General features: G+C 38.9%; 3 protein-coding genes and 1 pseudogene across 4 annotated transcripts; 3 read left to right on the forward strand and 1 right to left on the reverse strand.

Annotated features, from left to right (window-relative positions):
• The first annotated feature begins 2104 nt into the window (after nt 1-2104).
• Nucleotides 2105-2990, forward strand: LOC121439136 (annotated as a pseudogene).
• Nucleotides 2991-12228: 9238 nt separating this feature from the next.
• Nucleotides 12229-20559, reverse strand: Clec12b (C-type lectin domain family 12 member B). 2 transcript variants are annotated; one of them, XM_041644735.1, is made up of 6 exons: nt 20469-20559; nt 19161-19259; nt 16909-17124; nt 16127-16281; nt 15749-15864; nt 12229-12292 (listed from the first exon to the last, which is right to left on the reverse strand). In XM_041644735.1, exons 1-6 carry the CDS (start codon nt 20557-20559, stop codon nt 12229-12231), a joined length of 741 nt encoding a protein of 246 aa, XP_041500669.1. The 2 variants fall into 2 exon arrangements, with proteins under 2 accessions (XP_041500669.1, XP_041500661.1); XM_041644727.1 differs by having other exon boundaries at nt 12229-12379.
• Nucleotides 20560-30475: 9916 nt separating this feature from the next.
• Clec1b (C-type lectin domain family 1 member B) lies at nt 30476-40278 on the forward strand. Its single transcript, XM_041643837.1, has 6 exons — nt 30476-30661; nt 31941-32036; nt 33066-33191; nt 33336-33487; nt 38141-38247; nt 40045-40278. The coding sequence occupies exons 1-6, from the start codon at nt 30598-30600 to the stop codon at nt 40202-40204; spliced, it is 705 nt and encodes a 234-aa protein (XP_041499771.1). The 5' UTR covers nt 30476-30597; the 3' UTR covers nt 40205-40278.
• A 3913-nt stretch (nt 40279-44191) lies between these two features.
• On the forward strand, nt 44192-57394 carry Clec9a (C-type lectin domain containing 9A). The gene is made up of 7 exons (XM_041636280.1): nt 44192-44282; nt 45054-45092; nt 46371-46451; nt 51752-51898; nt 54599-54750; nt 55966-56087; nt 57164-57394. The coding sequence occupies exons 1-7, from the start codon at nt 44192-44194 to the stop codon at nt 57294-57296; spliced, it is 765 nt and encodes a 254-aa protein (XP_041492214.1). The 3' UTR covers nt 57297-57394.
• The last annotated feature ends 3292 nt before the right edge of the window (nt 57395-60686 follow it).

The raw sequence follows: 60686 nt of genomic DNA on the forward strand, positions 1-60686 counted from the left end.
GTTTCTGTGAATTGAAGAAGATGCCAAAGGTCTGGACTCCAAGCTTTTGAGTTCATGAGTAGGCAAACAAACAAAGCACTTCCAATTTTTATTATCAAGGCAATCAAAATGTAAAGTGATGTTTGCATCTAGTTTAAGTCAACATGCATGTCCCATCTCCAAATCTTCACCAATCCAACTTCATGACCTCAAGTTACATAACCAAATCATTTGGCTATGGAATTCTCAGTCTCTTAACAGAAGGAAAAGATTATAGGCATGCCTAATGTGCCACAAAGAATAGAGAAAATTTACATGGAAGATCAAAGTGGAGAAACACAGATGGTTAAGGAAGAGTTTGTTAGTTTAGGTGCACTCTCTTAGATTTTCATACCTTAGTAAGACACCTGAGAAATGGTGCAAGCACACCACTAGAATTCTGTGTGCCTCGGGGCAACAAAATGTCTGACAAAACCAATTTTAGAAAAAAAAAGATTTATTTTGGTTTACATTCTGAGAATACAGTGATGGGGAAGTTGGGGGTAACAGAAACTTGAAGTAGCTGGTTACACTTCATCCACTGATCAGAGATAGAGAACAGTAGATGTTCATGCTCAGATTGCTTCTTCCAGTTTATCCCATCAGAGACCCCAGCCCATAGAGCGAAACCGCCACAGTATCTCAATTAACCTCCTCTAGAATATCCTGTGCAGGTATGGCTGGAGGCTGATCTAATCTAAATAAGCCCTCACAGGTGTGCCCAGTGCCTTGTCTCTCTGGTGATTATAGATTCCGTTTAGCAAGAAACATTAACCGTCACAATTCTATATCTCACCAATTTGACATCAAAACATTTCAATCTTAAACCATAGACTGACTCCTTTTGTCCCTGGAGGTTCATGGTCATCTCAGAATGCAAAACACGCTCAGTTCAGTTTCAAACTCCCCACAGTCTTGAACAGTTCCCACACTATTGAATAATCCAAAGTACAAATCTTCTCTTCAACTCAAGGCAATCTCTTAACTCTATGTAAATTAACATAAAATAAAAAGTTACATACTTTCAATATACAAATGGCTTAGGACAAACATTTCCCTTCCTAAAGGAAAGAATAGTACTTGAGCAGTGAATTATCAAACCAAAGCAAGACCTAAACCCAGCAAGAAAATACCAAATCCTGCATTTCCTTGCCCAACATCTGGAGAGCATGGTGAGTTGCTGGTAGCAATGTCAGAGGAGCAGTAGATGGCAACTGACTTCAGGAGACTGGCCCACCAGGAAACAAAACCCTGATGGTTGAATCCTGGGTAAGCAAGATCCCCAAGATCCTTGGCCCTAGCATGTTTCTTACCACTGCTGTGACTTTGCATGTTTGCTGCTGCCATTTTTCTCTGGTAACTGACATGGTGTGAATGGGCATTGGTAGATCCCTACTGTCCTTAATGCAGTATGGTCATCTCCTATCTTGTAAATATCTCATTCTACTGGGCAATTTTACCTGTGGATTATTATGAAGATGATTTCCTTCTAACATGTACTGTTCAACTGAAGCAATGATTTTATACAATAATAGTGTTAGTTTAAATAGAATTTTGATGATTGTGGTTTTTTTTTTAAAATAAATACAGTAAGGAGTTAAGAAAGAAGTTAGTTTAGTGGAAAAATTATCGTAAGTAAAGGTAGGACAAATGTTACCCCTGCCCCTGATAAAGCAGAGCCTGCAGAGGATAAAAAATAAAATAAGAAAGTGTCACACAGCTAGAACACATGAATTTCTATTAAGGAATCATATAGATTGTACCTTAGGTTAATAATTAAGAAAAACAACTCAGTCTCAGTTGCTCGGGTAATTTAAATTCTTTTAATCTAATGTTGGGAGATGTCATAGCTGAAACAAGCCTTAAAATGATTTTATATTAGATTAAGATGTTTTGGCCATAGCTTCAAGGTGAAACCTTCGAGGTGAAAGCAATCTAAAGCTCACTAGGATACATAACTGAGTGATGGATTCATTAGGTTAGGGATCAAACACAAAACTTCCTCATTATTAATGTACTTCTTTGCTAGCATTGCTTGGTGATTAAAAATCATGATTAGGCTTCTTCTTCTTCTGAAAAACACCAAATGGCGGATGACTCTGGTGCAGCGGGAGGGCCCAGAGGACCCAGGGGCCCAGGATTAGGAGGCCTTGCTAGCTGTCTGAGAGGCCTTGGCTGGGGTTGAGGCCTCTGGGCTCGCGGAGGTAAAGCTGAAGACAAGGAGTGGATTCCCGTCACCAAGCTGGGTCGCCTGGTTAAGGACGTGAAAATCAAGTCCCTAGAGGAGATCTACCTGTTCTCCTTGCCCATTAAGGAGTCTGAGATTATTGACTTTTTCCTGGGAGCTTCCCTAAAGGATGAGGTTCTGAAGATCATGCCCTTGCAGAAGCAGACTAGGGCAGGGCAGCGGACCAAATTCAAGGCTTTCATTACTATCGGGGACTACAATGGTCACATAGGTCTCGGGTGTTAAGTGCTCCAAAGAGGTAGCCACTGCCATCCAAGGGGCCATCATCTTGGCCAAGCTTTCCATTGTCCCTGTGAGGAGAGGCTACTAGGGGAACAAGATTGGCAAGCCCCACACTGTTCCTTGCAAAACGACAGGCTGCTGTGGTTCTATGCTGGTGTGTCTCATCCCTGCCCCCAGAGGCACTGGCATAGTCTCCGCTCCTGTGCCCAAGAAGCTGCTGCTGCTGGCTGGCACTGACGACTGCTACACATCAGCCAGAGACTGCACTGCTACCCTGGGCAACTTTGCCAAGGCCACCTTTGATGCCATCTCTAAGACCTACAGCTACCTAACCCCCGACCTCTGGAAAGAGACTATGTTCACCAAGTCAGGAATTCTCTGACCATCTTGTGAAAACCCACACCAGAGTCTCTGTTCAGAGGACCCAGGCTCCAGCTGTGGCCACCACATAAGGGTTTTTATACAAGAAAAATAAAAGTGAATTAAGTCTGTTAAAAAAAAATGATGATTAGTTTCTTTTTTCTTTTTTCTGTTTTTATTATTTATTTATTTTTTTTTTAAATTTTCGAGACAGGGTTTCTCTGTAGCTTTTTTTTGGTTCCTGTCCTGGCGCTAGCTCTTCTAGAACAGGCTGGCCTCGAACTCACAGAGATCTGCCTGCCTCTGCCTCCCGAGTGCTGGGATTAAAGGCGTGCACCACCACCACCGGGCGATGATTAGTTTCTTGAACCCATTTCTGCCCCCAACTTCCAGATATACCTGCCAATGAGTGGATGTGCACCCTAAAGGTTTAAAATATAGAAGAGTGGTAAAGGCGTAAGTCACAAAACAATCCCACACCAGTTTGAAATTATGATTAATAAAAGGGTTATTTATTTAAAGGGAAAAACTTACAGATCGCCGTCCTACACAACAGCCCTCTGTACGACCAGGAAAGGAATCTAGTAGCTGGAAGCTGAGCTGGAAACAAGAGAGCAAGCACACAGCTACAGCTGCTTCTTAAAGCAAAAGAGACCACGCCCAAGTGGGCTGGTATCCTAAAGGTTATTGGCTGAAGGAGCAGAAGGAGCTCCCACAGCACCAGTTCATTTTCATATATAAAAGTTTAGATTTGTGATTCTTTTAAGATTTCTTGTAAGATCACATTTTGGGATAAATAATAAAATGCTTGGTCCTTTCTTTGTAACTGCAATATGCAGCCGGACAGTAAAAGAACTGCTTGCTCATACTCTGCTAATCTATAATAAAAGTATAAAAAGTATAATAAAAGTATAAAAAAGTATATATAAAAGTATGTGGTAATTTGGGATGACTTTGCTTAATAAAGTAATGGAAAAGGAAAACACTATTTTTTAACCTGCATTCATTATAATCTTTCACTTGAAAAATAGAATATAACCACATTGTAATTTTTATATTGCTTAAAAGATTCAACTGGGGTATATAAGCATTAAGGGAAAAAAATAAAATGAATTAGATGAAAAACACCAAGAATGAGAGAAGGAAAGATACAGAAAAAAATTAAGAAAAAAAGAAAAATTTAAAAGTTAGAAAAAACCCCCCTCAAGAGAGTGTGTGTGTCTATTCTTATATTCCCTCAGTTAAATAAAAAAGTCTTAGTACACTGACTTTGTGAATCCTCTTTGAGCCCTGGTCTGCTGGAGATTGCTCCTTTTGGCAGCAGGAGTGAATGATTTGGGATCTACACACTTTGGGTAGCCACACTGTTCTAGCTCCTTTGCCTGTAGTTTAACATAGTCTCTCTATTGGGATGCCTCTACTCTAGGCCTATAGCTTTCCTCAATAGATGGTCCCATGATTCCAGCATCTCTGACATCCTAGGGTTTCCAGTGAAACTACATGCTTCTTCACGGACTGATGCAACAACTTCTCAGGGTCTTCTTGCAGGAACATACCCTTGCTTCACATTGCCTGGTCTCTGGTCTTCAGAACAGTGGAGCAAGAATCCATGAACTCTCTCAGTCTTGGAAACTTTCATACCTGAAAGGCCATTACTACATGGTGGACAATGCTGCCAAATTCTGCTGATACCTTGAGATGCATCCCAGTACCCTTAGTCCACAGTTGCATTGGCCTCTGTGTGCCTCCACCCTGAGGAAACACCTCTCTATATGGTTGTCTTCAAGTGGGAAGCACTTCTGGTTGCATTCTTATTCAGGTCCTCTGTTTTACAATAAACTTTCATTTTCATATTTGATGGATGAGGTCTTGTCCCCAGGGCAACTTTCCTATTGTCCACGTTCACAGCTGATCTTTCTTAATATACCAGTAGAAGGTAAATAAGAGATTGTTTCTACAAGTTCACATAGAGGGCACACCTTCCCCTAACAGTGCATGCAATCAAAACCAATTCACACTGGATTGACACATATTTTTTGTTTTCTGGATGTGTTCTGGAACATATTTGAGTAGGAACTGGGTATTATTAATAGGTCACAAAGGGAAGTAACTTACTTTTATTGTTCTGGTTTCAGAAGTCTAGATTTAAAAGTGCTAGGATTCAGTTTCACTGTTTCCAGGTGCACTGAAAGACACATTATGGAAAATGTTTATAATTTTTTGTGGCCTGGAACCAAGTGTCAATAGTCTCGTGGGTTTCAGAAGACAAAAATATATTAGTATAATAGAGCATTATGGTACATATAGAGAAATTAAATAATTTGATGTTTTCTAGTTTCTTCTAAAGTTTGCAGAATTTGCAGAAATGAATGACTAAGATAGAGCTTTGATTTTTCTTCCAGTGCTAATGTAAGAAATGTAAAAGTCTATGTGTGCTGTTAAAGTCTCTCCTATGTTGTCACCAAAGAGCTGGACTCCAGAAAATAAACTCTAACTTTGGAAGCCCCAGGCTTTGATTTACAATTGAAGACAGTCTTATAACCTTCAGATACTTATCCAAAGGACCACTAGCCTAGAGTAAGACTTGATGGAATTTCTGTAAGATCTGGACAAAGCTGAAGACCCAGAACCTCTAGTACATACAAAGAAACGAATATACCAATCGAAGTTTGTGGGCTACATTTATAGTTAAACATTCTGCTACTAGAACAAAAAAAAAGTCATACTTACACCCTAGACCAAAACATTCTGTAGGCAAGCCACTCCCTGAGTGGAATCCCTTGTTATCTCCTTAAGGCAACTGGCACCTTAGTTGGATCCTTAGACTTTTCTCTATTCCTGAAATAAACAGTCTGGATATTAGCCACACCTGTCGACAATAACCTTGGGAGAGCAGAACCCTCTGATCTGAATCTACACGCGACTTTTACTTGAGTAGAAACACTATAACTTTGAAGAAATAGAGAGAGCTAAGTTCCAACTCTCTGACCTTTGGTCAAGGTGGAAATAGGCTCACATATTTTGGGCCTCTACAGAATTCTATTCTAAAATTTGCCTCATAAAACAATTTCTAGTGTTAGCAGCTGAATAACTGCCGCAAGAATGAATAACTTGTTAGAAGATTTTATCATAGAATCTGGACACCCAGAATGTCAACAAAGAAAACCTTCCTGAGGCTAGCAGGGAGGGACCAGTTTTATCCCTGAAGGCATACTGCCACCTTGTGGTGACATGGAAGAATTGTACCCTATGTATTCCTATTTATGATAGGAAGCTGAGGGATTAGGGACCCTGAAGAAATACCACACAAGTCTGACTCTGCTGGAAATAGAAGACCTGGTGTCCGTGTACAGTAGTCTCTGAGCCACTCCCATCCAATCCTACCCACTTCAGATGACATTGAACAATACTCAACAAGGCAGGATGGTACATATCTACAGTCTTAGCACTCAAGAGACTGATGCAGGAGGACAGCTGAATTCTGGGCCAGCCTCAGCTACACAGAGAGGCCCCTGCCCCTCAAATGAAGCAAGGAGGAACCTTTACTGGTCCTCTCAGCATGTGTTCCTTCACTTTATAGGTGGCTCTTTTTCTTCGGAAAATTTGGATTTGCTTTAGATCCCAGTTGGTTTCATAGACATCTACAGTCTCTCCATTTCCATTTAGGAACTCTGAAGATTTTTCCAAAAAGCCACACACTTTTGGGAAGCCATATTTAATTAGCTATATGGATTTGACTTGCATTTTTAAATGAAACTACCTTTGGGTGTGCAAGGAGAAAATCTGTTTTATGCACAACAGCATCACTATGACCAGGGCATAAAGTTTGGTCGCCATGTTTATCACAGCAACAAAAGGCAAACTAAAAAAGTCTGTGAGGCTCCAGAATTCTGAAAGTGAAGGAAGGACGATCAGAAGTTCAAGCTGATCCTCAGCTATATAGCGACTGCAAGAACAGTCTGCTATACATGAGATCAGGTCTGCCCCACCCCCCCCAAAGAGCAAACAAAAAACAAAAATGTAGAACTCCCACTATTCAAATGATGTTCCATTAAAGCCAAAGTCTTAATACACTTTGTGTCTTTTGAACATCATAAATTGTAAAACTAAAAGTTTCAAATGAATGTAATCCAATGAAAGCCTGTCTGTAAAGGCTAAGGGCATTTCTGAGGCATATTCAGGTTAAATAACAGGAAACTCCAAGGGCTCTCAGAACATTCAATACGAAAAATATTAAAAATGAATTACAAAGTAAATATCAAGACTATCATTTCTTTTCTCTAAATTTATTTGTGTGTGTGTGTGTGTGTGTGTGTGTGTGTGTGTGTGTGTGTGTGTATGCATGCACGTAAGCGCAGAAGGAGGCCAGAAGAAGACATCAGAGTTGCATGTTCTTCCTCCCACCTGTGTGGTCGGCCTGGCTTGATAACTGGGTGACCGAGGGACACATGTGGTTCTCATGATTCTACAGCAAGCTTTCTTAATCTTTAGTGATTTTTACAACCCTGTTTTTGATCTTGTCAATGAGGCTTTGAAGACAGATCTTCAGTACAAAGATTTAATAAGCTGGTAGGAATTTTTACTTTACTAAATTAAAAAAAAAACTCTTCTAGCTTATGTTCAACAATCACTTGATCTTAGAGCAAAATCCAAAGTATAATAAAAATCGAATCCCAAACTTGTTTAAGAACATATATGATCATGAAAAACTACATTCATAATGCCCTTTAACTGGATTGTTACGACTGTAAAAGCAGTTGGAAATATGTTAGCGTGTCTGTCATCCTAGAATCTTCTGAAATGAAAATTATATACTGTAGCAGGCAGGGGCCCCTTGTTCATCCCGGCCACCTGGCTAGATTAGCCCCTAAATAACCACACAGAAACCATATTAATTAAAACACTGCTTGGCCCATTAGCTCTAACTTCTTATTGGTTAACTCCTACACCTTAATTTAACCTATTTCTATTAATCATTTCTATTTCTATTAATCATTACAAGGTCATGGCCTACTAGCAAAGTTCTGGCATGTCTGACTCTGGTGGCAGTTCCATAAGCATCTCTCTGACTCTGCCATTCTTCCTCCCAGCATACAGCCTAGCTTTCCCTGGCTAGTTCTGTTCTTCCCTGCCATAGGCTCAAAGCAGTTCTTTATTAATTAACCAATAGAAGCAACACAGAGGCAGAAGGACCTCCCACACCAATATACTTTTTTCATGGAGAGAACAATGGAACTTCACACACTCAAGTAACGATTAAAAATATACTTGAATGCATCAAAGAAAGAAAAGGTTGGATGGAATGGAAAAAAAGAAATCGAGTGATGCTAGAGGAGCTAAAAGACTCACTGCTTTGGGGGACAATGAAGGGAATTCTACATTTATAAAAAGAAAGCAGCTGCTACTTATTATGGAGACTTGTTTCTAATGACTGCCTTCTACTCATTGTAGATGATATATATCCCACAGTGGACCTTCTATACAAGCACTAGAAAGGTGGTACTCCATCTCTAGAGAGCACCATATGCAATGAGACTAGGACTATTTGCTGTCTACCAAAACTCCTTTTGGCAGAAATGAGATGCCAGCCATTCCTTTCCACGGTGATCTAATTTTATTTCTGCTGTACACTGATGCTTTTGTCATAAGAACCCTTTTCACACCACAGTGGGGTCAGCTGTGTTCTTAAAAACCTTCACTCTGTTTCTGACTTTTTCCTTTTATTATGCTATGATACATACTGGTAAAACCATCTGTTTGTTTGTTTGTTGAGACAGGATTTTGCTATATAGTCCAGGATACCCTCAAACTTGTGTGTTCCTACCTGGTTTGAACTCATGGTCCTTTTGTTTATTTGAAACAAAAAATAAAAATCTTGAAGACTAATTACCATTGAAGAATTAAATTCTGTCTAAGAGCTGATGGCAAAGACAAGACATAAGAATGCAGAAGTAATTTTTCTAAAAAAATTCCTCTCTCTCTTTCTCTCTCTCTCTCTCTCGTGCGTGTATACAGTTAATATACAACAAACTAGTATATACACTGTGAATTAAAGCATGCTCACCCATTTTTAGAAGAAAAAAAAAACTAAGCCAATATTGAATCAAACCTAAGAGGTGTAGGATTTCCCACATAAGTTTACTCATTGTGGTAATTTTTTCAGAAACACAGTTACTTAACTGGAAATAATGACCTTTTAATCAGTTCCTCTAGGGTTTGTTTATGTTTCTGCATAGTTTTCAATTTCAACTAATAAAGATTACAGAACATGAATTGGCAAGGACTCTGTCTTTGTCTACCTCATTTCTGGCCACCATCTTACACTGGACACAGGAAACAAAGACAACTTATGTGCAGAAGTCCCAGATCTAGAAATTGCCTGGGCTGATCTCCTGGTGTGACCACCACCTACTGCTGGCCCTCAGCCCCTGCTCTTTTATCCCCATGAGCTGATTCTTGGCTGCATGAAAAAAATGTCTCTCTCCACACAGATAAATATCCTGGAACAAACATTAGAGAATTAAAGATTGTTTTTTATTTCTAGAGTAAACTCACCATGACCTAAAGGTCATGGTTTATTGTCCTTACAGATTACAAAACCAAAAGCAGGAATTTGGAAATATTAACCGAAACAGAGTCATGGAGACTGCAGAATACTGGATTGTTCTCTATGGCTTGCTTAGCTTGCCTTTTAATAGAACCCAGGACCTCTGCCCAGGAGTGGCACTTCCCAGTGAGATGGGTCCTTCCACATCAAACATTACACAAGAAAATGTCTCATAGACTTCTTTACTGGCCAATCTTATGAAGGCATTTTCTCAACCGATGTTCCCTTACCAGGTGACCCATGGTAGTGTCAAACTGACAAAGCAAGCAAGCAAACCTAACAAGCACAATGTTGAGCATCTCCATGGAAAAAGAACATCAGTATTGAGAACTATGCAGAGCACTTTGGGGGATGGAATATAGGTTAGAAGGACTGGAACAATCTGTCACTCAAGGGCACACAGGGAGTGGTGCCAGAAATAACAGCTAGACTAATTAGTAGTCACTACACTTCTCCTTTTTATAACCTTATTGCTGCAAAGGATACTGGGGATTTCATGGTGACAGCAAGATGCAGTACAGATAGGCTGAGTGGTCTGACCTTACCAAAATCCAGAGCCTCAGTGAAGTTAGACAAAGTTTCTTTTCTTTTTTTTTTTAAATATTTTTATTTTTATTTTTTTAATTAATTTATTTATTTATTAAAGATTTCTGCCTCCTCCCCGCCACTGCCTCCCATTTTCCTCCCCCTCCCCCAATCAAGTCCCCCTCCCTCATCAGCTCGAAGAGCAATCAGGGTTCCCTGATGGCTGAGCTGTTAAAGGCTAGGCTCACAACCATAAATACAAAGTTTCTTTTCAAATGAATATAAGAGTACAAGTGACTGTGAGATAAGCATGAAGAGATGGAGATGCCAGGAGAAAATTATAACCTCTATGGGAACAAAATAACAAGTTAGGATGATTAGCTTATAAATAGCAGATTCTTTGGGTCGAGATGGAGGGAAAGAAGGAGAAATCAACTTTCCCATGGGAATAAAGAGAAACCCAAATGTGTGGGAGTCAGGGCAGAGTTTTGATGTTTCATGAGTAATTTTACTTTGGGTGAGTGACAGAAACCTGCTTATGAGAAATGGAAGAATAAAGCATATATATATATTTCACTTGTGATTCAGCTCTGAGTGAGAATTGGGATTTGCTCTGCACTTACTTGATGATGAAAGTAATAACCTGTGTTTTAAAATGTGTGCTTACATTCAGTTTGTGGGCTTATTAGATAGTTACAATATTTACACTGAACCTATTCCATTGTTCTAGAGTTTCCTTGGAAACAAATAATATGATAATGAGGTCATGATTTTAACATTTTAAAGATAATAAGATACTGCATAGTATTGTGAAGTTGTTGTTTCATTGAGCTATTACAATATTCAGAATACAACTATTTCCAGTAAATTTTAGACCAGTGCTCAAAATTGGTAGCACAAGTTAATTATTATTCTTTTTCAATGATAAATATGTATAATTAGTAAATAATTAATTGAAGAGAAAATTCAAAACCATATCCTTTGTGATATCCTGAAATCAGTAATTTTGCTCCATAAAGATTTCTGATGCCTAGATTTACAGTATTCATTTGTCTCCTACAGGAACACAAGCAAACTGTTTCAGAAAAGTTTTAAAGAATAATTTTTCTGGCAGCATGTCTTTGAATAATATTTCAGTATTTTTCTGCAGAACATAAAACAGTAACAGAGAGGTGTCCTAATGGTGATGAACACTTGCTTAGCAAATATGAGGATGGGAGTTCAGATCCCAGCACCACAGTAACAAACCAGGTGTGGTCACGCACACACCTGTAAGCCCAGCATCTAGTGAGCAGAAGTGGAAAGAAAACTGGAGATTGCTGGCTTCCAGCCTAGCTGAAAAGAAAATTCACAAACAAACTCCAGGTTCAGGGTGAGAACTTACATTAAAGATAATGTAGAAAGAGAATAGAGGAAAACACCTAATGCTCTCCGACGGTCTCCACACACATGCACAGGTACAGTTATCTACACATGTGCACACATCCACACATACATGCATGATATACATACATATACACAGAAAATAAAATGAAATATCATACTAATAATAAGAGAATAAACATCTTTATTATTCGGATAGAACCAAGATTACAAAATTGATAGTCTGAATATTATTAATTTAGATAAATGCTGAAAATATTAAGACACAATGTTCATCCTATTTCATCTAGTCTATACGTTATAAGAATTGGTAGTGTAGTTTTATAGGAAGACAAAACAGAGTTAATCTCTAAATGGAGACTGATTAGCTGTTTAGACAATCTCTAAAAGAGTAAAGTATTTCTAAGTCAACAATACAGCCCTGCTGTCCCAGGTTCTTTACTTTGGGCTTCCTCAAAACTCTACAGAATTGGGAAGTCTTTATAACAGGGGGGTCTTCTAGAAGCTGCTCCATTACAGGGGCCCATGTTGGTCTGGTAGTTAATATTTAAATAATACCAATAATACCAAGTCTGTGTGTGAACACATGTAAGAGTAAAGCAAGGAAGGGTGTTTATGGAGGGGCAGCCTGACGTGACATGTTACTGCCTGGGTACTTAGGATCACTGTAAGGCAGAAATAATGAAAACACCAGGTCAGACGGTCAGACAGTAAAGTGGAGAATGTTCTGTGAAGTAAGTTTGCCTGTGTGCTAGCTGAAGTAAATCACTTTTTACTCAGTTTTTGTCTCAAACACCAAAGCTTCCTCCTTTCTTGCTTGAGTTTGCAACAGGCCCTCACTTCTTGATACTCTTAGAAAAGTCAATCAATCCAAATCCTCAGTCTTCACCAGGGAAGCTGTCTTCTCACAAATCCAGTAAATTTCAGCACTACAGCGAGAAATGTAAACATTCCCTCTTTCAAAGTAAGCACAACCTCTGGATCCATTGAACCTGGAGTGCTCCTGATCACTAAATCTGGAAAGTAATTGATTCAAAATTAGTTTAAAAAATTATATATGAAATTTAATTAGAATTAAGTGTCATCCTTAGAGGAAAAATCCATACTAGTGTGAGACCCCAAAGCCCACAAAAAATCAGGTTCTGCAATGCCAGCATGTCTGAGTTCTTTATTGCCAGTTAATTGTGATCCCAGGAAAAATATTTCTTTAATAAGAATATATTTAATTCTGCAGGAAATGCTAGTGCAGTAGTGGCACAAAGTTGTGGGAGTAACCAACCACTATCTGATTGAACTTGAGGCCTGCTTTATGAGAGGGATCCCATTCCTGACACTGCTCACATTTTTTATTGCCCTGTTTGCTTTCTAAAGAGAGAGAGAAAGAAGGTGTGGAGTTGGATGAGTGGGGGGAGATAAGGAGGATCTGGGAGGAGATAAGGCTGAAGAGACCATGATCAGAATAGATTATATTAAAATTCAATAAAATAGAAAAATATTTAAGATATGGCTCAAATTATTATTCCTGCCAGTAATATGAATTCCACTAATGGAATTCACCCTGTGCAGATTACATTAGAAACAATAGTTTATTTTGACGTTTTAAAATTTAGTATGAAAACTAAAAAGATAAAGTAATACCATGTAAAAAATTTGTTATGTTTTCTATACAAAAATAACTATGCATGCTTTCTACACACTTGAGAAAACAAGACAGAATTTGAGAGAAAAAAAATTAATGACTTACTAATGGGATTTGGTGATTAGGAAATTGAGTCCAGCTTCTTGGCTCAAACCTAAATGTGTGTTACAATCACTGCTTTTTCCAAGTGATGCACCCTGGGATATCATGTTATTTTATTTCTCAGGGTTAAGCCTATTAAATATTACTATTTGAATATATCTAAGTCAGAGAGTCCTTATTCAGGATCCAAGGAAGAGGCTGCACAAGCCTGAAGTCTTCCTAGGCTGAGTATAGAGAGCTGGGTTATTTGACAGCTAACTGACTTATGATGGTCATCATCTGTGGTCTCTGTGTGCCAGACATAGATCATTTCCTCTATATGTTCACAGGAGTCCATAGATGAATGACTGCCTTCACATAGGAGAGGAGAAATGTATATTTTAACCTGGGAACTGCATTGCATTTACACGGTGCTGGGTCACAGTCCTGGATGATCTCTGTCTAACAGTCCTCCTCTCCTCTGTCAGCTATGAGCACTGCCCACCCCATTGCTCCATTTTGTAAAAGAGTAACTGTCCTTTTCGTCTGTGTTGTTTTGAGTGAGCCTTTGTCATTGTTACTAGTGTGACAATGAACTAACCAAACATGGCAAGCAATGGTGATAAGAGCCTGAGAGATAAATATTTGAACAGGAAAAGTCCTAGAAAAATCTTTGTGGAGTAGATCTTTAGGGAGAAAATAATAGACATATAACTATTTGTTATTCAAGGCATTTGGTGAGCCACAGCTGAAACCAAGCAGTTTTGAGCAAAACTGAAATGATTATAATTCAATTTACAAAATATACATGGAAGAGAAAAACAGAGCAAGTTGGGTGGCTTGAGTACTTGGAGGTGGGAGAGATACAAGTGATATCAGATCTCATTTAATGTAAAAATTACAGATTGTGAAAATATAAACACAGTTATTTTATTTAACTAAAGTTTTAATATAGGATGTTTGCCATTTTTGTCTTTGTTTTAAAGTCTTTCAAAAATTTTGAAGCCATGACATCCTTTAAACTTTTATTCTTTTATTTATTTATTTGAAAGATTAATTTGTTTTATTTATGTGTACATCTGTGTATCAATGCATGCATGAGTGTAGGTGCCCTCAGAGGATGTAAGAGCAGGCTAAATCTACAGAAGCTGGAGTTAGAGGTGGTTGTAAGTCACTTTGTGGGTGATGGGATCTGAACTCAGGTACTCTGTAAAAGTAGTACATGCTCCTAATCAGTGAGTGGTCTTCCCAGTCCTTGCTTTAAAAAACAAAAACAAAAAATGGTTTGTGAGATGGCTCAGTGGGAAAGACCACTTGCTACCAAGCCTAGTGATTTGAGTTCAATTCCCTGAACCCACAGACAGGAAGTAGAGAACTTAACCCTGCAGGTTGTCCTCTGACCTCCACATGTCTACTCTGGAACCACACAATGCTGACCGCTCAAAATAAATTAATATAAAATATTTTTAAATATTAAAGTAAAAACAAAGCAAAATTGTTCTTAAGAAAATAAGGCTTTACCCCATAGGACGATTTTGTAGAGGAAACAAACACTAGTTTTCTTCTCCCAACCCACAGCAATACCCACTCCTCCCATACACACGGGCTTCCTCTGTAAGCCCAGTATGACCTCAAGCAGCACCTGAGTTTCTAGCTCCCAGTGAATTTGAACCTCTTCCTTAGGAGTCTTTTGAAAAGTACAGAAGATCAGATGGGGCATGACTTTGAAATTTTTTTTCTGACTTCTATTTTGTTATAATTTTGAATAATTACAAAGCTTCAATTTCCCAAACTGTAGGGATTTGATGCGTACTTTTAACATTGTCACTGAGACTATGCAGCAGTAGATTTTGCCTAGAATGCTTGCATGTAACCTAATTGGTGGTCTGCACCCTAAAGCTAATCTGGAAACTAATCATGTAGTTTAGACTTACTTTCTGTGAGAAAACAATTACTTAATATGAGTACATTGTCAGTGTCTAAATATGTGTCCTCATGGCAAACACCACCCTTGAAGGTTGTAAAGGCTGAGTGAATATAAAATAGCTGAGTGAATGAGTATCTAAAATGTTCAGTCTTGATTTGATCACCTTTGAACTCGGCAATCTTGAGCATGTCACAGAATCTCATTATGATAATATTTTTATTATATAATGGGGATGTGAAAGTGCATCCTTCAAAGGTTTATATTTGCAAAGCACTTAGAACATATTATTATATGTACATGCTTAATAAGCAAAGCAACTAGACAGCACATTAAGTTTAGTGCATTGGTCTGAGTTTGACAAATAGATGGAATTGCTTACCACCCCTCAGTGTGTTCCCTATTGCAACTCTCTCTCTTTTAAACAGTGGGTTCAGTTCCCTGAACCCACAGACTGGAAGTAGAGAACTTATCCCTGCAGGTTGTCCTCTGACCTCCACATGTCTACCCTGGAACCATACAACCCTGACCTCTCCAAATAGATGAATACAAAAATAATTTTAAATATTAAAGTTAAAACCGAACAAAATTTGTTCTTAAGAAAATAAGACTTTATCCCATAGAACCATCTTGTAGATGAAACGAACACCAGTTCTTTTCTCCAAACAACAGCACAAACACACTGGCTTCCACCACCTGGCTGGAAGTACTATCTTCCCGCCCCAACAGTTAGAGACTTACAGGGTTGGAGAGGGAGATGAACCATCTTCCCATAGCCAGTGCCTGCCAGTTGAGTTCCAGGACAATCCCAGCCAGAAGAACGAGAGCGTGAGTGATGGCTGTGTCTGAAGAAAATCCTGGGGGAGGGAGAAAGCAGAACAACTAAGAGGCCATCTGCTAGCTTGAGGAGGTATGAAAAAAATTTGTTAAATTCCTTAATTGTCTGGGGAATAGTTCAGTGGTTAGATCACTTTCTTAGCATGTGCTGTGTCCTGGGATTCATGCCCAGTTCTTCTATTCATTTGTTAGCTCTTATTTAAAATCCATTAGTCTCTTATCATGAAACAGATTTCATTGTGTGGGTCATTTCTATACCCTGGGGAGGAGAGTCAGTCATACCCTTTCTTCGATGCTGTCAATCTTCACCAGAGTGGCATTCTTGTCTGAACAGTCCTTTCTGCTGTCACTCCAGGATTTCTCCTCATGATTTGTGAAATAGTAGCAACTGTTTCCATTCCATTGCCATGTCTTAGGACAAGGATTGCACTTATGGTCTGAAAAGGAAATTATATTCAAAAGTACACACTCTGTGGGCTGACTGCAGAAGCCTTCAGAAACTAAGTCATGCACACAGACAACAGATCTGAGTGGCAGCAGAGTAACCTTGGCTGGGAGTTGGACAATAAAGATTCTCTTTGCAGGTCCAGGCTTTTAATATTCTTATGACAACCAAAGCATCTAAAAGTGATCGATAAAGTGAGGGAGAGAGGTTTAAGTATCCAAGCTGATAACGTTTGGGAATGACTATAAAATTCTTTTTCCTTTTTCTTTTCTTTTTTTTTGGGGGGGGGTGAGACAGGGTTTCTCCGTAGCTTTTGGTTCCTGTCCTGGAAATAGTTCTTGTAGACCAGGCTGGCCTCGAACTCACAGAGATCCACCTGCCTCTGCCTCCCAAGTGCTGGGACTAAAGGTGTGTGCCACCACTGCCCAGCAGGGAATGACTATAAAATTCTCCTGTGTTTTCCAAAATATTAAAGAAATCTGTATTTCCTTGTCTTTTATAAATTTAGAATGGCATGGTCAAGGGATTGTTAAAGGACTCAAATTCTATGAGGCACATGGGTACTTTGATCAAAGTGACAGACTTGATCTGGTCATTTTACAGATGTAAGTCAAATTACCAGAAGTGTGGATGAGGAATTCCTTGCAGAGCTTGGTAGCCATCTGTCCCTGCCTCTCTAGGAGGGCAGAGATCTGGGACTGGAGAGATTCCTCTGTGGGATCCTTCGTAGAGATGTTCAGTGGCTCAGACAGATTGTTCTGCTGTGGGTGGATGATTTTCTGAAGTTGACTTAACTTCTCTGAACCTGAGTTAATATCATTAGACATCTGCAAAACTGCAGGACATAATGAGACAAGTGCATGTTTCCTGACAGGCTCACAAGGCCACCAGGCTAATGTAAGAGAGTGATCCCCAGGCCACTGGGGATTCTTTCTCTCCTTCTTCCCCCTTCCTCTTCTCTCCACCTCCCTCCCTCCCTTCCTCCCTCCCTCCCTCCCTCCCTCCCTCCTTCCCTTCTTCTCTCTCTCTCTCTCTCTCTCTCTCCCTCTTTTTTCCTCCCTCTTGCCTTTTCCCCTCTCTTCCTTTTATCTTTTCTCTCCCTTTCTCCTCCCCCTTCCTTGTAGAGGGCACTAGATCCTCCTGCTCAACCTCTACCACCCTTCCTCATGCCCCACCTTCCCTTTCTTTCATCCTTGGCAGGGTTTTGCTAATAATTCCAGATTGGTTTTGGACCATTCTAACTATTTCTAGTTCTGGATCCATGTATTTATTTAAAAACATCTTTATTTTTATTAAGCTCTTTCAGAGTCAGCAGCACACTGTAACAACCACTTCAGCAAAATCATCGATGTTTGCAAAAATAACTTAGACTTCATTTCATCATGAGTCAACATTATTTCACTTGAGTTTGTTTTTGGGTGTGCATCTTTTAAAGATAAACAGTATATTCTCCTAACAGCATTTACTGAGCATCTGTTACCTCAACAGGAGCACCCAATTTCTTTTCCAAAGAACAAGATAAATAATTAGGCTGTGTTTACATGCCCAAATCATAACCATCACTGAAATCTTTCATATAAGGAAATAAATGGATACAGCATGTGAGACATTAGTGTCTGATTATTAATCTTTAAATTCAATGTGACAGAGTATAAAATTACCTAGGAGAGAAATTTTGGGAGGTGTCTGTACAGGCATTTCCAAAGAGGTTTCACTAAAACATGAACTCCCTGCACTCCCCAGAGTGTGGGCAGCACCATCCCCTGGATTGAGGACCTAGACTGCATATAAAGGAGGAAGCAAGCTGAACATGGCATTCATTTCCCTCTGCTCTCTGACTTTTGATGTAATGTGATCCGTTACTGTATGACTTTCCACCCTGAGGGATTGTATTCCATCGTAATTAAACCACAAACCAAAATAAGCCCTTCCTTCTTTAAGCTGCTTTTACTGTCACATCAACAAGAGACAGTAACTCATACAGCATCTTGCAATAGAGTTTTGACTACAAGTCACCTTAGAGTGGGTGCTGACCACATCAGTACCCTTTATTCCACACACTCAGCATTTTATAACCTGCATCTTCTCAGGATGGCTTTCCATTTACCATAAGGCACAGTGCCCTACTCAGTCCACCTGCAACTGCACATGAGTCAAGAGACTCTTCTCTTAGGGTCTGCTAGGGAGTGGTTTCCACTGTAAGATACATGCACGGTTCAATTCTGCCTGCTAGGTATGATGTAATTCCCACCCCTTATCTTCCTTTTCTGTATGTTTTTCCTCATTCAGTCAAGTCAGATTGTTGCTGCCACTTTAATTCTTTCTTATCCCATAAAGGTGATGGGTGGGCAGACTTAGCTAGCCATCTGCTAAATTTCAAGATAAACAAAGTGTATGTCCTTCTGCAAGTACATCTCCAGGTTGCTTTTCTATTTTTAATGGAGAATATAAAATGGGTATGTCTGTTAAGAAAAGAGCTTATCAGTTTTAACCAATAACTAAGAAAAGATGAGTCTGCACACAGTATGATCTAGTTCATCAAAAGACAAAAATAACTGGGGGGGGGGGTAGAATTCCTAGAGCAAACAAATAGGACCCTTGCCAGTGTTTCTGAAGGTATGGTGGAGAATGAAATGGATCTGCGGTAGCAGAAGTGTCTGGAAGAGTCTGTGTTTATATGACCAAGTCATAACTATCAGTGAAATCGTTCACATAGAAAATAAGTGAAAAGAGCTAGGGAGATATTAGTATCTGTGATGATTAATCTTTTTTAATCAATCTAGCATACTAGTAGCTATGTCCTTCATGAATTTGCATACTGTGCCAGGTTTTTCTAATTGTTTTTCTTTTGTTTAATACAAATTTACTTACACATAATCCCCAAGATCACCAGTCCCGTCACCAGCAACAGGCAGAGGGTCATCAGGCTCAAGGCAGCTCCTCGCCAAATGGAGAACTGAGCTGGGTGTCCTAGAAGCCAGTGGGGGATGAGTAAGTAGAACCATAGCACGCTGTTACATTTGGGGTTGCTTTTCCCACCCAGGAAGTTTCTCGATATTAAAACCAGCAGGCAACTCTTGGACCATGTTTGTCATGAAAATATCTGTCACCTTCCTCTTCTTGATTCACACAATATTTTTGCTAGGTGAGTATGCTAGCACATATAGGATAGTCACCTGACCTCTTTCCTCAAAGGTTAAAATGAGAATTACAAGACAGAACAAGATTAATATGCATAATCATCTCTCCTTTGGAAAACACCACAAACTCTATGCTAGGTACTGTATATCTTCTCCCTAACACACACACACACACACACACACACACACACACATTGTAAAAAAGAAATACAAGAAGCAGAAAAAAGCAATTCATATGAATCAGGATAACAACTAGGACTGTACCGCAACCTTTGGAAGTGACAATAGTTTTATAAATTTAATGATGTCTCTGATCCAGAGACTTGGCATTTCTGCCAACTGGGCATAAGGGAATGAGCTGCCATGGAAGACTCTCTCCACCACACAATTGTATAAACTCAGACAAACTACCTAGTTTCTTTGAAATTCAGCGTTTCCATCTACATAACTGCAGAAATTGCAATTTATTTACTTTATTTTGCAACTACACTTCAACAATGATATGTATAGATCGAATTTATTATTGATAAATGCTCTGAGTTGTACTTAAGGTTCCGATGACATTAAATTAAAAGCAGCATAAAAGAAAAAGGTCGATCTTGTTCACTTGTGATTTATCTATACTTGACTCCTTCCTTAAATTATTGCACACACTAGCAAAGCTTTCTCTACTTACTTTAGAATCCTTTTTGGTTTATATAAGAACATCTCTCTGTCATTGCTAACAAGGCATTAGAGTCAAGGATGGTTATAAATAGAAATCTCTCACTGCGAGACTCAATCTCTGACATAACCGCTATTTTTTTTTCTACAGTGAAGATCTTCATGACAGTAATTCCATATGGCTCACACTGGTCTTGAAAGCCCTTCATATTCTCTTAAGGACACTTGTTCTGCTGACCTATCCAAGGACTGTTTGCCTCTATTGGGGGGATTATATTGCATGCTCTCCCCTCCATTTTAGTGTCAAAACCCACATCTCGAAACTCTTAACAGCTGCCATTTCCAAGGTTATAACATGCCTTCTCTGAGCTCTTACCTTCTCTTCTTAGGTTATTCCCATCCTGATGACTGCCCACTTTCACAGAGTCCTGAAGCATAAGCGTTGCATAGGTCACTTCATCAGACATCATAGGTGAGAATGAGTCTACAAATTAATGTTGCAATATCTTCAGGCCCAGTACAGGCAGTGCCTTTTCAAGGCCAGATGGCTTTTACACAGACAAGTAACTGACAAGAGACAGTCCCTATCGCTCCTTTGTAAGAACAGAATGAAAGTGAATTTCTCTGTAGTGTACGAGAAATCAGAAACTGTCCTTAAAAATTAGAATGTTGCCAGTTTTCAACTGTAGTGCATTGTTCCTTGTTGTGAAGCCAAGAGGATGTCTTTGTAGGCAAGCAGGGGTTAAGGCTTCATGGTGGAATTCCCATGGTCCTTAGGGAACTCGGAATGTTTGAATAATCAGTAAACAATCCAGTTTTATTCTATGCATGTATGTCAGGTGAGTTAATTCTATAGTGGATCTAGTTTGTCCTCAGTTTTATCAGATTCCAAGGAGAGTGATCATAAGAAGAGCAGTGTCATATATGCCTGGATAGTGCAATGAGAAAAGTGTTAGAATTGTTTATTTTATTTTTTTATTCATACAGGGTTTTTTTTTATCATTTTGTGTCTGATTTACTTCACTTAGCATGATATCTTCTGGGTTCATACATATCAAAATGGCAGTTTTCTTCTATTTCTTATAGCAAAATCACACACGCATGCACACATTCACACACACACGCATGCACGCATACACACATACCCACCCAGCCACAGATGACATAAATAAGAATCCTGCACGTTGTAATGCTGTAAAGGGATAAAATCACACACACACACACACACACACACACACACACACACACACACACGTTAGCCCAGGCTGTCCTTGCACTTACTGTGGAGAGTAGGCTGTCCTTGAACTTGTAATCATTCTGCCTTAGCCTCTGTAGTGCGAGGACTACAGGCTTGTACCATTGTGCTCAATCTCCATATGTATTCTTACCGCCCTTGTCAAATGTAGTTGACCATAAATATAGGAGCTGTCAATTTGGTTTAACAGAGAGACACATTGGGCCATGGGTTCATTTTTTATGCTAGTGCCCATTCTGCTTCCATACTATAATTTACTTTGCAATATAATTTGAAATCAGAGACTATGAGGCCTCTTGTTTTGACTTGATTCTGGTTTTGATATTCGCTTCTTTCTTTTCTCACTATTGAGTGTCCCTTGAGAGTCCATATGAGCTTCAGGGTCAGTTTTTCTGTTCATGAAAAAGTCTTTTTTTTTCCTTTCTTTCTTTTGAAATAAGGTCTCACTTTGCAGATAAGGCTGGCCTAAAACTCACAGTAATGCCCCTGCCTGTGCCTTCCAAGTGCTGCGATGAAAGCTTGCACTCCATACCCAGCTTCATGGTGATTTTTGTTTTTTGTTTTTTTTTAATTATTTTATTTTTTTTAATTTATTTTTTTATTAAAAATTTCTGCCTCCTCCCCACCTCCTATTTCTTTCCCCTCACCCCCTCCCCCTCCCTCTCCAGTCCAAAGAGCAGTCAGGGTTCCCTGCCCTGTGGGAAGCCCAAGGTCCTCCCCCCTCCATCCAGGTCTAGGAAGGTGAGCATCCAAACAGGCTAGGCTCCCACAAAGCCAGTACATGCAGTAGGATCAAAACCCAGTGCCATTGTCCTTGGCTTCTCAGCAGGCCTCATTGTCCACTATTTTAAACAATTCTAACACAGAAACAGCAAACAGAATGGTAGCTCCAGGGACCAGGAAGGATGGGACTGGGCAAGAATGAGATATTATATAGTAAAAGGTTCAAGCTTCTACGTATTAGGTGTACATGTCCTTAACGGTATAATGAACAGCATGCTGTCTATAATTGATAATATTTATTGCGTGACTGAAATTGGCTCAGAGTAGACCTTCAGTATCCTCACCATCCATGGGTGGAAGTATTAACTGTGTAAGGTAACTGAAGGATGTCTTAATTAGCTTGATTGTGATAGGTAATATTCATTCTCTCCCTCTTCCTCCCCACTCTCTTTCAATTAAGTCATCATATTGTACACCATAAAACTATGGGATGCTTGTCAATTATACCCCTCTAAAGCTAGAGAGAAACAGCAATCTTCCCAGGTAGTTCCTCAGAAGGCACAAATTTGCACTGGGATTGGCAGTGTGCAAAAGCCATCTCCCCACTCCTTTGTGGTGCTGCATTTTTAACAAAGCTTCTAGAGACTTCAAACCCCTTGGGAAACGGACAGGAATATTTCCATAGTAATAAAGAGCAACTCACCTATCTTCCACTTTCAAATTTCTATTTATTCATTACAACAAAGTCCTGCTCATACTCTCCAGCTGTTAACATTGCCACAAAAACTTTGGATGACTAGCAAATCTTATATATGTTGGATGCTTTTCCGAAATGCCTGTTTATGTTGTAATTTATTTTCTTAATAAAGATCTTTCCCCTTTGGTGATATCACTTACAAAAAAAAGTGTTTGTGTGTGTTTGTGTGTGTATCTGTGTGTGCATCTGTAAATGTGTGTGTGTGTGTGTGTGTATGCAATGGAGAAAGACACAGAGATGGAGAAAGACTGAGAATTAACAATGGGAATTTGTTGAGCCATGAGGGAGAAGTCATAGGGTGCTTAAATTGGCTATAGAAAAGAGTCCCTTTCCTGTCTATGTGGTTGAGTAAAAACCCAGCACAAACCTTTCAAACAAGGCCTTGCTGTATTGTAATGTAAATGGAGTCTGGTATTTATTTATATATTTTTGCTTTCCAGCAGCCCAGACCCAAATAATCATACAGAAACTATATTAATTACAGTACTGTTTGGCCAATGGCTTAGGCGTATTTCAAGTTAGCTCTTACATCTTAAATTAACCCATTTCTATTATTCTGTGTATGGCCATGAGGCTGTGACCTATCAGTAATGTTCTGGCATCTCTCTCTTTTAGCAACTATATAGCGTCGTCTGCCTGACTCCACCTTCTTTCTCCATGCATTCAGTTTAGTTTTCTTGTCTGCCTATATTCTGCCTTGCCATAAGCCAAAGCAGTTTCTTTATTAACCAATGGTCATAAAGCATATTTATAGCATACAGAGGGGAATCCTACACCAAAGTGATAAAAAAGCAGGCAGAAGGAGACAAATGAACACTTACACTTCTAATTCTTTAGGTCTTTTGAGCCTTGAAGACAGCTAACAGTCATATCCCCCCAGGAGAGTTTAAATTCTTCCAGAAAACATGTCTTTTCAGCATAAAAAAACAGAGGGGCTTTATAGCTGTGGACATAAACAGTACAGTTATTATCAAGTATCTATGTGGTCACTGGTTTCAAGGATGTCTAGATGGTCACAGAACCTGAAGTCTCTTTAAGCTACCATTCATTTATATTTCTTTTAAAAAGTTTGACAATATAACTTGTCTCTACTTTCCCTATCTCGATTTTCTTACCAACAAATTTGGAGTAAGGCCACTGAAAAATGACTCACATTGCAACACTAAATATCTTAAAATGGGTCATGGAAAATAGTCAGCAATAGCAGAGGACTGTGGTGGTTTGAAAAAGTGACAATGATAGGTTCATAGGGAGTAGCACTCTTAGGAGGTGTGGCCTTGTCAATAGTAGGCATGGCTTTGTTGGAGGAAGTCTGCCACTCGGGGGTAGATTTTGAGGTCTTAGAAACTCAAGATAGTTCACTTCATGCTGCCAGAGTATCAGAATGTGGCGATCTCAGCTGTCTTTCCCACACTGTGTCTGCGAGTGTGTTGCCATGCTTCCCACCATGATCATAATGGACTAAACCCCCGAAACCATAAGCCAGTCCTAGGTAATTGTTTTGCTTTACAAAAGCTGCTTGATTCATGGTGTCTTTTCATAGCAATAAAACCTGAATATGGCAATTTATGAGGAAAATGAAGAAAATTGTGCTAGATTACCTGAATGTACATAATGAAAAAAAAACCCTTAAATATCATAGCAATAGGCAGTAAAACTAAGACACATCCTTGATTGGCGTTGAAGTGTTATGTGCCAGCCTTCAGCTCTTGGCTCTCTTTGTCTGTTAAACTCATCCTTAGATGAAACCCTCCAGGCCAGTGACAAGGGATGAGACATCTAGCTATTGACCCTGTTCTGCTACCTATCTCCAAGTTGTTTAGATATATTATATGACTTCAGATTTAATGTATCAAGAAACAAATGAGTTTCTTCATCTCAGTAACCAAGAACTTTATGCTCACAGGTCCTCAGCCAAAATGTCCACGGTCATTTGTCTGGTTAAACTAAGTGTGTTCCAAAATGAAACAAAGAAACATGAAATTAAGGAGGATTTGAATGTTTACGGGATGAGAAGGAAATAATCTATTATAGGACTTTGGGTAATTTGAATGTATTATATACATGTATTAAATTTTTAAATAAAAAATTTAATCAGAAAAATCTGCCACAGGGCTAGAAATATGGCCCAGTGATTAAGGGCACTTGCTGGTTGTTCAGAGAACTTGCGGTTGTTCTCAAAAGTCACGTGTGGCTCACCACTACCTGTTCCTCTAGTTCCAGGAGATCTGACATCCTCTTATAGACTCCACAGGTACCTGCACACATATGTACACACGCAAGAACATACACAAACACACATTAAACTCTGCCAAAAATCCCCAAGCAACTTGGAATCACTTTCAACGTGCCTTGTTTCTTTTATATAAATTCAATGCATAACATATGTAACTAATAAAACTCAGCTATAAATATAGAAGTCTATTTGTATTAAAATAAATACTTAGTTTGTGTTCTAAGAAGTAATACCCTCTCTGAGTTCTTCAGCAATCACTCCACTCACATATTGAGAATACAGCAGAGAACACTGCTGGGGAACAGACTAGAGTAGCTAGTACCCAGACAGTGTCCACAATAATTCAGAATTATATAAGGAAAATTAAAGATCAAAGCCAGAGGTACCAAAGACCCAAAGTAAATAGGGACAAGAACATAAATTCAGAAAGAAGTAAAAATGGCCACTAGGAGGAGACAGAGGATACATAGAGGATGGCATTTAGTTAGAAACCTGATTGGAAACTATCTTATTTTAAATAAAGGATTATCAATGATTCACTACCAAGTTTATCTAATTTTCTTACTAGTAAAATTTACATACATATAATACCTACAGCAAGGATAATTGATAAGAATCTAGAGAAGCAGCCATCCCTTCCCTCTTCCCCACAGCTGAGGTAAATTTGATGTAATGTAGATAATTCTTAAAATGGAAGAAGCCCATACAGTTTCTGAAATGCTGTGAAACTTGAATAAACTAATCCAAAGAGTTCAACCAGCTGCATTCTATTATAGTGATTTCTCTTCCTTCAGAGCACTGTGTGTGCAGTTCTGCATATGGTACATTGATGTGTTTATGTAAGTATGTGTGCATATATGTTCACATACATGTGCATACAAGTGAAAGCCAGAGGTTAAAATCTAGTGTCTACCTCAACAGCTCCCTACCTTATTTTTTGAGATAAGATCTCTATGAGTTATGCAGGTCACTGATTGGTCAGGCTAACTGGCCCATAAGCTCTAAGGATATGCCTATCTCAAGTCTGGCCTCTTTGCCAGTTATCCAATGCCCACCATAGCTTCTGGTTTTTTCAGTAGATTTTGTTAATCAAACTTAGGTCCTCATGCTTGGGCAGCAGGTACTTTACCCACTGAGCCACCTCCCACCCAGCCTCCTTCGCAGCATGATGGTGAGACATTATCTTGCTCTCTGATTTCTCTGCTTGCTTATTTGTGTGCTCACCACTCTCCACACACAACTTGTGTGTTCCATTGACTATTTGATCGCAGAAAACAGAACAGTTGCAAGGACATTCATAGTGATGAATAAATACATGCTTGGATAGTGAGTGGATTATCACTGCCATGTAGGTTTCATTGTGACCTAACACTTTATATCTCAATGCAGTCTGGCACAAAGCCCCACTTAAAACCTGCTTGACCATGGACTTTTTCTCAATTACACCATACTTACTCAACTGTCCATATCCTTATCCAGATGTCTTCCTTGCCTGATGATCACTCTCTAGTCTTTTCCGTTCTTTGTGATTTTTGCCTTTCTTTGGAATTTTTATTTACACCATTTGCCTGACAATTAGCATTGTACTTAGACAGGATTTTTAGGCTTATTCCTGGTAACCATAGAAGATGGTTATAGCCTACTGTGTTGTCTTCATTCTCTCTGTTATGTAACCAGGTGCTCTGCCTCAGTTGCCTGATAATTAGCATAAATTCAGCAACTTTCTAATAAAACTCATTGAAATCCACATGTTTAAGGTTCCTGAAAATTAAGGAATAAATGTTATTTATACTTTGTTTCCCACAACAGGAAATCCTGTCATTTTCCAAAGATTATCAACATTTCATATGTGTACACAAAGTTAAGGAACCAAAGGCTAGCCAGTAGTTTTAATGTGGGAGACTGAGGGGGAAGGGTAGGGATTGGAGATGGGGGTGGTGGCTGATGGGAATGCACTGGTGAAAGGCCTTTACCTTTGCAGTGAAAGTACCCGATAATCAGCTACAAAATACTGTTTTCATTGGTAGTAATATCTACAGTGGTCAATGCCTCATAATTTGTTGTCTTTCTCTTTTTCACAGCACCATACTGCTACTGTATCTTGGTCACTCTTATCCTCAAGGTTGCTCCCTCTGTCTTCCTTTCTGATTCACACCTTGTCACTCAGATTCTGCGATCTATTACCTTTTCTCCTTCTATAAACATGGGTGATACATCTGGACAACACTGAAACTTGAAAAACATCTTAATGAGCTAAAACCAATATGAACCCTAAGGAGATGCTGTCACTTTTTAAGTAAAATCATAGAAAATTCCCAATTCTTTTTTCTTAAAAAAAGTTCATGTGTATAAACATGAATACGTGACCTGGAAGTGTTCTCAGTGGCTAGAGTGCCAGTCTGCTACTTACATGGCTCTCTGATTGGATACCCTTCCTGCACAGAGAGAGAGAGAGAGAGAGAGAGAGAGAGAGCAGAAGAAATTAAATGAAAAAAATATAACTATGTGTGAATAATGGACAAGAGTGTGAACTGCTGTGTAGTGGGTTTGAAGAAGACATTATCAATGTCAACAAAAGGTTGTCAAATTGCAAGACTATGTGCCCGAGGGCCAGCATCACATTGTCTGCCATGAATTGCTAAGCACTCATTTCTTGTAGATAATCAGTATGGTTTAGATATATGAGTAAAATAAATAAACACAGTTCACAATACAGTGCTTCTTAGATTCTGAAAATGGGTGAATTTTTATTACAAAGTAGAATTTCATCATTGAATGTTGAAGAAATGGTTTTGTTTTCTGTTGTTTTATTTTTGTTACTGTTTTTTTTTCCAGGTTTTCAACGGGAAACTGCTTTTTTTTATTGATTTTTATTGAGCTCTACATTTTTCTCTGCTCCCCTTCCTATCTCTCTCCTCCCCTTCAACCCTCCCCCAAGGTCCTCATGCTCCCAATTTACTCAGGAGATCTTGTTTTTTTCTACTTCCCTTGTAGATTAGATCTATGTATGTCTCTCTTAGTGTCCTCATTGTTGTCTAAGTTCTCTGGGATTGTGATTTGTGGGCTGGTTTTTTTTTTTGCTTTATGTTTAAAAACCACTTATGAGTGAGTACATGTGATAATTGTCTTTCTGTGTCTGGGTTACCTCACTCAAAATGATGTTTTCTACCTCCATCCGTTTTTCCTCCAAAATTCAAGATGTCATTATTTTTTTTCTGCTGTGTAGTAATTCATTGTATAAATGTACCACATTTCCTTATCCATTCTTTGGTCGAGGAACATTTAGGTTGTTTCCAGGTTCTGGTTATGACAAACAATGCTGCTATGAACATAGTTGAACACATGTCCTTGCGGCACGATTGTGTTACTGTTTTGTGAATGAAGAAAAGAGGAGGTAAGTGGAAATAAGAAATATCAACAGAGTGGTTGATACTGTAGTGTGATTAAGAAATATCTATTCAAACTCTGAATTTTGTAAAAGAAAAGAAGAAAAAATTGGCTTATCTCTTTTTCTCTGCACTTCTTTCATTTTTTTCCTTATAAATCTTAGCTTATGTTCATATAAGAGAGTAAAATTAAGTCTAACTGTCTTTGGAGACTTTTTTGATCCTGTAGTTCTCTATATCTGGGTTGTATGCTGATAACACAAAGTGCTATGCCTGGAGGAAGGAGGATAGAATACACATAAAGCCAGATAATTATTTAGTGAACTATAGATGTTTGACTCTGGTGGTGGCTCCATAGTGCCTCCCTGGCTTTGCTTTTTTTCCTCCCAGAATTCAGTTCTGTCTTCTCTGCCTACCTAAGTTCTGCCCTATCAGGCCAAGGCAGCTTTTTTATTCATTAACCAATACAAGCAGCACACAGAGGGGACTCCCACAAAAAATTGGAGTGAAACTTTACTGAAAAGAGTGTCTTTAGAATCATAACCTCTGTACATGCTTTTTTCTTTATTAAATTGAAATTATTCATTCAATTGTGTTGTTTCTGTATATAATTAAGTAAAAACCCTGAAATAAGGCAGTAGGGGAAGAAAACACCCTTGAACTCAGTTTGTAATAGATACAAGAAAAGGAAGGAAAAGTTCAAATTGATCTGTTACTTTTCTGGAAGACTGAATTATCTATCACTCTCTGCTGGGAAGAGGAGGAATCTTTGGCTGAGGTTGAAACTGTACAACCAGCAACGTCCATAGGTGAGCAATTTGCTGGCTTTGTGAAATTATTTCAGGAGTGTGGAAAAAGGTATTTAAAAATACAATATCTTTTCAGTAAATAGACAACAAATTCAGAGCAATGTAGGTAGCAAAGAAGAAAGAAAATAAAACCATGTCTTTTAACATCAAAGGGAAAATGGGTAAATAAACACCTATCAGAAGGTCCTGTATGGTTTCTATGCAGAAATGTGAAGACTGGATTGTCTTAATAAAGCAGAAGGGTAGTGATGTGATCATTTCTTAGACAAACGTCAAGTGTCAGGGGCATGAAAGCAGGATGCTTTACTGTTACCTGCTATAAGATCACAAAAGCGCTATCCTAATGTTAAAACCGGCAACACTCACACCAACAGTAACCACCTTGGCTATAGTAACCACCTTGGCTAGCTCTGTAACGTGCTTCTGTGGCCGGTGTCAGTATAAGCCAATGTAATTCTTTAAAGCCTGTTTCCTTAGAGCTGAGTGATGGAATGTTCATCGCATTGTGATTGAAAGAGCTTTAGGAAAGCAGCCCCCCTTTTGCTGAGCAAATCACCCTCAAAATCAAAGAATATCATTGAAATTTAGATTTTTTAAAATCTAAGAAATTCATTTTGAAGTGAAATATTATCTAAGGAAAATATATTGTCACAAGTTATATAATTATTGGATTTTTTTTTCCTTCAGTGCCTAGGACTAAGCAATCTTGGGTTTATCCCATGTGGAATCTTCAATCTTTTTTAAAAAAATAAAAAATAAACTGATTTTATTAGATGCTAGACTCTGAGTGAATTCTAGGTCATAATGAGGAGTAGTTCCTTTAAATGTAGGATTATATGCATTTATTTTTAACATCAGATCTAATAATTCGATATTAGATTTGATGTCACTGTATGATGTGCTGTATATCCACAGTTATTTTTAACCCATGGGTTTTTATAAAGAATCAGTTCACTGAAGTGACATTGTTTGAACTTTCCTAGGGTTAAGATGAAGTGTGAACTTTTTTGTTCTTTAACAGGATACTCATGGTGGAACATCCCTTCACTCAGAACTGAAGATAAGAAAGCAGGAAATGAGCCCCAGTTCTACCCTTTCACCACAAGTTATTATTATTTTTGTTTTTAGGTTCAAGTCCACGTATCTCGGAACGTCCATGAAAGGGCTTCCTGGAAAACAAGGCAAAACAAAACAAAACCCAATCGTCCCCATGAACATGAATCTACACCACCAGGAGAGGGGAACCCACTCTGGCAGGCACTGAAATGATAAGAGTGGACACTGGGCGAGTTCTGCAAAGTCTCTGAACTCTGAGCTCATTTGCAGTTCAAGGGGAGCCATGCAGGATGAAGACGGATATATCACTTTAAACATTAAGCCCCGAAAGCCAACTCTCAGCTCAGGTAAGAAGGCTCATTCAGCAATGTGGACATTAGTAGGTCACTACTACCTTCCTCTTCTCTCTCCTAGTGACAGGGGGCTTAATTTTATTTGTGTTTTCCTGAATGATATTCTGTCTCTGAAGGAAATAAGTGGGGCCTACAGAGGCTTTTGCAGACATGGTTAGAATGCAGGCAGCAAAAATAGAAAAAGGTATGTTGTCCTAAGACTATTAGTATGTAATGCTGGGGCTTAGCAGCTGGTGGGACAAAGGGAATGACAGTTTGAATACTCAAATGTCTGACAAATACCTTCACATTTTAAATTCCATTGTCATTCATATGACTGGGCACGAGTGAGTAGTCACTGAACACGCTTGGAAAAAAATGAGATTTTTTTCAAAAAATATTATAGAGGGAAGGACTTTTTAATGTGACCTTTTTAATTTTTCTTCTCTTTAAAATGATATAAAGTGATTGGGCCATAATTTTATTTAATATGCAAACTTTTGTAAATAAATATTTATGCAAAATATAAAATAAAATGTTTTTAACTTTTTAAAAAAATCTCAAATTTTAAATTCACCAGAAGATCCAATTCTCCACTAGTCTCCAATGGAAGTCATTGTTTATGTGAATGAGGATGCGGAGAGGGGAGAGAAAGAGAAATACATGTGGCCCTGGAAATTATATTTTAGAATATACAGAGAATAGTTTATGGGGAACAGAGACGGATGAAAGGTGTAAAGTAGGCTATTCTTTTGAGGATGGACACCAAGGGAATGCAGGCAAAATATCCAACAATATTGTTTTTGTTATTGCTTTAATTATATGTGTGTGAATGTGTATCTGTGTGTGAATGTGTGTACATGTGTGCATTTGAGAGCTCATGCTGTGTGCATGTGTAAGTGAGCGTGTTAGCAGGTATACATGTGCCCTGTGGAGAACAGTGGGCAATTTTCAGAAGTAGGTTCTTTCCTTCCACCCTGCATTTTAGGAATCAAGCCCAGTCTGTCAGGTGTATGTGGTGATGAGTACTCTACCTGTTAAACCATCTCACTAGCCCAAGTTCAGATGTGTTTTGAGACATGGTCTCATGTAGCCTAAACTTGCATTGAATTTGCTATGTAGCAAAAGCTGGCTTTGAACTCCTGATCCTTCTGCCTCTGTGACCCAAGTGTGGGGCTGTAAGTTTGCTCTCTCAGTCATAGCTTCCAACACTGGTTATGATCATTCAAAAATCCCGAGAAGGACAGGGTGGCCTGACTCTCTTCTCTTTCACATCTTGATTGTGCTCCCACAGCTGACTCTGCTTCGTCTTGGTGGCGTGTGATGACTTTAATTCTGCTGATCTCATCCGTGGGGCTGGTTGTTGGGCTCGTGGCTCTGGGCATCAAGTGTAAGTATTGGCTCCTTGCCAGGGCTTTGATCTGAGGAAAGCAGTACCCAGGAGTTCCTGGCATATTCTACTAAGCTTCCTAATTGTCACATCTGTTTGTCACCTACTCCAATTGTCCCAGTAAAGGAAAACTCAGAAGGGAGCCCTCCTTTTAATTTTTTCCTTAGTTAAAATTTTTCAGAATGCATTTGAGACACTCAGTGTGGATTAAAGTTGTCTTTCTTTCTCCCTCTCTGCCTTGCTTAATCTAAGGCAAAGGCAATCCAGAACTTTACTAATTTCATTAATAAAGCTGTGTCTTCCTGTGTGGAACCTTGTTTGTTCTAGTCTCTGTACATAAAATCTGTCCCATCCCATTTTATTTACTGAAGCACTGGTTTTCTATTCATGAATAGCTAATCATAAGACTTTATGAGGTCAAGCCATAATGTATGCTGCTAACTCATTTATTTTCTTGTTTTTAAAAGATTTTAGAAAATTTTATTCAATTTTATTTAAATGAATATAAAAAGCATTTTAAACAGCATAATAACAATATGTATTCTTTTCTCATGTTCTATTAAGTTAATTAAAATTTTAAACCATTTTTATAAAAACTTAAAATAAGAAACCACACAGCTGAATTAAGCAGACTGAAAGTCTATGCATTTCAATAAACTTCTACACAGTTAGGACAGCCATCCACCCACACATCCCTAGAAGGATTAATTCATTATTATATGCAGAACAGAATGCAAACGTAAGGCTTCTCTCATCTCTGTGAAGCCCACTTAGGAACTATCAGAACAGCTGCTTAGTCACGTGTTTTCGCCTCAGGACTTTCTCAACCTCAGTTAATTCACATACTCTTTCATGCAGCCCTCGCTTGGTTCTTCATAATTCATTTTTCACTATTCATTGATTTTTGTGTATCCGGTGAACTTTTCAACTACTGGCAGGCTTATAGACATGAAAGTTCACCGGCGAATCCTGCCATCATCTTTCGACCTTGAGACCCAGGGGTAATTTATCTCCTCTCTACATCTATAGCAGTCACACAGCAAAAGTACCTGCTAGCTGAAAAGGAAAGTCTCTCGGCCACTCTGCAACAACTGGCTAAGAAAGTCTGCCAAGAGTTGATTAAACAATCAGAGCTCAAGACAAAGAACGTGGTCGGTAAGTCTGGCTTGGAAATGTCATCTCTCCAAGCCCTGTGCGTCTGTCATGGTAACGGGAGGGAGGCCAACCAGAGCAGGAACGCTGCACCTGGGAAAAGCTTCTGCCAGATTCTGACAGTCCCAAACTCGGTCTCCCTTTCAGAACACAAGTGCAGCCCCTGTGCCACAAAGTGGAGATACCATGGAGACAGCTGCTATGGGTTCTTTAGACATAACCTAACGTGGGACGAGAGCAAGCAGTATTGTACTGAGCAAAATGCAACGCTTGTGAAGGCTGCCAGCCAGAAGACTGTGGTAAGAAGGGTCCAATGTCGAACATTTGGGACTTGAAGGAGAAAGCTCTCAAAGGAAGCAATGAATCTGTTTGTTTGTTTGTTTGTTTTTCTTTTTTTTCTTGTGTTTCTTAATGGCTTGAAGTTGGTGCTCTTCTGACAAATTCAGGAAGCTTGACAACAAATATAGAACTTAAACATTCAATACTGTCATTTTCCAAAATATCACTAGAGTGTTTTGTTAAGATTGGATTGTGTGTGCCTCCATAACAGCAGAAGTGGACAGTGGGTCAGGCAGGACAAGTCAGAAGGGATGCTCCCAGCACACTGATTCCAGTCTACATGACCTTCTATCCCATGCTGTAAGCCCAGGTTCACAGAGAAGTATAAAATTTAAATTCACTAAGCCGGGTGGTGGTAGTGCATGCCAATAACCCCAACACTCAGGGAAGCAGAGGCAGGCGGATCTCTGAGTTCAAGTCCAGCTTTGTCTACAGAATGAGTTCCAGAACAACCAGAGCTACGCAGAGAAACTCTGTCTCAAAAAAAAAAAAAAACAAAAACAAAACCAACCAAACAAACAAACAAACAAAAAAAACAAGTTCACTAAATAAATTTACTCAGTCAAAACACGTGAGTTCTAGCACGCCAACACCATTATAAAAGGATTAACTGCAGACGTGAAACTTACCATGGCTCTGATTACTACAGGCCAGTACCACTTGAAAATCTGTAACATAACAAAGAAGCAATATTACTTTTTGAGGAAAAAATTAAGGTTAAATATTAGTTGGATTTTCCCATCAAGTCCAAAGGAGAGATATCTTTGGCAGTGTAGATTTATGTCTATATGGATATGTTTTAAAGAAAAGATCAGTGATTGATGGATTAATGGAAAGGTGGTGGGTGGCTCACACTTTAGGGAAGTTAGACTCACAAGTGTCTTCTATGGAGTGTTATTCTGAGAGTCACATGTCTGTCCAAAAGCTCAAACCATTTTTTTATTGCTATTATTACATTCCAAGAGTGGATTCTTGCCTACTATTGTGGGATATACAAGGGCATAGTGAACATTTGGTTGCCTTTTGCTTTTCTTTCTAAGAGACTGATTGTCCATTCATCTAATAGTCAACTCATGTGTACTGGAACCACTCCAGGACCTAATCTACGTATAGTAAACCAATACCCACAAACTTCTTTTTTTAATTTTTTTAAATTTCTTTACAAGTTTCCACCTCCTCCCAGCCTCCCATTTCCCTCCCCCTCCTCCCACCCTTCTCCCCCTCCTCCCACCCTTCTCCCCCTCCCCCTCTCCTCTCCCCCTCCCTCTCCAGTCCACAGAGCAGTCCCGGTTCCCTGCCCTGTGGTAAGTCCTAGGTCCTCCCCCCTCCATCCATATCTAGGAAGGTGAACATCCAAACTGGCTAGGCTCCCACAAAGCCAGCACATTAAGTAGGATCAAAACCCCATGCCATTGTCCTTGGCTTCTCATCAGCCCTCATTGTTCGCCATGTTCAGAGAGTCCGGTTTTATCCCATGCTTTTTCGGTCACAGTCCAGCTGGCCTTGGTGAGCTCCCAGTAGATCAGCTCCACTGTCTCAGTGGGTGGGTGCACCCCTCGTGGTCCCGACTTCTTTGCTCATGTTCTCCCTCCTTCTGCTCCTCATTGGGACCTTGGGAGCTCAGTCCAGTGCTTCAGTGTGGGTCTCTGTCTCTATCTCCATCCATCACCAGATGAAGGTTCTTCTTACTTAGCTTCTTTAGGTTCACCTATTGTAGACTCCGTGACCTTTATTTATGGCTAGAAACCAATTATGAGCGAGTACATCCCATGTTCATCTTTTTGGGTCTGGGACACCTCACTCAGGATAGTGTTTTCTATTTCCATCCATTTGCATGCAAAATTCGAGAAGTCATTGTTTTTTACCGCAGCATAGTACTCTAGTGTGTATATATTCCATACTTTCTTCATCCATTCTTCCATTGAAGGGCATCTAGGTTGTTTCCAGGTTCTGGCTATTACAAATAATACTGCTATGAACATAGTTGAACAAATGCTTTTGTCATATGATAGAGCATCTCTTGGGTATATTCCCAGGAGTGGTATTGCTGGGTCCAGGGGTAGGTTGATCCCGAATTTCCTGAGAAACCGAAACACTGACTTCCACAGTGGTTGCACAAGATTGCATTCCCACCAGCAATGGATGAGGGTACCCGTTCCTCCACAGCCTCTCCAGCAAAGGCTATCATTGGTGTTTTTGACTTTAGCCATTCTGACAGGTGTAAGATGATATCTCAAAGTTGTTTTGATTTGCATTTCCCTGATTGCTAAGGAAGTTGAGCACGACCTTTCAAATGGTCTTTTGGCCATTTGAACTTCTTCTGTTGAGAATTCTCTGTTCAGTTCAGTGCCCCATTTTTTAATTGGGTTAATTAGCATTTTAAAGTCTATTTTCTTGAGTTCTCTATATATTTTGGAGATCAGACCTTTGTCTGTTGCGGGGTTGGTGAAGATCTTCTCCCAGTCAGTAGGTTGCCTTTGTGTCTTAGTGACAGTGTCCTTTGCTTTACAGAAGCTTCTCAGTTTAAGTAGGTCCCATTTATTCAATGTTGCCCTTAATGTCTGTGCTTCTGGGGTTATACATAGGAAGCGATCTCCTGTGCCCATCTGTTGTAGGGTATTTCCCACTTTCTCTTCTATCAGGTTCAGTGTGTTCGGGCTGATATTGAGGTCTTTAATCCATTTGGACTTGAGTTTTGTGCATGGTGATAGATATGGGTCAATTTTCATTCTTCTACAGGTTGTCATCCAGTTGTGCCAGCACCATTTGTTGAAGATGCTTTCTTTCTTCCATTGTATACTTTTAGCTCCTTTATTGAAAATGAGGTGTTCATAGGTTTGTGGGATAAAATCCGGGTCTTCTATACGATTCCATTGGTCGACTTCTCTGTTTTTATGCCAGTACCACACTGTTTTCATTACTGTAGCTCTGTAATAGAGTTTGAAGTCAGGGATGGTAATGCCTCCAGAAGATCCTTTATTGTATAGGATTGTTTTGGCTATCCTGGGTTTTTTGTTTTTCCATATAAAGTTGATTATTGTCCTCTCCAGATCTGTGAAGAATTTTGATGGGATCTTGATGGGGATTGCATTGAATCTATAAATTGCCTTTGGTAGAATTGCCATTTTTACTATGTTGATCCTCCCAATCCAAGAGCAAGGGAGGTCCATCCATTTTTTAGTATCCTCTTCAATTTCTTTCTTCAATGCCTTAAAGTTCTTGTCAAATAGATCTTTCACTTCCCTGGTTAGATTTACCCCAAGATATTTTATGCTGTTTGTGGCTATCGTGAATGGTGAAGCTTCTCTGATTTCCTTCTCTGCTTCCATATCCTTTGTGTATAAGAGGGCGACTGATTTTTTAGAGTTGATCTTGTATCCTGCCACATTACTAAAGCTGTTTATCAGCTGTAAAAGTTCTTTGGTGGAGTTTTTGGGGTCGCTTATGTATACTATCATATCATCTGCAAATAACGAAAGTTTAACTTCTTCCTTTCCAATTCGAATCCCCTTGATCCCATTATGTTGTCTTATTGCTATTGCTAGAACTTCAAGCACTATATTGAAGAGGTATGGTGAGAGTGGACAGCCTTGTTGTGTTCCTGAGTTAAGCGGGATGGCTTTGAGTTTCTCTCCGTTTAATTTGATGTTAGCTGTCGGCTTGCTGTATATAGCTTTTATTATATTTAGGTATGACCCTTGTATCCCTAATCTCTCCAAGACTTTTAACATAAATGGATGTTGAATTTTGTCAAATGCTTTTTCAAACTTTTTTTTTTTTAAAGAGTAGTTGGGCAGCCTTTAATTCCAACACTTGAGAGGCAGATATCTGAGTTTGAGGCCAGCCTGGTCTACAGGGTTAGTTCCAGGACAGCTAAGGATGTTCGATAGAAAAACCCTGTCTCAAAAAAAAAAAAAAATAAATAAAAAATGAAGCAAACTAACTAACTAACAAAAAGCAAGTTATAACCAGGTAGGAAAAATGTAAATCAGAGCCAGATGTGGTGGTACATGCTTTTTTAGTCATTACTGAGGCTAGGGCCACATGTTTGGAGCCAGTCTGACCTACACAGTTAGAATCTATCCAAAAGGAGAAAGAAAGCATAGGATAATTAAAACTTGGAAAGGTAGATGCATGTTGTTTACTAATTCCTTTAAGAAACACATGTATAATTCTCTTTATCCATCCAACTAAAACAAATTAATATTTCCATGTATAAGATAATCGATAAAATCCAAGAACTTAATTTCAGGAAATGCAAAGCTTCTCAAGAGCACTTTGCTTCCTGTCATCTGTAGTTGGTACATTCACCCCGACTTGAATCATGTCTCCCTGGGACTCCAATCTTGAATTGATAGGAAATAGAAAAATGAATTATAAAAGCCCAGGAAGAATAGAAAAATAGCTGTTTAATACAATTTCTCATGGCTCTATATATGTTTTTACTATCTCAAAACAGATTAGCAAAATCCTAGACATGAAATATAACCCATTAGTATCAACATAGCTGCATAATTCCATAATTTGCTCCAGGCTTCTCTCGTGAAGTGGTGTTGCTGCCGGTGCGTAGTGCTGTGCAGACACTTACCACAGCACGGATTTGTTTGCAATAGGAATACATCGCAAGCAGGATCACTTCGGCCCGTTGGATTGGATTATCACGCCAGAACTCTGATAAGGACTGGATGTGGGAAGATAGCTCAATTTTTCCCAAGAATATGTAAGTCCCAGGAAACTCAGCTAGAAGGCATTGCATAAAGTTTTGAGTTCCATATTTCTTGTTGAACACAAATTGCCTGACTACACCACTGTGGGTTGTAGCTGCCAGTCATATGTGACTAGTCTCTCTCTCTCTCTCTCTCTCTCTCTCTCTCTCTCTCTCTCTCCCCCCCCCCCTTTGTGCGTGCGTGTGTGTGTGTGTGTGTGTGTGTGTGTGTAAATTGGTTGATTTTTTTGTGCTTTGAGAATAAATTTATCCTTTTCGTTATTTTATGATTGGAATATTTACATCAAGGATATTTTCAGTATCTTTTTGACCTATGAATCTCCACAAATCAGGTACATTGTAGATCACAAGGCAATTCTAATGTCATACAATGAAGCTCCACCCTTCTAATGGCATTGTAGGCAAATGACCTCATTTCATTAAGAGTTGTGTTATTCAATATGGCTCTGTCTCTCCTTAATTTTTTAAAATTTAAAATTTATTGTGTGTGAGATATATATATATATATATATATATATATATATATATATAAAACGAGAGAGAGAGAGAATTTACATACCACAATGTATGTGAATGTAGGAAAGAGGACAACTTTCAGGAGTTGGTTTTCTCCTTCCACCATGTAGGTCCTGGAAATCAAATACAGGTCAGCAGACTTGCGAGTAAGCACCTTTCCCCATGAACCGTCTTGCTGGCTCTCCATACGGCCCTCTAAATCACTAATTTCAACATTTTTTGTTTATTTTGAACAATGCTACATTCTCCCTGTCTAGAAATTATGATAAAAGCTTACATAATTTTATTATTATGTAAATAGACAATTAAGTCAACATATATTTATGATTTACCTTGGATAGAATCCCAGAACACACAAATACATACAAACCTCCTGCAAACCTTGAGCTACCTTGCTCACAATATTGCAGCAAAGTGGTGTTCTCTCTAAATTCTCAAGGAGTCAAATTCCCCTTCCCTTCTACATTCCCTGACCAAGTCATCTCTGTTGGTCAAGGCTATTTGAAGGCCACTTTCTCAGTGAGAGCAACTCTAATGGTTCACACTAAATCCTGCTCCTTTCGGCACACACCTGCCCTGTTTTCTCTTTCCTGTTTTATTGTCTCATGGCTCTTACAACTTTCTGACATTTTCCTGTCTGCTTTTCTCTGGGCATCATACCAATTCCTCCTCATTGGAATTTGAGTTTTTAAAAAGAAGAGACCTTGTCTTTACTCCTCCTTAATCACTAAACTATTTTGACAACTCGTTGGTTGGTGTCCATAGTTGTCTTCCAAGTAAATTAAACATACTTCCCTTGTCTCTCATTGTAAACAATTATTTGGGGAATAGAGACAAACTTTCAGACAATTACCAGGCGTTGTTAGTTCTCAGCTCAACAGTACTTAGCCCATCTTACTTCTCGAGGATTTCCCCATGTTGTGCAGCTAGCTGCTGTCTCTATAAGAACATCCCATTTCCTCTCTGCCCATTTAAAATCTAATCTTATTTCAACACTGACCCAAAGTAAATTGTAGATAAAACTTTGCTTGGCCTGTCAGAGCTTGATGTGCCTCCTTCTCTGGACTCTTCTTGTACTTGTATTGACTTTCTCCTGACTTACACTGTACTAAATCGTTACTGAACTTTTCAAGTATGCAGTGGACAAAGGGTTTCTCAAAGATACATATTTACCCACCTCAAGTCTCTAGTTTTATCAGCAAAGCATGCATGTTCCTTGCTTTCTTAAGTACTCATCTTTTTTTTTTAAATGCTCCCTTCCTTTCTCATTTACAGGATTGACCTTTCTGGGAATACAAGAGAAAACATGAATTGCGCTTATCTTTATAATGGGAAAATCCATCCAGCTTCCTGTGAGGACAGAAACTATTTAATGTGCGAGAGGAAGGCTGACCTGACAAGAGTAGATCAGCTGCTTTATAATGCAGAAGAATGAACAGGGTGTCAGATAAGTGGTTGGTCATGCAATAAAAGATCTGGGTGAAAGAATTCCCCAGTCATAAAACTGTTTATTTTGTTTTTTATATCATCCTTATACCATATATCTTGTCCTTTATCTGCATATCAAAAAACATAAAGTGAGCAGAGCTAGTGCTTTTCAGTATTTCACGTTCTATTTACTTTCTTTTTCCCTTTCCGTTTCTAATTTTCTTAACATCATGTATGTAATCCACTGCATATTCAAATATACACCATAAAATTAAATTAGAATGGGGCACAAAAAGACAGCACTGTGTAAAATATCATAGTTTAAAAACGCATCATGTGATAGTAAAAATAATGTAGATTGAATCTTTATAATAGTTTAAATGGTATGACCCCTTAACCGAAGAACATCCATGAAGAAATTCATCTATCTATCTATCTATCTATCTATCTATCTATCTATCTATCTATTTTTGAGACAGGGCCTTACTTTGGAGCCTTATCTCTCCTGAAACTAACTTTGTAGACCAGGTGCCTTCCTTTGCATTCCAAATGCTGTTGTTAAAGGGATGTGCCTAGCTAATGAGGCAATTTTGTACTTCGTTTAACTTCCATTTTCTCATACTTAAAATAGGTTGGTTTGGGAGCTGGAAGATAAACCTGAGTGAGTGTGTGTGTGTGTGTGTGTGTGTGTGTGTATAAATGCTAAAATAAATTGAAGTGTATGATATTGCCTATCTTATATATTTCATCAAAAATAGACCTCAGAGTTTTATATTTATACAATGACCATACAATTTCAATTATCTGTATAATTTATATACTTACAAGAAATTTTCAGGCTACTGATACCAGGAACTCCATGAATATGGTCCCCATGACTTGATTGTCCATTGTCTGTGACGAGCACCAAGCATGTCCCTGACTCAAGGAAGTCATCCTAGGAGACAAAAGTTCACTCTCCCCAGTTCACATCTCTTTTCTCTCAATAGTGGTCACCTTCTTTACAACACAAGGAAGCTGGATTTGAGGAAGACCTCATGGGGTTTATAAAACCCAATAAATATTTATTGACAAAACAGTGTACAGAAGGCAGAAGAAGAAGTAGAAGTTTTTATCTGGTTCTTTTCCTGATGGTTCTATGTTTGGTGTTTGCTGAATAACTCAGAAGTATTTATAGGGCCTGTTAGGAAGCACCTCTAACAGGATAAGAGGCAGAATTTGTGCTTTCTCCCCCACAGCTTCCTTTAAGTAATGACAAAGTAGGATCATGAATACAGTTCATCTCAGCTGAGGTCTCTGTGAAAACTGAACATGCTCAGAAGGCTGAGGAAACAAGGAAATCTGTTTTAACACACATTCCCGTGACCCTGTTGTAAGCTGTCAGCTCCTAGTACCTTTCAATAAATGTTACCTTAACACGTACTCCATGTGTGGTTTGGGACAAATGATTTAGTCTCTTTAACACTGTTCCCTAGTTTATATAGTGAGGAGTTATCTTATCCAGAAGAGAATTGTGTTGATCTTTGATGTAATTATATAAAATATTGATCAGAGCATCAAGCATGCAATATTCAAAAAATATATGTTAGTTTCACAGTTCTACACCAACCAACAAATCCTTGGTTTATTTTCGACTCTCCATAAGGAAATAGAGTTCTGAGCTACAGAAAAACAACAGAATTTCTTTGATCTCTTGATAGCAAATGCCAAGATCTTGACCTTGCAAGATGGAAAGTCTTGGCTTTTTCTCCTTTTCTCTGTAGCTGGGGATTCAGGGCTTGATTGTAACTGTCTATTTACAGAAACCAAGTGGAAACTAATAATTCAGGAACTATCCAAACATCAACCCTGTGCCTAGACTTTAGCATTTTTCATCTCTTAGCATGGGAAAAGATATATTTATATATTACTACATCACATGCAGGTTTCGAGGGAACGTGTTTAAAGACCTGCTAAACATACACAGAAGGTGAAAGCAGCCACACTTGACCTACAAGACCTCTTCTTCCTTATCAGTTATGTCTAAACCATATTGTGAAATGAGAACATCCCAGGTTCGACAGTCAGAGCATCCCATCATTCCATTTCAAACACTCAGCATGAAACTCACTAAATGGATGGACTTCTCTATACCCTAAGTTACAGCCCACTTACTCCCCTGACTCATAGAGCTGTAGTGAGGAAGTAATTCTTGTGATAGGACTTTAAAATTCTTAAGAATGCAATGAATGACAAACAATAAATATTATCTGAAACAAACAAGCGGCCAAGAACGGCATCACTACATGTAGCATATGGATCTTTTGTTGGGAGAAGCCAATGAATGATAAAAATTTACCAGGAGTGGAATGTCCTGGGAAATACTGGATCTATCCAAGCTTGGGTTTCAGTGCTGATAAAATGAGAAGAGAAACTAGAAATGAGCAGCAGTGGATGGAGCTCTGGTTTCCGGGGTTAGTTGTGATCTTATTTGTTGTTGTGTTTCTTCCTCTTTTCTCCTCCTGGTAGAATTTAGCATATGCAAAGGTTTATCTGAAGTTCAGTCATTCTGTTTTCAGAATAGGAACTGCACAGAAAATGTTGGCAGAATGTGATGGATGCTTTTTATTTGTCCCTAATGACCCCACCTACCCCTTGTTTCTCAGGAAGCTAAATACAAGTAAATAGAATATATTTTCTGAATAAACTGTCTCTGAGAGACATGGAGGCATGGTCAGATATATAATTCAGACTCGCTACACGTTTTGGTTTAGTAAGCTTTGATGTTCTGCATCCCAGGCCCTAGCTCTAGTGAGGCAGACCACAAAGTCCTAGTGTGCATCCTTCTTTGTGCTTTAGGCCACAGTTGACATCAGTTCTACAATGCATGTTTTATTACCCTGCCTTTGGCTTTATCATTAACCTTTCCCCAAACTGTAGTCTTATTATTGAGTTCCCTTACAATACCTCTTGAGTGTGCCATTTGTGATGAAGAACAATTGATCTACTGAGACTCTAAAATAAATAAGAACATGCAACTTTGCAAGTTGTATGGACTATAAATTACTGAGAAGTGACTTTTGGACGTAAGGACAAGAGGCCTAGAGATAAATGATGTTTAAGACATCAAATTTCTCAGTACCAATGCTGTAGTCAGAGGATGTGATGAAAATGTTTACCTGTCCAGTGAATAACTGATTCTTCCTCCAAGAGTAAAGTTATCTCTAGATGCTGCTGCCCAAGCAAACTCAATCTTCATGATCAATGTGGAAATGCAATGGATAGGGGTGCTGTGATTCATATCACTTCTAGGTCATTGTTTTCAAGATACAAGTGTGGGTTTGTCACCTCCTCTTTCCCTTCAACACAGCTCCAACATTCAAGAATATGGAAATAACCCAGGCCTCTTCTGGCAGAGAGCTCTGTCCCTGGGGACAAACTATGAGGGAGGTCTAAACAATCACAGTGTTGACTGTTATTTTGAAGTTTACTTATCATCTTAGCAGTCAGTATTATCTTAACCGATAGACTGGTTGGAAATGAATTTAGGGATGTAGTCCCTTCCACGTTTCCTTCTTTGGAAACCCAAAAGCTATGTACAAGTTGGTTTGCCTAGATTGGACTGCCTTTATATTTGTTCCCTGAGTCATCTTTGTGCTTCGTATTCTACACTAGACTGAAGTTTGTTCTGTGTATTTCATCTTCAGCATCAGCTACTGTAAGGGAATCAGAGCAACAGTATAATTTTACCATAGCCATTTTGAGTTCAGTGCACTCTCATTTCTTCCTTTATTGTGTTATGTTTAAGTTTAAACTTTAAAGCTTCCACTTTCTGGATGATGATGGATGATGTTCCTACTCTGTACCTTAATTTCCAGTGCATTTTACAGCTGGGAAAAAGTAGTCAGTTCTGTTTTCTGTACCAACCTACTCCTAATCACAAGAGGAGTTCTTTCTGCCAGGCTTCTGTGCAGGCTGCTTTACTGGCTGCTTTACTTCTCCAAGCACCTTCAGCATGCACGAGGAGGAGATATACAGCTCTCTTCAGTGGGATAGTCCACCCTCAGAGGCTGCTCAGAAATGTCTGTCTTCTAGCAAATGTTCAGGTAATACATTCAAAATGTGTAATAGAAAACTAGAAGTTTTTCTGTGTGTGTTCTGTGATGAACCCACGCCTTTTCTTCTAATCTGAGACAAGCTCTTTAGAGCATTCTAGTATGCCGGATACATTCACTGGAATGGATGAACGAGTGCAGGTGAAAATGAAAAACGGCACTGGGCTCGGGATATATGATATATTCTCTCTCTCTCAAGTTTGAAAATAGGTAAAAGACATCATACAATTTTAATTATTTTAGTTTTTGCATGAAATGCTCAGGAAATTATCTGACAAATATCAAGAAATGTAGGGAACAGTTGAAAAACTAGAAAAGAATCCTTCATGCGGATGCAATTATGTTTTTATTATTTAATGCCTATTTCTATATCTTTTTGTATTTTTATTTAAAACTATAGCACAGAATATTTTCAAATAGATAAGTTTTTATTCTTACCATCATCTCTTTAATTCATCAACTAGATGTCACATATAATATCATACATCAACTAATTTGGTGGACTTTAAAGGTGCTTTATTAAGTTTTCCCAAGTAGTTACACAGTTAAGTCTTTAGTACTGACTTGTTACACATTCACTGATTGAGGCTGACCTCCCCATACCAGATCCCCAGTCCAGCACTAGCCTCAGAATGATGTGGGAGTGATTTCTTATTAATAAAGAAACTGTCTAGACCCATTTGATAGGCCAACCCTTAGGTAGGCGGAGTAAACAGAACGGAATGCTGGGAGAAAGAAGCTGATTCAGGGAGTCGCCATGATTCTCCCACTCCAGACAGACGCAGGTTAAGATCATTCCTGGTAAGCCAGCTCGTGGGCTACACAGATTAATAGAAATGGGTTAGATCAATATGTAAAAGCTAGCCAATAAGAAACTGAAACTAATGGGTCAGGCAGTGTTTAAAAGAATACAGTTTCCGTGTGGGTGGCGGGACACAGCCCGCTGCTCCGTATTTCAACAGAGTGGCATCCAACATGCTAATGAACTCCACGTAAAACCTGAGAGGGCTTAAAAAGGAGAGAGAGAAAATTTAAGACAGCTTTTTGCTGTTTGTGGGTTGCGTGCTGCAAAGAAATTGTCCTGACTCAGCAACAGGAAAAAACTGGCTGTTTTAAAATGCCGGCTTTCTGGGCTGTGCCGCCATTGCAATCTCTGTCTGGCTCCTGTGGGAGACAGAGCTTTTGAATGGAGCATTTGGAGTAAAGCTCTACGGCTTACTTGATGGCAATGTCGACTGCTGTGTGCCTGGAACTGTGTGTGACTCAGGGGCACCAAATGGCTCTAAGGCAGGAGAGGCTTGGCTCAGCTCTGCCATGCTGAACTGTGCTGGTCTCAGGCAGGAACTACCGTAATTACCATACAGTTAAGTCTTTAGTACTGACTTGTTACACATTCACTGATTGAGGCTGACCTCCCCATACCAGATCCCCAGTCCAGCACTAGCCTCAGAATCTCTTTTGTCACATACAGCACCATTTCAAGGTTCCAGGGATGATCCCAGGCAATGCATTATCTGGTCTATCACAACATGTGAGGATCCATTTTATTTTTCTTTTATTAATATGAATAATTTAAGAAGCCATGTCACTCACCTTTCCTCCTTCGAGAGTAGAAAACTGAGCTGAAATTTTTTTGTTCATTTTCTAAACTGCTCATTAAAACTAAAAATAGTTTAATGAGTCATGTTCAAGAAATTCTGAAAACAGGTAAGAGAGTCTTGATGTTAAGAACTTAAGCTTGCCTAGTTGCCATTATTGAGATTATTGAAAAAATAGGTAATAAATAAATAAATAGATATATGTAATTGCTTATTAAAGTCATAATATTGTACATTAAGATCACAGAGTTATGATATTAAATCTAGTGAATTGGGTATTTTCCAGGTCAGATGCATGCAAGGCTATAAGGTTTATTTGAGAGAACTGAAGCAAATATTCTCCTTTTCCTAATAGAGTTTCAAGTCTTTTTATTTCTACAGTAGGAAGGAACAATCCTTCCTACTCATCCTGACTTTGTCTCTACCCGTCCCTTGCAACTGCTTTCTCTAACTTTTGTCATTGTTCTGATTCCACATTTAGGAATATGCTGTGTCACGACGGTGATTTCCTGTGTGTTCTGTGTGGGCTTATTAGCAACATCCATTTTCTTGGGCATCAAGTGTAAGTATAAAAGCATATTTTCAAAGTTACCTGTTTCTATCGATGGGTTATAAATTGTGTATAGCTATATTATTATGAAAAAGTCCAGATGTCCAGATGTGTAAAAGAATAAAGAAAGTAATTAAGAACTATTTACATTTATATAAAAGCTAAAAAGGCACTTTGACTTATATTTAGAGGAAGCTCACACAGTAAAGCAGAAAAATCTGGTAAAAGAATCCAATTAATTAATTTTAAAAAATTGTCTAGAACGACTAGATGTAGAGAGGTAGTTATGCAATGTTTCCCACGAAAACAGGTTAACAAACCATTTACAGAGATATCTAGTTTTCTAAAAAATAATATGCATATTAAATTTATAATATGCACATGCACTCTGCACGTGTGCTCACCAAGGTTTTAGCAAATATAGCCCAAAAGTTAACCAGCCCCGTTTGAATGTCATTTGTAAAGTGTATAGACTTCCAGAGAGATCAGTATTTCTTGTGCCTTTTCTGTCTATTTTCATATTTGAAACTAATCATTGAGGTACAATGTGTGGCATCGTGTATACCCAATAACTTTGTTTGTGAGATTTAGAATTGTTTTGATTCAGTTACCCAAGAAATGATATTGTTCAGTCATTATTGGTAACCTGTTGTAAATTAGCTACAATTCAAACACCATTAAAGCTGAAACATTTGCTTCCTATGTAGGATGAAATGCCAAGGACAAGTCTCATTTCCCTTTCTACCGTCTTATTACCATCTGATGCAGCCCATGCCATCTGGAGCATAATAAGCAAAGCAGAAGTGACTTGAAATAGGGTTCACCCAGTAAAATTCATTAGCATATTAAAACTATATCTCAACTTTCTATAAAGAAGATGATTATAATTCAGTCCCTATATATACCAGGTTATTAATAAAATAAGGAACATTATTTTCTACTCTTAACTCTAGGTTGTGCCCAAATCAAGAAGTTTTAAAAAAGAAGAAATTCATTCTTCAAGTGTGAAAAGAGTTCTTAGATTTAACATCTAACTAGTTATTAATAAAAGGAAAAGTTGATGAGATGCACCTACTTCAACATAAAAATAGCTGGGCACACAAGATAGAAAAAGTCAGTATTTACAAACCACATACTTGAGTCAATGAAGCTCTCAGAACTCAACAAGAAATCAAGCCATTCAGTGATAAAATGAATGCCATGACAATGCATTTCACTGAACAATTTAAGAAAGTGTCAAGGAAGCATAAAAACAGAGTTCAATATCATTAGCCATTAGGTAAAAGAAGCTAAAACCACAGTGTGACACACTGTACACACCAGAAAGCAGAAATTACAAACCAGTGACATCACATGTTTGATGGGTCTGAGAAGCTGAATCACCAGTCATCTTTGGCAGGACTGTACAGTGACACAGCCCGTGAAAGAACAGGGGAATGGTTTCATTAAAACCTGACCTTTTACAATCCAGCATTTGCACCTCTGAACCCTTACCTCAGGAACTTTCATTCACTAAAGCCTAAACACACTTGTGTATAGCACCTTGATTTGTAAGAACTAAACAAGAAGACAACCAAGATGTTCTTTGGTGAGTGAGTGGCTAAAATATGTGGTAAATAATATCAAAGAAATCCTTTCAATAATAAAATCTATTGCTCTTAATTTGTCCACCTGTCCAGATGAATATCCAGGACAGCATCTTGAGTGGGAAAGAAAAACATACAAAATGGTTCTATTTCTATAACATCCTTGTAATAACAAAACCACTGAACCAGAACATGTTAGTGTTAAGGAGCAGTAAGGACAAGAGGAGATTGGATTGGCTTCATAAAAGCTCAATGTATTGGATCTACATGGTGATAGAGAAATGACATGCTATGGTGTTATCAATATTGATATGGATGTTGATATTCTAGTTGTGATACTGAACTTTTCAAGATGGTATCATGTGATGGAAATTGGGCTAAGAGTTGATAGGATCTATCATTCAATCATAGTGATGATTCTGTTTGTGTTTCTTAACAAACTGCAACATCAGTGACCTGCCCCCCCACACCCAAGTGTTTAATATATAAACTTAACTGCAAAATGAGTGAAGGGTTGAAGATCTTTTTAATGAGCACAAGGTCCTGGATTTTGTATCTAACACTGAAAACCACCATTGGTAAAAATTTGGTTAACTAGAAGATAAAGCAGAATACAAACAATGTTTGTTTTTATGAAGTATGGAAGACATGATAGCAAAACACAGAAAATTGAGTAAGAGACAAAAAAAAAACAATAAGACTAGGGTATGTGTTATAATTTTTAATCTTGTCCATTTGCTTAGATTGAAAACAGTAAAGTGTTTCCAAACAAGATTAAGTAATTGGGAACTCTCTATGTGAGAGCAATATTACCTAGTCTGAATGCCTGGATGGGAAAGAAAGAGTTTTCCAGGGTCAGCACTATCTCCTTTCTTCCTAGCTGCTATGATCTGATCCATTCTGTTCCCCCACGACCTCCCCTTTGTCAGTTCCTTAGACATTTGCTGTGAGTTAAAAGCGGCAGCTAAGAGAGTACGGGTGGTAGTTACTCTCACATGACAGGAAAAGTGCATAGACATCTGGGAAATGTTGACATCACACCTCATAGCTACAATGACATCAATCTTAAATATATCAAAGTGTAAATATACCAATATAGACATGAGATTATAGTTTCACATGTAAAACTAAAGTTACCAGGAGTCTTAGCATAATGATAATTATTTATACTTTTTAAATTAATGATATTTGCTAGACTAGACTAACATTCGCTAACAATACCATTGTTTCTTCCAACTTAAATTCTACACCACAATACATCCTTTCTAGTCTTTTTATCTAAAATATGCAACCTAAAATAAAAAATGACAGTGTATTGGAAAAAGAATAAAAAATTTTCAGCTATGTAAATAAGTCACCATAAATCAAGCCAAATGTCAAACTACAAAATGTACATAGTAGCTTATAGCTTACCAAAATCAATCTTTGAAGCATGTGATATGCCAACAAAATTTCTAGGCACTGGACTGATTTCTGACAGGGACAGGACCAAAACAACAGGCTCTAACAGTTTTGTTTGCTGAGAATCTTTTAAAAAATTTAGTTTATTACATATAAGAGTACAACTTAATGGCACAGAAGTAAGGATATTGATAGTAAAGCCTCTTATTAGAAGATATAGGAGTTAGGGGTAATAGTGAATCAGGCTTGCATTCTCCGCAAATGCGGGGAGGAACCAGGGGGAACAGGAGTATAAGGTCATGCTTGGCAAAATGGTGAGTTTGAGGCCAGCATGGGATACATGAGAGACTGTCTCAAGAGAAATAGGGGGAAAGGAAAGGTAGGTATTTTGGCACAGAGAGACGGTACCTTTCCCTTGCTCTCTTTCCACTATTTCATGGTTTTCTGTTGGCTCCAGAATCACTGGTGTTTGCCCAGAGTACTGTGGTGTCAAGAAAACCCAGAGTCTTGCTTGGAGATTTTTTATGTGTTGCTGATCATAAAGACAGAATTTTGCTGAGACTAGACAACCTTCCTCAGCAGAAGGCATCTCTCACGGTCTCATTAAAACCAAGGTCAAATCATCTGGCGTGCTGTCATCAATAAACGATGCAGACAAGTTTGTCACAGTCTGGTTCCCAAATTCTCAGTCCCACAGTTACAGGCTGCACCATTACCTAGATTGCATCATATCCTGTCTGAAGGTCATTACCGTGTGAACCTCTGATTCCAGGCTTGCTAGTTAATTCTCACAGCACGAAAAAGCAAAGGAAAGAACTAGAAAGCCGAAGGTGTGGTGCTTACAATGGCTATAATCACACATTTCACAGACAAGAAAATGTATCCAATTGCTTACATCTGTAAAGAGAATTTCAATCTCAAACAGAGGAGAGCCGGAAATGCAGATAACCTTGAAACACTGTAAAACAGCAAAGATGGAGGGTAACAGAAATACTGAATGAAAATTAGATATCCACAAAATTTTGATTCAGCCACTCATCCTTTTTTGTTTTGATTTTATTTGTTTGTTTTGTTTTTTGAGACAGGGTTTCTTTGTAGCTTTGGAGCCTGTCCTGGAACTAATGCTTGTAGACCAGCCTGTTCTCAAACTCATGGAAATCTGCCTGCCTCTGCCTCCCGAGGGCTGGGATTAAAGGCGTGTGCCACCACCACCCAGCTGCTAGCCTCTCACCTTAAAAATAGCTTTAAAATGTGTAAAATGAAGCAAGGCTAAGATTCTTTTCTGTGTGTTGATTTGTTTAGGTGTGTGTGTGTGTGTGTGTGTGTGTGTGTGTGTGTATGTGTGTCTGCTCTTACCAGTTTATGTTGATATGGTTGCATGTGTGTGGAGGACAGAGAACAACATGAGGTATCATTTGTCAGGAGCCCTCCACCTTTTTTAATTAACACACAGTCTCTTTTTGGCTTGCAACTTGCCAAGTAGAGTATGCTAGCCAGCCAGGGAGTTCCAGAGATTCAATTATCTCCATCTCGTTAGTGTTGGGATTACAAGTGTGCACCATTACACCCAGCTTTTTTCACAGTTTCTGGGAATGCAGGTCCTCAGGCTAGCTCAACGACAATTTATGTTAACTGAGCTCTCTCCCCAAGACTAAGATTCTTTAAACAGCATCCCCCCCCCCTTGTCATTCAAGAGGATTAGCTATTTGATAATAAAATCATAGTGGTCTTGTCCAAGATGCTTGATACCCTAGGTTCAATTCTTAGCTCTGCAAAACAAACAAGCAAAATCAATCACTTAGTTAATTTTTAAAATAGTGTCCCCAAACTGCTAAGTAACTCATGACACATCAACACAGTGGATTCCTACCCTTTTATAATGAGTCAATGAGTGAGAGCTTTTTGTGTACTTAAGGAAATGAATACTTAAATATACTTAAGTAATAAAAGCAAATGTTCACCAGCATGTAAACAGGGTATATCACCCTTTTAATAAACTGTTGAAGAGGAATTTTATATTGATCTTATTTTAATTAAAGTATCTCTGGGAAAATGTGTTAAAGAACTTAATAATTTTGTCTGCTCTTAGGGCGTGAAACTGGGTAAGCAAAAGAAAAATTAGCAGCCAAGAGGTTTTTTGTTGTTGCTTCGTTTTTTTTTTTTATGTGTCCTTTGTAATACTTGATTCTTGGGTAATTTTAAACAAAAATCAAAAGCCAAGAAAATTCTATCCTCATTCTCACCATTAGCTGTCTTTGATTCTTGTTTGGGGATTACTTCCCTGTAAAATGTCAGTGTTTGATGGGGATTGTGGGCCTTTGTCAGTCTTCCAGGTGTCCTCTCTTGCAATGAGTCAGCAGGAAAGACTCATCGAGCAGGATAGAGCATTGCAGAACCTCACAGAGTGGCAGCGGAACTACACCCTGCAGATGAAAAACTGCCAAGCCTTGCAGCAAAGGTCTCCCCCTTCAGGTACTTCATAGTGGACCAGTGTGATTTTGCATTGTTTGTCTTATAGACTGGTCTGGCCAGATCTCACTCATCATAGCTGCCTTCCAACTTGTGGTGTCTCTGTTGCCTCAGCCTCCTAAGTGCTGGGATGATCGTCATTAGATATCATGTTCAGTTGAGAACAGTGATCGCAGTTGAGATCCAATGTGTGCATCATCTACTAAAAAGAAACGATTTTGCGTAGCCTGTTCTCCATGGATTGTTAAGGTCTGGAGTGAGTACCGAAACAGGTCTGAAAGATGGAAAATAATCAGGACATGAAAAGAGACAGGAGGTCCTTACCCAGGAGTCTGGTTATAAGTTCTCAACCATAGGGATGCAAATTCCAGGGCCATTAACTATCATTTTTCTCCTTCAGCTGTACGCCTGCAGTTTTCTAGGATCCAGACAGAAATCTTCTTACAGGGCAGGGCACTAAATTCCTGTGCAGCCCTAGTGGCTCCTGGTTTTATCTTATCAGATTGTAATTTTACCCAAGGCATCTCCAGAGCCACCTGATAGTCTCACTTATCAGAATGCAAAGATTTCTTAGAGATATTTTGAGCTGTAATTCCAGAGACTGCAGAACTGCATGCAGACCCCCTGTGAGGACAATTGCCTCGGGCTCTCTTTGAGGAGCCCATTGCCTATCCTTAGGTATGTCTTAGTTTTAATAGTTCACCCATGCTTTTAGGTGGCTCTTACTTTTGTCCCAATGCCTCTCTTTCACCTAACTCTCATGGTTATAAAGTCTATATTAAAATACCTTTCATAATCTCTTGCTCTGTTTCAAACTGTGTTGAAATTCTCTTCTATGTCAAATTAAAAAAAAATTCAGTTTCTCCAGAGTTCCTGTCCTAGAAGGTTATCTAAATACTTTATGTTGCTTAGAGTCATAGCCCTGAGCTCTCTCTGTCCCCTCACAGCTGCAAGTATGATGTAATTTCTGCTGCTCTGCAGTTAGTTCAGCTTCTTCTACATCTTCCGATAAAATGTTGAAAGGACTGAAATCCCTTGAACGTTCTGCTAAACAAAGTTTACAGCAAGATCCAGGGGAATGTGTGTGATTCCTAAGCAGGGCTTTAAGAATCAGCAATATATGTCACTCAGTCACTCAAACTTAGGTCTATTTCCAATTCTAGTTCCAAACTTCTCAGTTCATCTAATTTGGCTCCTGCTTTAGACTCAATAACAACTGCTAAGCAGGAGCTGAAGGAAAGGTGTGCAGTTGGCCAACTAATCACTCAAATGACTTTTTTAATCTGAGGGAATAAAACTTAATTCCCTTGGCTGGTGAAAAAGAAACACACACACACACACACACACACACACACACACACATCTTCAGGGTCTTTCTTCTCGTTCTTTCTTTCTTCTTCTTCTTCTTCTTCTTCTTCTTCTTCTTCTTCTTCTTCTTCTTCTTCTTCTTCTTCTTCTTCTTCTTTTTATGAGACAGGGTTTCTCTGTAGCTTTGGAGCCTGTCCCGGAACTAGCTCTTGTAGACCAGGCTGGCCTCGAACTCACAGAGATCCGCCTGCCTCTGCCTCCCGAGTGCTGGGATTAAAGGCGTGCGCCACCACCACCCGGCTCGTTATTTCTTTCCTTACTTCTTTCCTAATGTATCCCTCCTATCTCTCTCTTAATGTCTTCTTCTAACTAACTTTATTTTTTTCCCTTATAGCTTCCATACTCCCACAAAATCTTTCAAGCAATACAAAAATTGCAATGTGGTTACTTTCTATTTTTCAAGTGAATAATTACAATGAGCAGACATGAAAAACAGCTTGTTTCCCATTTCCTTACATGATTAAGCATTTTATGTATTATAGGTAAAAAAAAAACTCCAAATTATTCCCAAGGACTCACATATATTCACTAAGCAACTTGTTTTAGATTAGCAAGTAAGATATTTTTCTCTGCCAGCTCTTTCATTGGCATCTGCATTTTTACAGTTACAAAGAAAGAACCAATCATTTTATTGTTTTTCTCAAAAGGTAATTATATAAAAATTTTCAAAGTATGAATTCAGTCTTGGAAACTGCTTATGAAGTGATTTTCACCCCACATGGAGTGCTTCTCTCTAGTAACCAGTGTTCTCTGTGTTTCTCTGTCTCCCTTCATAAGACTAAGCTAGAACCTCTCATCAAATCTGTGCTGTTCAGTTCCTTTGTGTGCAGGTCATTGACTGTTCTTTGGGAGTGTATTCTTTCTTAAGACATGTTCCATAAAAAGCACATGAAATATTAAAAGCTAATTCTCAATTATAATGAAGTAAGACATTGTTTCTTCATATGTTCAGTATAAACCTGTTTCCAAGCCACTCTTTTCATACATTAATTGATCTCTTTCCATATATAAAACATTTTCTTGATTAAGTCTTATAATTAAAGAATCAATTCAAGGCTTACTTCTCAGCCTAGTCAATGGCTCAGTGGGGGAAAATTTGATCAGTTTTGATATAGGAGGAAAGATTTAAGTGAAGCCATCTCCACATTGATTTTTAGCTGAAACCAATTTTCAGAGAACTATTTCAAGTGGAAATTACATAAATCTTATTGTGCTCAGCCTCAGAGAAGCTGGACAGGTAGGTGCTGCATCATGGGTACCATCTGCTTATTTTAAGGGAGTTGGGATGCCAATTTCGTGATTGATGACTATTAAGGAAATGTTTATGTTTTGAAGGTAGTAACTGCAGCCCTTGTCCACACAACTGGATTCAGAATGGACAAAGTTGTTACTATGTTTCTCAAATTTGGAAAATTTGGAATGGCAGCAAGGAAAATTGTTCAAAGGAGGGTGCAAGACTCCTTCAAATAGACAGCAAAGAAGAAATGGTAAAGACTCTTTTTTGATTTCACATCATTCTGAAAATACCATGTTACTCATTGAAATGAAGTACAGAGTCTCATAAGATTCCTTAATTTTCTATAGCAGTGGAAATAGTACATTTTTATATAAAATAGTATATTTTTAACATAAGAAATAACGAGGCAAAATAGAGATTTATATAATTTCCTTTTCCTTCAGCTGGAGAAGTGAAAATGAGGTTGGTTTTTCATAAGTTGAGGAATACAGGTAGTTTATGCCCTTAGTCGACCGAGAAAGAGGGAGGAAGAGGACGATAGAGATGTGAATGCTCCCCATGTAAATACATATACATGCCAACTGCAGATGTTTTTGAATGTATTATGCTTAAGTGTATGATGACACATGCTTGTAAACCCAGGACATAGAAGTCTGAGACAGGAGGAAATAGAGTTTGAGACCTGTGTATCAGAATAAACCCTGACTCAAAAGCAAGCAAAAGTAACAAAGAATAAAACCTGAACTGATGCCATGAAATGAATTGGCTTAATAAGAATGAGCATTTGATAACTGAAATGTTAAGCTTACTAATCTGGCTTACTGGGATCTTAAGCTTACTGCTGAAGCCATTCTGTCCTTAAATAGAATATCTGAAGTAGAATTCATAGTTAGACCTTTCTCACCCTAACAAAATGTCCAATACCTGAAGTTCAGCCTTATAAGAACAATGGGAAATGTAAAATCATGCAGCAACTCAAGAAGCTTTAAATGACATTATGATAATTATTTAAAATTACTTTCTCTAAAAATTTCATGACAAAATAAAACCTGCTTCATGTAACAAAATGTGTTCACAGTGAGTTGTGGCTGGAATCTCCAAAATTTCACATATTAAAATTTAGTGGGGGAGAAATGGCCGCCATGGTGAAGGAACAAGCAGATCTTTCCTTTTGATGATGAAATGTCAATGAGATTGATTTTACTATCTGCTAGACTCTGTATCTGCGCAAAATTTAATACCAGATGCATATATTTTTCATAGTATTTAGCACACCATACTGATTACCCTGTCAAAGAATTGTGCGAGTGTGTGTGCATGTCCAACTTCACTTTAACGTCCCCTCTCCTCCAACACTTACGTTCGCAATCATTTCTGATTAACCAAATACCAGGCATCATATTGCCCAAGAGTTGGGGCTGCTGCTTCCTTTTCTGCACTTAGAGTTTTGCCTTGTGTTTTATAGGATTTTATTGTCTGCAGCCTGTGGAAGCTCAGAAGAGGAGTTGAATACTGGGTGGGAGTGTATCAAGAGGGACTCAGCAGATCTTGGATCTGGCAAGATGGTTCCTCTCCTCCCTCTGACTGGTAAGTGTATGAAGGAGACACTACAGGGAAAACTAGGAATGGGGAGAAATTTTAAAAGCTTACTCTGTATCTTGTGTTTCTTCTAGAAGATAGAATTATGACACTTTTAGAGGGTACTGATTAGAATTATAACTACTCTGCTTATGACTTGGTTTTATTGTTTCTGTTGCTGTGATGAAACACCATGACCAAAAAGCAAAGTTGGGGAGGAGAGAGTTTATTTGGTATACATGTCCATATCTCTGTTCATCATGGAAGGAAATCAGGACAAGAACTCACACAGGGCAGGAACCCGAAAGCAAGAGCTGGTGCAGAGGTCATGGAGGGGTGATGCTTACTGGCTTGCTCCTCATAGCTTGCTCAGCTTGCTTTCTCATAGACTCTAGGGACCACCATCCCAGAAATGACACCACCCACAATGGACTGTGGCGTCCCCCATCAATCACTAGTTAAGGAAATGCCTTACAGGAATGCCTACAACCTGATCTTATGGAGGTATTTTCATAACTGAGATTCCCTCTTCTCAGGTGACTTTAGCCTTTGTGTTCATTTGACATGAAACTGTGCAACACAGCTTCTAAATCTTCTTCATCCGCTCTCCTACCATCATCCTCTAGAAAATTCTTATTATAATTTAAGTGTCTAAATGTTCAGTAAAATATAGTATCAAGAACATTCTTTGTGTCATAAAGCTGAGAGACCCTTCTGGTCAAAAGGTCGTAATAACTATTGTGCAATTTCTATGTTGGACTTTCCAGATAGGAATGCAGATTGGTGGACACAATCTGTTGCCTTAGTATTTCAAAACTGTGTCAAGAGAAACATGGTAGCTATAAACTACCTTTATGTAAACATGACTTTGATTTCTTTATAAGTTGTTTGTTCAAATTATATCATCCATGTATTTTTATTAAAACTAAGTAGCTATTATTTGAAGGATAAAACCACCACGGAAGAATGCCTCATGAAAGCAAATTAAAACAAATCCAATGGCATCTCTGGAGTGTTTGCTTGTCAAATACCACTGTAATTTTCCAATGTAACCTGTAACCTGGGGAGCTAACTTACTTTTTCAGGTTGCCAACAGAGAGTCAGTCGTCAGTCAGCCAGACCTGTGGATACCTCAAAGACCGTTCCCTCTTCTCGGCTAACTGCAGTAGCAGGAGATACTTTATCTGTGAGAAGAATGTCTTCAGATCCTGCATCTAAAATGCATCTTAAAGCCACCTCTGCCGCACAAAGCTTTAGAAGAAGTCAAAGAGCAAATGCAGGAGGAGACTGGTGTGTGGGCCATGAAGGCCAACTGCTTTTATATTTATGTGCGGCAATATTTCTGAAAGCTTTGCAGATTTCAATTGAACTTATTCAGTGCACTGAGGAGAAAAAATGATTTAGAGATACAGAAGACCTGATCCATTGAGAACAAAGAAGAGAAAATTATTTCTTGTTTATTTGGAAGAAATCCAGCCATCGTTATAGGAGTTTGCACAGTAATCCCTGATTTGCTTTTTTAATAAATAAATTTACCACTATACTTAACAATTGATAGAGTTTTCTTAAGATCAACTTCCAGGAATTGTATACCATATGATCATGTTCTGAGAAAACTCAGATTTCCAAACTGTAGTGTTACCACCAATCATATGCCTGGGGTCCCTCAGCTTTAGAGAGAAGTGAGCAGGATGGCATACCTCCAGAGCTGGTACTCCTCTTCTGAGGCCCAAGGCCTAGGAGTTGACCTCACAGATATAGAAGCTTACAGTTCCTAACCCTTGGAGTTTAGGGTCTATTGTTCTAGGATCTGGGTGTGCAGGCTGGAGGCTTATTGCTCTGGACTTCAATTAGCACTGGCCCCAGTTCTTGGCAGCTTTTGAAATCCCAGACCTTCATCAGCAGCACCAGACAGCAGTCAGTAGCAGCAGGCAGCTCCCACTAGTGTTCTAGTTCTTAGATGACTCTTCCCCTAACCCACTATTTCTCTTTTCCGGTAGGCCACCGCATTCTGTCTTTACTCAGCCTTGCGTTTCTGCCTTTTCTTTTATTGTCTCTGACTCCACCATTTCTCAGTGTCTCTCTGCTTCCGCTGTCCATCCTTTCTGCCATGACCACTCTCTGGAATTCTTCTGCTGGTCTCCTGCCCATCGCTTGTACCCTGGTGATGGTGACTGGAGAGCAGAAGCTGCTTCTGGTGCTCAGCTCACTTCATAGACAAGAAGATAGCACAGACTCTTTACACACGCGCAGGTCTTCCCTTGGGGCCACGGGTTGGAAGTGCTCCCCCTCTGGCCAGAGTGGGAATAGCAGCAAGATAGGCCTGGCCATCTGCAGTTTGCAAAAGAATGCTGCTTTCCACAGGATGTTCCAGCTAAGTGAGCATCGCAACTGGACCCTGTCTTCAGCCATGAGGTAGTGATCCTCTTCAGCAGCTAGAGTGTCCTCAGAGTAAAACACCCAAACCGCTCGACTGCCATCAAGGCAGTCTGATCCATTGTTAGTAAAGGGGCTGCTTGGCTGATAGTTTGAATCATTCACAAGAATTAAAAGCCTATTTACAAAAAAGACTTACTAAAACCCCAATATATTACTATTCTAATAGCACTAAACAGTACTTAAAAAAATATCATTTAGCAGGTTCAACTCCTTCCCGAAAGCTGTAGAGTCATTGACTCTTTCTGGTCTGTCTTAGAAAGAATGAAGACTTCTTCTAGCTGTAGAGTTGACTGTGCTTTTCAGGCTGCAAAATTCTACTGGGAAAGGAAGCTTCTACATAGGTGAAGGGATAGTCAACACATCAGCACCAGCATGCCCTGCAGTGTAGGTGGCACCTTCAGTGCCACCACTCACCAGTCAAACAGCTCACAGTCTGCGATGCCAAGATTAACAACCTGGCACTTTCACCTGCCTGTCTCTGTGCCTCAACTTCCCCACCATAAATTTATAGTACAATTCACTTCAAAATACTGCTTAAGAATGCAACCCTAATGTTACATGCAAACAATAGAAAATCATATTTTAGGTAGGAAGGTTGACATAAAAAAGCTTGCCATTTACAGGACGGAAAAATTTGATAATTGTTATTATCATATTCTCTGTCTACCATGTGCCATCTCTAAATCTTACTACATAGCATGCTCTCAATAAATAGTTGCTAAATTCAATATGGTTGTATTTAATCTTCTTTCACTCTGACAAGAAGACGCTGAGAGGTACAAGATTTTCATCCCTTCCTTCTTATTACAATGGCATAACAGATAAATAATTTAAAAATTCTGATTTACTGAGGCAGCAGCAATTATTTAAATGAAGCTAAGCATCCTTCAACCTAAAGTTCATTTCTCAGTGGTTATGGTGCCATAGCAATGAGAAGACTGTGCCTTTGTCTTGTTTTTTACCTTGGCATGGCATTTAAAAGGTAGAAGTGCGTGCATGCACACACACACACACGCACACGGACACACGCACACGCACGCACGCACGAACGCACGCACACACACACGCACGCACACACACACGCACACACACACACTCACACACGCATGCACACACACGCACGCACGCACACTCACACACTCACACACACACTCACACACACACGCACACACACACACACACTCACACACACACACACACACACACACGCACTCACAAAAGAAATTTCTCTAGCTTTCTGCTGATCCTGGGAGAATAAAGATCTCAGAGACTGTGGAAGTTGTAGACTGTGTGGTTTTTGCAGCTGGCAGCTGGTAGCTAAATATACTAATCTGGAAAACAGTAACAATGGTGATTTTTAACAGTAAAGACTGTCTCTGAGATTCTTCAAAGGCTTGTCATCGGGCTATGTTTAGAGAAAGGATGGGAAGCACTGACAATTCTTCTCAGAAAAGTACAAGGAAGCAAGTGCAAACATCCTCTGGCTGATGTTATCCAGCCTGTATATATACAATGCTGTATTTACAAGCCTGAGATTTATCTACAGTGCAGATGATACAGGAGTCTACAATGTCCCAGGCAGTCATGCTACACCTACACAGATGCAGAGGTTGGGAGAGTTCTCAGTGCAGATTGCTAGTGATCCAGGATGCCTGTCCTTGTTGAAGGTAATTAGCCATAAGAGGACCAGATTCATGTCCCAATCCTACCAATGATAAATTATATACTTTTAATGCATCTCACTGAGTGAACTTATAAAAAAAGAGAAAAATGATAATTCCTCTGCAATTGGAAAAAGGTTCTGCTACGTAGTATTGCACACTAAATGCACCAACAAAATACTGACATAATATTAATAGACTAATAAATTTGTTCTTAGAATCTAAAAATCTATTCATACAGTGAGTTTTGAGCATCTCAAGTCACACAGTACTTTTAGTGTGACTTTCAAAAACTGCACTTGACTCCCAAACATTAAGGCTGGGCACAGGACAACCACTCAACTTTTGTACCTAGTATGTAATCTGTTTGTATTCCCCCATTACCCTGCTCAAACTTCCTGCTGTCATCAGGTTCCTGACCTGTTTCCTGCTGATAAGTCCTGAGAGTGTTCAATATCCTCAGGAAAGTAATAGCTCATTGTGTACCCAAGGGAGCGTGTTCTATGGG

This window comes from Microtus oregoni, unplaced genomic scaffold, assembly GCF_018167655.1.
Source record: "Microtus oregoni isolate MIOR12 unplaced genomic scaffold, Mior012 000002F_ref0000024, whole genome shotgun sequence".
Classification (NCBI taxonomy): Eukaryota; Metazoa; Chordata; class Mammalia; order Rodentia; family Cricetidae; genus Microtus; species Microtus oregoni.

Excerpts from the sequence above, each read along its gene's own strand:
- Clec12b (XM_041644727.1), bottom strand. The coding sequence starts at position 20,559 with ATGTCTGATGAAGTGACCTATGCAACGCTTATGCTTCAGGACTCTGTG. Across the intron at positions 17,125-19,160 it reads GGTGATCTTGGGGATTATGT|TTTTGCAGATGTCTAATGAT; the intron begins GTAAGTAAATTT and ends TATGTCCTGCAG. Across the intron at positions 16,282-16,908 it reads ATTCCTCATCCACACTTCTG|ACCATAAGTGCAATCCTTGT; the intron begins GTAATTTGACTT and ends TTTCCTTTTCAG.
- Clec9a (XM_041636280.1), top strand. The coding sequence starts at position 44,192 with ATGCACGAGGAGGAGATATACAGCTCTCTTCAGTGGGATAGTCCACCC. Across the intron at positions 46,452-51,751 it reads CATTTTCTTGGGCATCAAGT|TCTTCCAGGTGTCCTCTCTT; the intron begins GTAAGTATAAAA and ends GGCCTTTGTCAG. Across the intron at positions 56,088-57,163 it reads TCCTCTCCTCCCTCTGACTG|GTTGCCAACAGAGAGTCAGT; the intron begins GTAAGTGTATGA and ends TTACTTTTTCAG.
- Clec1b (XM_041643837.1), top strand. The coding sequence starts at position 30,598 with ATGCAGGATGAAGACGGATATATCACTTTAAACATTAAGCCCCGAAAG. Across the intron at positions 33,192-33,335 it reads CAAGACAAAGAACGTGGTCG|AACACAAGTGCAGCCCCTGT; the intron begins GTAAGTCTGGCT and ends TCTCCCTTTCAG. Across the intron at positions 38,248-40,044 it reads TCAATTTTTCCCAAGAATAT|GATTGACCTTTCTGGGAATA; the intron begins GTAAGTCCCAGG and ends TCTCATTTACAG.